The sequence below is a fragment of the Aythya marila genome (assembly GCF_965140915.1).
Source record: "Aythya marila genome assembly, chromosome: 22".
Lineage (NCBI taxonomy): Eukaryota > Metazoa > Chordata > Aves > Anseriformes > Anatidae > Aythya > Aythya marila.
This window is the reverse complement of record NC_139063.1, coordinates 6452245-6521355: the sequence shown is the minus strand read 5'-3', so window position 1 is coordinate 6521355 and position 69111 is coordinate 6452245. Positions and strand designations below refer to the sequence as shown.

General features: G+C 61.6%; 1 protein-coding gene across 1 annotated transcript; it reads left to right on the top strand.

The window, feature by feature from the left end:
- The first annotated feature begins 17427 nt into the window (after window positions 1–17427).
- Window positions 17428–45643, top strand: FOXO6 (forkhead box O6). The gene is made up of 2 exons (XM_082777716.1): window positions 17428–17960; window positions 41097–45643. The coding sequence occupies exons 1-2, from the start codon at window positions 17514–17516 to the stop codon at window positions 42507–42509; spliced, it is 1860 nt and encodes a 619-aa protein (XP_082633842.1). The 5' UTR covers window positions 17428–17513; the 3' UTR covers window positions 42510–45643.
- The last annotated feature ends 23468 nt before the right edge of the window (window positions 45644–69111 follow it).

The window sequence follows — 69111 nt, the reverse complement described above, 5'->3', positions numbered from 1 at the left end:
CAGCCCCTGGAGCTGGCTGGGGCACTGGGAGCTGCGGGCACACCTCATGTCTCCCACTGCTGCCTCTTGGCACGCGGAGAGCTCCAGGCGTGGCAGAGTCCTGTGAGCTGAGACCCCCACAGGGCCCCAGGAGCCAGGAGGCTGCTGCCTGCATCCCCTGCCAGCGGTGGTCTCACTGCGTGGTTCCTCCCCTGGGAGGTGGGTGGTGGAGCAGGAGAAGGGGACGGTGCCCATCGGGGGAACTGGTGGTTCCCACCTGCTTCTGGGGTGCAAGGGGATGTGGTGCTGCGATGAGCAGGAGCTAATCTCGGGCAGCCAGTGGGAATTTCAGGCCATCTTCTGGAATCAGGGCATGAGCTGCTACTTGGGGAGGCCTTGAGGTCCTGTCCTTCAGAAGACACCCAATTCCTTGACATTTGCAGGGGGAGGCAGAGGGTACAGGTGGAGGAAAGCCAGTCGGGTGCAAGGGGTGCATGGGGTGGGACACCAAGGGGAGAGAGAGTTCCCACAGGGACAGGATTCAACAGCTTCCTGACATGGTTCTGTAACAAGTCCTAAGCATATGGGTACTGCTCAGCCTGCCTGGCTCGGGGGCCCACCAGAAGATGCTCTTTGTTCCCCTGCATCAGCTGCTCCTAGACTGGCCAGTCCTGATCTCAGCCGCATGCAGCACCAGGTCCTCTGCACCACTTTTGCAGACCGGCTTTGCAAAGATGCCCAGAAGCATGCCCAGGGGTGGCCAGGAGCTGACAGCTCCCGTGATGGTGAGAAGGTCACCTTGTGGGGATCTGGCCGATGGAGGCCACAGCTCAGCACACATTGCTGCCCCTGCTCCCTGCTCTGCTGCTGCTCTGGGGTTTGCTTCTCCAAAGGTGTCCCCAGGGCACAGGGCTGGGGCAGCCCTGGCTTGCTCGCAGGCTGAGGGATCCTCATGGGGCATTGGAAATCTGCCTCCTCCACCCAGAGCTGGCTCTGCTGTGTCCCCTGTGCTGCTCCACTCACTCCTGCATGCTCGTTTGTCCTTCTGCCCTCCTCACCCACCCCTCCCCACCTTGTCCCCTGCCTCCTGTCCATTCGGACCCCCCAGATCTCTTTCAGGACTGCCCTACGCCATGCCCTGGTTCACCACTGCTCAGTGACGTCCCCAAGAACTTCCCAGGGAGCCACAGCAGCAGAAGGAGCACAGAGACCTGCAGCCAGCCTGCCCAGCTGCCCCCCAGCACTGATTTTCACCCTCTGGCTGTGCCCACCTCTAACTTGACCTCTGCCTTTCTGCAGACACAACCCACAGCCTTGGCCAGGCTGCACCTTCTGCCCCCTGTCCTGCCCCTGGACCCTGGGCAGGGGAGGTTGTGCCTGCAGCAGTCCAGACTCTGCAGAACAGCCCCGACAGGCAGGTGCTGGTGGGCAGCACCCTCTGGGATGGCTCACGTGGAGCCTCCCCTGAAGGAGCTCAGCCATGTCCCCAGTGCCTGCACCTCAGCAGGGCTCCCTGGGTGACTTCTGCACAGAGGGTGTTTTCGTGGGGGATTTTGGGGTGGAAATGGGCCACATGCTTGGAGTGCCAGGCTTGCTGCTTGTTCCTGCCTCATCACTGCATCTCCAGTAACACTCACCCGTGCTGGGCTGGTGCTTGGGGCTCTCTGGGGTGGAAAACCCGGGGCTGCTGGCAGCTTCTGGTGCTTGCGGTGAGCTGAGTGCTCATAAATCCCTGGGGCTGTGATTAATTCTTCTGTTATTATTTAACAGCTTGTCAGGGGTTCACACGGGCAGCTCCAAGAAGATGAAGGTTTGGGGGTGACCTCACCTCAGCGCACTCCAGCAGCAGCTGCTGGTTTTGGGTAGTGCAGTGAGCAACCACTTCTCCATCCATACAGCTGGAATGAGGGACACCACAGTCCTGAGCTCCTGATCCACATGATTCCTCCTCCTTTTAGACCAGTTCCCCCTGAAAACTCCAAATTTTGCTCCCAGACTGATTCAAACTGTGGTTTTCCATCCCTGCCTCCTACAGCTTTGAGTTCCTCAAAGGATTTGTGCTGCAGGCTTCACTATTTCCTTTCCATTATTGGACTTAAAACCCCCTGTGTGTGGGGAGCAGCTCCTTGTGTCACTTTGCCTTTACCACCACACTTCCAGGGCTGCTCCCTGCTTTGCAGCCCCGTCTTCACTGCAGACCTTTGCCTTCTCCAGGGCTGAGGTGACCGGTCCTGGACCTGCTCTCTGCAGTCTCTGCAGGTTTTCTGCTGAGCATCATGCTCCAGCTCCTGCCATCACCTCTCCGGAGCAATAAATAGCACAGCTGTGTGCACGAGATACCCCTTGCTGGGGGAAAGATGTGCCTACAGCCTTCAGCATCACCTTCCCCTTCCCAGCTCACATCGCTCCTTCCTGCTGCTTGGAAGCCTTGGGTGACACCCCAAGCGGAGCCTGAGCCCCTTCCCACCGGCTGTCCCCATCTCCAGCTGAGGAGGGGCGAGGTTTGGGGCAGGGGAGCAGCACGGTGCTGCTCTGCAGCTCAGCAAAGGTCGGGGTTCAGAGCAGCCACCGGTAGCAGCTGGGAGAGCTGCACTCAGCAGGGATGCCTGACCTCGGACCTTTCAGCTTGAGCTAGGGAGATGAAGAAGGTAAGAGAAGGCACCCGACTGAGCAGCACAGTGCAGACTCCCTGGGGAAGGCAGCTGGGCATCGGTGGCCCTGCTGCCACTGCCCTGCTGCTGCTCCTGCCTGGCCCAGGGCTGGGAGGTGGCTCAGGAGCCCTTCCTTCAAACAGGAGAACAATTAACAAGAAATAAAATATCAGCAAGCCTTGAAAATCACCTGGAAGATAATAAAAAGAAAACAAATCTCTCTTTTTTTTTTGAGAGAGAGCTCTTCTCATCTCAGCAGATTTATTGCTGCCTTTTTAAATTTTAACAACTTGCGAGGCCAATGCACTGACTTCCATTACATTAAAACTTTTGCTTTTTATTCCCTAATTTGAAGCAGAAGGGAAGCTAAATCACCAGGCAGTGAAAGGTTTGCAGTCGACAGGCGCTGCTGTGCGAGGAGATGAATGTCTCTGGCAAGGTGTCCTGTCTGCAAGGTGGCACGGGGGTGCAAGGCGAACGCGGTGAGTGGGGAGGCTCCTGCAGCATTTTGGGGTCCTGAGGGTGGGTGAGCACTGCTCTGAGAGTGTGCTCCACCTTGTCGAGGTTAGACGATGTGTGTTCTGCAGGGCAGGGGCTGGTTAGGGGGTTTGGGCTGGCTTAGGGCACCCATGTCCCTGTGGTGGGATGGTGCTAAACGAGAATGGGGCTGGTCCACCCGCGGACACGGCTTTGGTCCAGCAGAGGTAAGGAGAAAGCAGCTGCTGTGCTCTGCCACTCCTTGCTGCAAGACCTTGAGCAGACACTTCTCTCCAGCTTTGTGTCCAGGAGGGTCCTACAAAAAGCCTTTCCCTTGGGTGTCTTACAAACCTTTTTCACTTGTCACTGCTTGGCAAGGACTGAGGGCCTCAGGGGGATGCTCATGGGGTGCCCGCACCTTGCCTTCACCCACTGCATCTGAGCAGAGGGCAGGATGCTCTGTGTGCCTCCCCATGGGGCACCGTGCCATTACCCTGGCTGTTCCCTCAAACTTCAGAGCTGAGCTGGGGCCCCGTGGGCACGCGCGGTGTCTCCCATTGCCCTCAGAAGACCTGGACCACGGGAACCCAGAGAGCTGCAGGATGCCACGAGGGGCACGGCCGTGCTCGGGGTATTCAGAACCTGGTGTCGATGTGTGCCAGACGCCCTGGGCAGTGAGGACAAGTGCAGCAGAGGCTGCAATGTGCTGTGCACCTGCATATTGCTGGCTCAGTGCACAGGTTTCCTGGGGTTGTTAGTGGCACCGTTGCCTGGTGGTGATAGTGAATGCTTCACTGAAGGGGCGTGGATTTGGTGTCAGGAGGAGGCAGACTGACAGCCTGGGGTTTCTGGAGGTCCCTGTGCACCAGGAGGGCAGTAGGGGAGCAAACACCACGTCTCCCCACCTGGAGATGGGGAGCAGCTTGGGCTGTGCCTCGCACATCTCTGGTAGGTGCCAGCAGCCCAAGGCAAGCATGGACACTCACCTCCGACATGGATGTGGCTGAATGCTGCGGGGTTTTATTTGGCCAGAAGTCAGGGAAACTCCTGAAGGGGCAGGGTTTGCATCTCACACCTTACACCTCACTCCACGTGCAGACAACCACGTGCAGCTCACAGCTCTGCGGCTCATCTGTGGGCTTTGATGAGGGGTTGGCCTGTGAGCAAAGAGCAGGTGAGGTCTGCCAACCTGTTCTAGCTGAGGCATAGAAGAATTTAGGGTCAGGTCCCCTTCTTTTACAGGCTGAAGGTGTTCTACCTAGGGAACAGCTTTTCCTGGTCTGGGAAACCTGGTGGCCACAGTCCTGCAGGGGTCTGCAGTGCAGCATCAGCCACGCACCACGGGGACCTGCCAGCCCAAAACGAGGGTGCTGCCCGGGCCCCAGATTTCATCAGGGTGGAAGGGGAAGCGAGATGGCACAAGCAGAGGTTGTGCAACCCCGCGGAGTTACTCATGGTCAGATGCGGCATCGAGAACCTGCTTTTCATGAGGAACTTGACTTGCTAATGAGCAGCGAATCTGGGTCAGGCATTTCCCACACTGGGGATGGGTGGACGCGGGCACGGGCACCTTCCCGGGAACCTGGAGACATGAGGCAGGGCAGCCGGGTTTGTCTCTGCCTGCGACAACCATAGGGAAACTTGTGCACGGGGCGCTCTGCCTGCTGCCTGCTGCCAGTTTCCACGGGCTGGGTGCCTCCCCGCTGGCTGCGAGCAGCCGCAGCTGTGCGTCGGGCCCCGGGATCGGCACAGAAACTTGGCTCCTGCCCGCAGTGCCTGCTGCACCGTGGGTGCAAGTCCCTTCAGGCCCCAGCTCCTCCCGCACAGCACCGCGGGTGGCAGCTGCCCCTCTCCTGGGAGCAAAGAGCTGCTGTGTGACGCTCGTCATTTTCTGTAATGCAGGAATTGTGCTGCCCTGCACGGGTGTTCGTGGGGGGAGAGGCTGACCAAAGCCGTGTCACCAACCTGCCCGTGGCCCTCTGCTGTGCCCTGGGTCCCTGCTCAGCACCCTCCACTTGCTGGGGTGGGCAGGACCCTCCCCGACCCTGGACCCCCTGCCAGCGCCGCCCCAGCTCCAGCACCAGGCAGATTTTCTGGCCCCCAGGGCTGCAACACGGCAGGGAAGGAGCCTGGCAGAGGGTCTTCCCCTGTGCCCGCCCTGCGCGGGGATAGGGCTGGGTCTTCTGTTCCAGCATCTCATGGCTCTCGGACCAAAATCTCAGCAATTAGGCACAGCAGTCTTTTTCATTTGTATGCACGTCTGGGCACTGGATTTAAACATGAAATTGGTGCACTAAACGGGGGTGGAAGTACAGGCAAGTGGCTAATCAGACCTTTACACCCTGTGTGCCGACTGGGATGCCCTCGCCTGATTTGCAGGTTGCTCTTGCCTTGTAGTCCTCTAATTCCTTGATCCAAGCAGCACATTCAGGGAAAATCAATGTAAATAAGGCTCCTGTGGTTCTGCCTCTCCCTGTCAGAGCCCAGCACTTGAGTCAGATGGACAAAAAAACTGCTCTCAGCAACTTATTTATTTTTTAAAACGAATCCAGCCTACAGCAGGATTACGTGGATTAGCAGCTGAGTATTCCCCTGCCTACAAAACATGCGCAGCCAGCCAGCCAGAGACTCACTGACGGGAACCCTGTCCTCCAAACACGGCGTGTATTTGCATGGCCTCTTGGCTGCTTGCACCTGAGCCCATCTGCTCAGCTGGTTCAGGGTCTGCCCACACCCCCGGGGTTGCTTGGAACGATGCCCCGGGGCAGGGGCAGCAGCCTGGGGGTGTGTGTGGGCAGGAGGTGCTGAGGGCAGGCAGGGGGTCCTGTGCTGTAGCTCCCTGCAGGATGCTTCCCTTGCCAGCAGCTGGCGGGTGTCACGGAGCCTGGGGCACTGGGGGCTGAGGGCTCTGGCAGGAGGCTCGCTGCTTCTGTGGACAACTGCTGGCAGAGCTGGTGGCAGGATTTTGCAGACCCCTCAGGACCGGAGGGTGAAGCATGGCCTGAAGTCATCAGGATGAAACCCAGGCTGGGTGTAGGAAGTATTGGGGCGCAAAAGCACATGTGTGGGAAAAGTGCCCCAGAAAGCACCTTGTGTGGGAGCATCACTGGGGAAAAAGGGTGGGAACAGGTAGGAGATCCCCCACCTGCACAGAGAAGTCCCAGCTGCTGTCACGACCAGTCCCCTGAGCTGTCTGACAGGCTGGGCTGGCTCTGAGCCCCACGGAGCAGTATGGTGATGGAGCTGGCAGCACCCTCAGGAGGGTCATCCCTGGGTGTGCAGCCTCCTGTCCTCCACGCGGCCCCCAGGGGCTGCGGCTCTGGGGGCACCAAGCAGGTGGTGGCAGCAGCAAAGCTGCAGGGATGCCAGCTCTTTGCTGTGTCCTTGCTCTCCATCCACCCTTGCTGCTGGGAGGATGCTGAGCCCCAGAAAACGCTTGCAGCCCGTGGCTAAGCCAGGTCCCCTGCTCCCCGGCCCCTGTGGGAGCTGCGCAGCCTCCAGGGCTGATCCCTGCTGCCAGCCCCGCTCCCTGCCTGTGCCTGCCCGCCTGGCACAGGGCAGGCACCGCAGCTCAGGGAGAACAGCCCAGCCCCAGCCCCCGTGCCAGGGAAGCCCGCTTGGCTGAGCAAGTTTTCACTGACACTTTTTTTTATCTATTTATTTATTTATTTTCTGCAATGGAAGCATGTCAGCAGATTTGGAGCTGCTGTCGGCGGAGGGAGCCCAGCTCCCTGCGTGCTCCACTGGGGCTGCTCGGGGAGCGCAGCCCCTCACCAGCACGGCTCTGCCTACAGAGGGTCGGCTCAGCCCTGGCTGCAGCTGCTGGGGGGGTTTGGGCTCTGCCCAAGGGGCTCAGCACCAGCCTGGGCAGGTGCTGGTGACCTCCCTCCCCTCTGGCTGTGTCCTTGTGCAGGCAGCCTGGGGGCTGCGTCCCTCCATCAACATGGCCAGAGCCTTGCTGCTCTCCTGCCCTGTCCCTCTCTTCTTCCTAGGACCTGCCCCTGGGATTAAACGACAACTTTCAAGAGGCAGATGTATGTGTGGAGCAGGTGAGGTGATCGGAGATAGTGGGATGGAGGGAGGAGAACACAGGTAGTGCTGCTACATCTGAAGGTTTCCTTGGTTAATGTACATCTGGTGCCTGCTGTCTCAGCACACCAGGAGCAGCACGGGCCCCTTCTGCCTTGCTGGGTGCAAGACGTGGACGTGGACAAGCCTGTGACTCACTGACTGGGGAACAGAAGGTGCTGAGCAGCTTTGTCATTCCAGATGCATCATCCCTCCTCCAAACAAGGCAGGAGCGTGTGCTAATAATCCGGGATCTCGTAATTAAATACCCTGCAGCCTGAATATGTATAAGAAGGCACAGTTACTGTTCCGAGGACTATCTCACTTGTGACATTTCTGTGGGTTAGAGTTGCTTTGCTTTGCAACTTCAGTGCTCACGCAGGGCTGGCTGTATGCGGCTCGCTATCAATCACGGGTGTGAAAAGTCCCCCAAGCCACCAGAAAATGGAAACAATCTTGAATGCTCCTGAAGTGAAAGCAGAGAGCCATTCCCAAGACATTCCTTCACCAGCAAAATGGCTTTTTAAGGAATTCAGACAGAAGAGGTAATAAGGGAAAAGCTGTACAGGAAAAGAAAACCCCACCACCTGCAGCAACACAGCATGATAGGAAAATTCAGGGTGGAAGGGACTCTGGAGGTCTGACATGCAAGCTCCTGCTCCAAGCAGGGTCAGACCAGGCTGTTCAGGGACTTTTTTCAAGACCGGTTAGGTCTTGAACGCCTCCAAGGACACAGACTGCACAACCTCCCTAGGCAATGTGCTCCGATGTTTGACGTCCCTGTGATGAAAATGTGTTTCCCCATATCCAGTCCGAACTGATCCCCATTCAGCTTGTGCCTGTTGCCTTTCATCCTCCCACCCTCCCAGTGCCCCCCTCTCAGGTGGTCTTGAAGCTCCCCAGAGCTTCCTGGCTGCACAAACCCGCTGCCTTCCGCCTCTCCCCAAACACCCTCCAGCCCCTGGAGCTGCGTGGTGCCAGCCCCTGAACTGCCTCCAGTTTTGTGGTGCCCACCGTGACCCAACACACATGGGGTCTCTGGGTGCAGTCTAATGCGTGCTGTGCAGAGAGGAGCACATCTCCTTCCCAAACACCCTGACTGTGTGTCCTGCATCTCCGGGCACGGCCTCAGCCATCCAGACAGAGCTGGGTACACGGGGAGGTGGCCACCGAGGGCTACCCAGGGGATCTGAGGACAAACAGTGAAAACCCAGGCAGGAGGGGATCAAAATCACCATCTGGGGGCTCGCTGGGCAAACCAGCAACCGAAGCTGGTGCTGCAGCACCACCATTTCCAAAGGAAGCAGCAGCCCAGGGGGAGGATTCGTCCCCTGTGGGGCAGCAGCGAAGCCCCAGCGCCTGCCACCCCTCCCGAAGGCTCCCCGGGGAGGTGGGAGGAGGCGATGCCGGGCAGGGTGGGGATGCTCAGGGTGGGGAAGTCGGCTTGGCTGCAGCCTCCCCGTGGAAAGGAGAAAGTGCAGCACCGCCCTGCGCCGGGCACGGGGCCAGCGCGTCCTGCCCTGGCAGGCAGCACACCCCGTGCTGCAGGGACGCTGCTCAACGCGCTGAGCTGCTGCCTGTCGGCCTGGGACGTCTGTGGTGGCCACGGTCCCGAGCTCCAAGGAAACATATGGGGTGACCCCTCAGTGCTTTGGGGGAGCAGAGGACCAGTGGCGTGCACCAGCTGCGGTGGGAGTGCTCGAGGTGTCAATAAGCAGCCTTCGGTGTGGCTTTATAGCCAGTGCTGGGCTTCTAGAAGTGGTTTTGGGGGATGAAGTGTTCCCACCCCAGCACACCGTATCTATCCTTATGGAGCAACTGTGGCAAAACCTCCCTAAACCAGTGCAAAGTGGGGTTCCTGTAAGTCTGTCCCGTGTAGGGGGAAATGATGGTGATGAGGGTCTGTGCAGAGCTCACCCCGTGCCTGCAGGGTGAAACACAGGGCACTGTGTAGCCCTGCCTGGAGATTCAAACACCACCTTCAGCAGGCATAACCCCTTGGTGGCTTCCTCTCAGGTATTCTCTGTGCTGAAGGCCCAAATCTGCTGAGCTTTCCCACTGACCTCCTTCAGGCCCCTCTGTCTGTGCTGCCTGCAATGCACAGCACAATGGGGCTCTGGGACACCCCCTGCTCCCAGTGCCCCCATTTCTGCGTGTACCCACCAACTGCTGGGACCGCCTGGGCACGGGGCAGGTCCTGCTGCATTTGGACATTACTTAGGTGTGATACAGCTTGCAAGGGGGTAGTAATTGCACGGTGTAGAGTTCCTCCTCCGCTGTGTTGAGCAACCATAAATGAGGTTGCATTGGCACCATCAGATGCATTCTGTTACAATAAATAGGGAAATGTGTGTTTCTGGGACTTTTCTATAGAAAAAATGGTCAGATCTCCATTGATGGACAGCCAGCCTCTTGGGACATGCCACCAACAGGGGGCTGCCCGTGCCTGAGCTGGTGGGCTTCCCCGAGAGCGAGGACATGGCTCGTGTCAACCCTGCTCTAGGGCCGGGGTGCGCCTGTGGGCTCCCATCCTGACGTCTTCTGACACAAGTGAGGCACCCAGCGCTGCTGTTGTCCTGCTCCGTCCAGGGCCAGGTCTTCTTCTGGGCACTCAGTGCTGGGGCAGAGTTTCGGTGCACTTTGTGAAGATTTCGCTGCCAGCTTCCATTGCCAAAGCGTTCCTTCACCAGCCTGTGCGCAGCAGCCCCGTCCCCACCTCTCGTGGCGGGGCAGTGGTGCGTGCAGTGTTTGAGTGCAGATTGCCTGGCACTGAAATTCTCCATCCTGTATTCGCTGGTGCTTAAAGAGTTGTGCAGATTGTCCAGCTTTTAAGCAGCTAATTGCAGAGCTATTGGCATGTCTGCAGTGCATCGGAGGCTCGAGACATATATTTTGTTGTAGGCCCGCAGAAGATTAGATAATTTGTCCACATTTGCTGACAAGAACAGGCTTTGACACAGTCTCCCTAGCTCATTGCCAAAGCCAGATGAACCCATGATGGGCAAGAGGAGTGTTTGCAGGGAAGCACAGCCTTTGCAATGAGCCTTGCAGAAAGACAAAGCCCTGGGGACATGGCACGTAAAGCCCAGCCACCAAAGGGTTTGGGGTTTCCACCACTGTTTGGGAAAAGCTTTCCTGGTCCTTGTCCAGGTACAACCAACAATGTCCTGCTGCGTGGGGGCTGGATGGGTGGGGAGCAGAACCTGGGCTCCAGCTCATCCTAAGGGGCTCCAGGACTTCTCCATAAGCCTGGGGGCTGAGGTTGTGCAGAATTTGCGAGGGGCTCGTGTGCTGGTGCAGGTGTGGAGCATGCCTGGGCTGAGGCCGAGGTCTCGAAGGTGGCTGGTCCAGGAGCAGCACCTTGTGCACTGCCCCTTGCACAGCTCAGCTCCCACATGCTGCACCAGGCTCAGGGGAAACTGAGGCACTGCCGCAGCCGGGGAGCACTGGAAGTAAAATACACGCAGCACCAATTGACCTGTCTGTCTCCAAGGCAAGCCAGCAGCAGGTGACCGCATCCACCCTGCACAGGGAGGGCCCCGCACTGTGTGTCGGCCCAGCCGCTGGAGAGGTGCCGTGGGTGAGCGCACGGGGCGGGGGGCCCAGCCCTGCTGCTGGAAGCCGGCACCCGCGGGACGGGGCCGAGCAGCCGCAGGGCAGAGCCGGCAGCCTGGGGCGTCGCGAGGAGCCGCGCGTTCCTGCGGCGCTCTTGGAAAGGGTTTTCCTCCCTGCGGGCAGGGGCCGGGAACTGGCCGTCCTCCCCGAGCCGCCCTCTGCTCGGGGTCAGCAGGAGCGCGGGGCGGTCGGACGGCGTGCTGCGAGCGCTGTGCTCGGGTAAAAATATCCTCTGACCAGCACCTGCCTCCCTCCCCAGCACAAACAGCGAGCCTCTGCCGGGGAAAACATACCACCAAGCCCTTCAGGAGAAAAAAAAATAAAATAATAAAAGCATCTGTAATTTTCCACAGAATGAAGGCACATTTTTGGCCTCCCCAACCCTTGGCCACCCTTTCGGGGCTTGCAGCCAGGGTTTCGTGGGGCCAAGAGCCTGGGGCGGGGGCGAGCATTGCCTTCCTGCAGGGTGCAGTCAGCACCCACCCAGGGCTTCCCAGCAAGGGACTGGCACAGCTGGGTGCTCGTCCCGCACAACATCACCACCCGCTGGGGTGGGAGGCAGCGGGGAAGGGCTCGGGTGGGCTCCTACGGGCTGGGATGCCTGACCCCGGCTGGGGTTTGGAAGGGGAAGGAGGTTCCTGAGTCCATGAGGATGCCCCCACTTTGGGGATATCCAGCTGTGAGCACAAAGTGGAGGGGCAGGGCCACAAATCTCCCGGGTCAGGCACCGAGCTGTGCATGTCCCCATCTTGCCGTGCAGCCCTCTGTCTCACCCAGGTGTGGTGGGGCCCTGGGGCACCCAGCTTCCCAGCACCCAGCCCCCTGTACTGCCCCAGCTCAGCCCCATCTCCGCAGGCTTGCCTGAGGCTGCAGCCTGTCCAGCTGCCTCTGCCTCCAGCTGGGCTCCCCTGCATGCCCCGTCCTGCCCGCACCCGCTGCCGGGCTGCCTGGGGCAGGTAGGAGCCGGGGGGGATTTGGAGGGGGCACAGAGGGGAGCAGGGTGCAGAGAGCCAGCAGTGCAGGGTGCTGCCAAATCTCCCGGGGGGCTCCCAGTGCAGCCCAGCCCCATGCTCTCACGCACCCCCAGCAGTGATGCTCTCAGCTATGCGGGACCTGGGGCTGTGACGGGGCCATGATGCCCACGGTCACTGCAGGAGCCAGGGGCTGTGCCTTGGGTGGAGGTAATTTCCCTCTTGCAGCAAACCCCTGCAGAGAAATGCTCAGAGCAAATAAGACCCATGCTCGTGCTCATCCCTGCACCACCTCCCCGCAGCCTGGTTGCACTGGGACGTCCAACTGGGCCACCTCCTATCGCCTTCTGTCTCCACCTGGGACCCTGCCCACCTCCCCTTCGGCCAGGCGGGGGCCGTGCACGTAGCCCCCACACCCCTCCCGCAGGCGGGTGCTCCTCCTCCCCGCCTTGGCGATGCGGGTATCTCGGTGTGAAAACACAGAAGTATGAAAATACTGCTCAGTCCAAGCTCAGTGACCTTCAAAACCGCCCGGCACATTTGGCTTGGACGCCAAGCCCAGGCAGATGGCCCCTGTCAGCCGTTCTGGCCGGGCAGCGCAGGGACGGGCGGCACAGTGTGCCAGCACGGGAGGCCTCGGGGTCATTGATGGAAGAGCAAAGAACAGGGCAAAGTCTGGGTCTGGAGGGGATGGGGTGCAGCTAGACGCCCCCTGCAGCTCACTGTCCCCAGCTGGGGCTGTGTGAATGAGGCTGCAGGCGGTGGAGGACAGCTCGGGCACCGGCTGAGGGCAGCTCCCCTGCCTGGAGCTCGGGGAGCCGGGCAAGGTGGCTGCTGGCTGGTGGTGGGGACCAGAAGTGACCCGTGCCAGGTGGGGGAAGGCATGTCCTCCCTGCCTCCACTCCACGGGGATGCTGACACCCACATCGCTGGGAGCTCCACGGTTCCTGAGGGCCAGCAGAGGAGAACCAAGCCGAAGTCACATCACCTGGAGGAAGGGAAGGGTTAAACGGCCCGTCAGGGCTGAGACTCTCTGGAAGCAGGGGAGACAGCTGGAAAAGATTTAAATAGCTCGTAGCTGTGTGTCTGCAAGCCGTGGGTGCCAGCGAAAGGTAGTCTTATTTCTGATAATATCTGCTCTGACACACTCAATGTGTTTAGCAGTTTTCAGCTCACTCAGGCAGATGAGACTAACTAGGAAGCTCTCATGCAGGGACTCCTGGATGCTGCATTAACATGCACCCTCCGAGAGGGATGTTTTCACCTCTAAATGCAAATAGGGGCTGAAGCTATGGAAGAAGCCGTGGCTGATCTCAGCCCAAGGAGTCGGGCTGGCAGCTTCAGGGGCACCCAGGCCCTGGTTTGGGTGCAGTCGTGCCTGGAAGCAGGGCAAAGCCCGACCAGGGAGCACAGAAACGAGGGTGGGTGTTGTGCCCTTACCTGCAGCAAGCCAGCACCAGGAGCCAGCCACATCTCACACAGGTTTCTTGCCAAATGGTCCCTGCTTTGGATGGGGATCCCCTGAGGAGGCAGTGGCACATGGCAGGGAGCTGGCAGCACCAGGCTGTGCCGGGGGATCCGGGCGGTGCCGGTGCGGGGCCGGGGAGCCGAGCGCTGTGCCGGGAGCTCTCGCTGCCCGGTGCTGGGACACGGTAGCTGGGCCAGGAGGGGAGGTTAGAGGGCTCCTGAACTGGCTGCATGACATAACACGGGTCTCTATCGAGCAAAGATACATCTAATCACATGGAATTAGTACCAAGAATTAGCACTGAAAACTGTTATTAAGTGTTGCTATTATTAAAGAGCGGAGCGCTCCCTAAGCGCCGTTCTGGAGCAAAATTCAGTACCGACAGCGAATGCCATAGGCTGGTAAGAAACGTTCTCCCCAGTTATGTTTCACAAAAAAATGGAGCTATCAGCTACACGAGCGTGCTCCTGAACTATCCGCTTGGTTTTTCAGCCCTTTGAAAATGAAGATTTGGGTTTTCCACTGAAAACTTTTGTTCCTGACATGCCCCTTGACAAGAGGTATGTACCATCTGCTACAATGTGATTATGGGAGAGGACGTGGGCAGGGATGGGGACGGTCCCTGCACCCTGGGGTGACCCCGGCCCTGGCAGAGCCCTCAGGGGACTGTGGGACCCCAGCCCCGGGGAGCCCCCAGCCTCCATCCCAGGAGGTGACTGGGAGCCTTGCTGGAGCACTGTGCCCTGAGTGGGGCTGCAGGAAGACACTGCCTGGAGTGGTTTTCCATCAGAAAACAGGTTTTTATTGAAATCAAGCCTTTTCCTGGGAACTTGTCGATTTTGCTGCCATTTTCTCCAGGAAGAAGTCTAGCGGAATCACTTTGACTTTCTTGTTTCAGCAGTGTCAAAATGTTTATTCCGATCATGTCAAAACACCAAGCTCATTTCTGGAAAGTAAAAATATTTCATTTTGACTTTATCATTTCGTTCGCTTAACTCCCAGTTTATGTTCCGTGAAAGCATTTTTTAATACGCGCCGCCTGAGATCCTTTAGCACCGCAATGTAGGGACGCGGCGAGGAGACATCTCCCCATCACACACCCACTCTTCAAAGGCCCCGATCAGCACTTGGGCAAACCTTCATTTTGCAGGGCATGCCAGTGCCAAATGCCGGGCTTTGCCCTTCAGCACAGGGCGGGCTGCTTGCACAGGCAGACGCCCCTATCTGCCTCGCAGACAGTCCCTGTCCCTTTGGCTGTTGGTGGCTCTGTGCCCAAGCCCCGCTGCCCTGCTTTGTCCCCAGGGAAAAAACGCTGCAGGGCTCAGCGTGGTCCTGGGAGTCCTGGAGATCCTGGGGGTCCTGGGGGTACCGGGGGTCCTCGTGCTGCAGGTTCAGTCCAGCTTCACAGGTGCCTTGCAGGTGCCCAGGCCCGGAGCACCCCGCAGCCCCCTGGCACTGGGGGGTCCCAGTGCTGGCGGCTGTTGCAGGCCTGGTTGGTGCTTTCTGGGGGCAGCGCTGGCACAGGGCAGTCACAGCCACCTTCTGCCACCTTCATTTGCAAGGGGCAGTTCACGTGTGCAGAGCAGGAGGTCACTGAGCTGGCCCTGCTCACCCTGTCCCCACTGAGCTCTGTGTCCCCTTTCAGCCTCGTTCTTCCCACCCTGGAGAGGGCAGGCACCTTGCTGAGGCTGGAGAAACGCAGGACACCTCTCCTGGAGCTTCAGCTTCATGGGATCACCCAAGCTGCTGAGTGACATCATCATCATCTTCATCGTCATCTTCATCATGATCATCAACACCCAGAGAAAGGTGGAGCCAGTGGAGCTGGGGGGCGCACCACACCCCAGTGGGAAGGGTTTGCCCAAATGCTGCTGGAAGCTGGCAGGAAAAGAACAGATTTGGCAGGTGGTGGGGTGGCCCCTGGGGACACAAACCTGGCTCTGATGGCGGTGACAGCCCTGGTCCCACCGAGCTGCATCGGCAGCTGGGGTGGTGCCCTGTGGTGCCGCAGGGTGCCACACAGTGCCGCAGGGTGCTGTCACCCTTGTGGTTAGGACACGGGAGGGCAGCTGGGGTGACAGGTTTGCGTGATCCCAGACCGGCCGCTTGTGCAATCTGGGGAGACGCTGGCACAGCCTGAGCTAACCGGCCCTGCTGCCACCTCCAGCGGGGCTGGGAACCTGCCGGCGTGGGACGGGGCTGGGGAGGGCCTCCCAAAATGCCAGCACTCACCCCCCTGCTTCCCCCAGCACGGCCACGTGGTGCCAACACCCCCGGCAGCAGGGCATGCCCACGGGATATTCCCACTGCCGGCCCCGATGTCACTGGGATGGTGGCACCGGGTGCCCCCAGCCCTGCTCCCGAAGCCGCTCTCGCCACGCAGCAATGCACGAGCAGCCAGGCCTGCTGCTTAACGGGCTGGTGGCAGCGTGCAGCCGGCTTAATAGAGATGCTCCCGCCTGGTGCCAGGCGGTTAAGTGATAATTAACCAGGTGCTGGGGAAGGTGATGCTGGAAGCCAGCCCTGCGCTGCTGCTGCCGGTGCCAGCAGCCTCAGCTGGGACGCGCTGCCCCTGCCCGGGACACGGCCCTGTCCCCCCCAGCTCTGCGCCTCCACCCCGCTGCAAGGGGCTGCGCCCCGGGCACCGTCACCGTGGGGCTGGGGGCTGCCGAGCCTGGGCCGGGACCCCGGGCACGCCGGGATGGGCAGCGCTGGGCAGCTCGGGTGGCTCCAAGGTGCCAGGAGCCACGATGGTGCCCGGCAACCGCACCCCAGCACCGGGTCCTGCAGCCACGGAGGGGTCTGCCCGTGCCAGGAGAGGGATGGGGGCACCGCGGGGCTGAATGGGGACGTGAATGGGAGCTGGGGGGCAGCGGGAGGCTGGGAACGGGGCGGGAGGAGGGGGAGAGGGGTGCGGGATTGGGGACTGGGGCTCAGGGCTCGGTGGGATCAGGGACCAAGGCTCGGGCACAGGGGGTCGGGGATCGGGGATCGGGGTCGGGGATCCCGGCTCCGGATCGGGCCCCGCACGTGGCGCGCCCACCCAGCCCGCGGGGCGTGGCTTCGCGCAGCGGGCGTGGCTTCGACCCGGGGGGCGTGGCTTGCGCTCAGACCGCGGGGAGCCCTCGGGGGCGTGGCCTTGCGGCCTCGGGGGCGTGGCCTGCCGGCGGGGGTCTCCCCCGGCCCCTCCGGCGTGGGCGTGGCGGCGGCGGGCTCGGGGGCGTGTCCCGTAGTAAAGGGGCGTGGCCCGGCGGCGTTGCCCGGGGCGACGCGCGGATGCGGCCGGCTCCGTGACGTCACCCGCGGGGCGGGGCGCAGCGAAAAGGGGGGCGACCCCCGGCGGCGTCCCGCCGGCGCCGCGCCAATGGGCGGGCGGGAGGGGGAGGGGGCGTGGCCGCGGGGCGCCTCCCGCCAATGAGGGGGCGGCGGCGGGCGCGGGGCAACAATGGGGGGCGGGCGGGGGGGGGGGGGGAACGGAGGAGTGGGGGGGGCACCACGTGGGGCGGCGGGGCCGGGGCGGGGCGGGGCCGGGCGCGGGCACAGGGAGCGGGTCCGGCCCCGCCCCGCCCTCCCCCCGCCCCCCCCCGGGCCCTCCCCCTGTGTCACGGCGGCGCCCGCATTCGCGGCGGAGCCGAGCGCCGAGCACCGGGCACCGAGCACCGGGCAGCGGGCACCGAGCGGGGCCGCCCCAGCATGTGGCCCGCCCGCCCCGTGGCGGCAGCGCGGCGGCGGCGGCGGCGGGGGGCAGGTGCGCGGCCGGTGCGCGGCCGCTGAGCCGGGGACCGGGGGGCCGGGGGGGGGGACCGGGGACCGGGGACCGGAGCCGCCGCCGCCGCCGCCCGAGCCGATGGACGCGGCCCCGGGAAGCGCCGCTCCGGAGCCGCCCCGCGGCTGCTGAAGCCCCGTCTGGCCCCGGGCTGGCGGCCCCCGAGGAATATGCGGCGCCCCCCCCGGCCCGCCGCCCCCGTTAGCCGCCCGTTCCCCAGCGCAGAGCCGGTCGCTGCAGCCCGGTAGAGCCCGCACGGACCCGGTGCCTCCCCGCACCCGCACCCGGACCGGTGCCCCCGCCCCCGTGCCCGTCTCCCCCCGCCCCGGAGCCCTTTCCGCGCTCCTCTCCCTTTTTTTTTTCTTTTTTTTTCTTTTTTTTTTTAATTTTTATTTTTTTGAAAGATTTAAAAAAAATTTTTTTGGGTGGAAACCGACCGTACCTGCTGCTGGGGCGGGGGGCGGGGGGTGGGGGGGGTGGGAGCGCAGCGCCGGGAGCTGGGGCGGGGAGGGGGGACCATGGAAGAAAAGCTCCAGGCGCATCAGGTGGAGATCGACCCGGATTTCGAGCCGCAGAGCCGGCCCCGCTCCTGCACTTGGCCGCTCCCGCATCCCGACTTCGCGGCGGAGGACGAGGATGGGGGCGCGGCGGGCCCCCCCCCGGCGCTGGCGGCCGGCGGAGCCGAGGGCACCGAGAACGCGGCGGCGGCCCCGGCCGAGCGCAGAGCAGCCGCCGCCGCCGCCGCCGCCCCGCCGCCGCCCGGTGCGGATGTTGGACAGCTCCGCAAGGCCAAGACGTCCCGCAGGAACGCCTGGGGGAACCTCTCGTACGCCGACCTCATCACCAAAGCCATCGAGAGCTCCCCGGAGAAGCGCCTCACCCTCTCGCAGATCTACGACTGGATGGTGCGATACGTCCCCTACTTTAAGGATAAAGGAGACAGCAACAGCTCCGCCGGATGGAAGGTACCCGCGACCACCCCCACCCGCCCCGCTGACCGACTTTGCCCCGCTCCCGGAGCCCCCCCCCGCCGGTGCTCGGTGGCCCCGCGGCTTGGTCGGGTTGCGGGCAGGGGAGCGCTGCGTGCCCCGGCTCCGTGCGCCTCGGCCCCGTTTCGCCGGCTGCGCTCGGGCCGGTGCCGGGCAGGGCCGGGGCGCCCCGCTCCTCCCCGCACAGGGCACGGCGGCACCGGGGCGAGGGGCGATCCCAGCGCCCCTCTGCACCGGGAGCTCCGAAGGGGACGGCTTCGGGATGGAGGCCGGCGGTGCTGGGGGTGCTGGGGGCTCCCAGCCTGCTCCCATCCCACCGGGGTGTGCAGCACACGGGGTCCTCTGGTGTCCCCGGGCAGGTGTCCCCAGGCTGCCTCGCGCCCCGTGTGTGGCAGCACGGGGGCTGCGTCCCCTGCCCCTCGCAGACCCCACAGCTCCACGCTCGCATCCCCTGACCCCTCTCCCACCGGTGTCTGCGAGCCTCCTTCCCCTGGCTGTGCCGCACCGGAGCCGACTGGGGGCACCGGAGGCTGGGGGGGCTGCCCTGACCCCCACCACCCCCCTGGCACACTGCTGCTCTCCGTTTCCGTGGTGGGCAGGGGAAGAGATCGCCTGTGTCCAGATGGTGTCAGTAAAAAGGAGACGGTTTCTCTTAAGCCCTCCCCTAAGCCCTGTCACCTCCAGCGTGATTAGTGTGTAACGAGGCTCGGGGGCTCTAATGCTGCCCTGCCGCGCTGGTGGGCTGACCTTGTGCTGGCACCACGCGCCCCCGTCCCCTGCAGGTGGCCCAGCCTGGCTCGGCCGCTCGGGGGGCTCTTTTGGGTGCAAACAGGGCCCTTTTGGAAACAGCGAGGCCAGATGCTGTCTGTCTGTGCCACCTGCAGCTGGGCTGTGGGAGCTGTTGGTGCAGGTGGAGGCTGTGCTCCTGCTGGGTGTGCAGGGGCAGCGGTCCCGGAGCAGCCGTGTCCCCGTCCTGCGCTGTCGGGAGCTGTGGAGGAGGCAGCAGGAGGCACTGGTCCTGTGGTTCTGCTCCAGCCTGTGCCTCTGGAGAAACCAGCATGGCCTCGGGCATGTGTGGGGGGAGCTGGGTGTCCCCAGGGCTCCCACCCGCTGAGGACAGCGTGGGGGACACGCACTGAGCGGGCCTGGGGCGCAGCAGGGTGCTGGGCTGGTGGCAGGGAGTGCTGGGTGTGCTGGGGGCTCCCAGCAGCAGCTCCAGTCACCGGGGTGTGGAGCATGTGGGGGTCCCCTGGGTGTCCCCAAAGGGCAGCCCCAGGAGCAGGATGAGGGGACGGGGCCGTGTGTGGAAACAAGTTCATGTGCCGAGCCGTACATGGGGATGGGGCCGCGTCTGCCTCTCGGGGCTGGTGCTGGCACACGGGAGGTGGGAAGTGCCGTCGAGGAGACACTGGCAAAGCCCTCCCTGTCCCTTGTCACTGGGGCTCAAGCCACCTGCAGAGGGGTGACCGGTGTCCTCTCTGGGCGTGCAGGGGTTCAGACAGGGCCACAAGGGGATGGTGGCGATGCGTGGGTGTGTTGGTGTGGGTGCGCGAGGCGGTGGGGGCTGCCTGTCCGGGGCTGCCCGTCTGGTGCCCACTGGCACTAGCTCTGACTTCTGGCCTCTGAGCAAGGACAGGCAGGACTTTGCAGGCAGGACCCTCGTGGTGTGGCCTCACCCTCTGCCAGCTGTCACCTGGCTGTGCCCTTGCTCATCCCATGGCCACCAGCAGTGCCGGCACCCCAGTCATGGGCCTCCCCCAGGGAAGCCTCTAGCAGGGAGCGTGTGGGAGCAATGCTGGGTGCCCAGCTCTGTCCCTTGTCCCCCACACCCTTCCTGGTGTCCCTTGTCCCATGGGGCAAGGATGGCGGCTGGGCTGTTCGATGTCTGGTGCCAACCGAGCCACTCGTCCTGCACAGGGCGTCATGGATTTGGTGTGGGGGCTGTGTTGGTCAGAGGGGCTGTGTGGGTGTGCCAGGGGGGCCAAATGCGTGGCCCCACACTGCAGAACTGTGGTGGTGTCAGTGCATGGTGGTGCTTTGGTTCATGGGGCTGGGGGTGTGGGGACCCGGGGCTGTGCTCGCGGTGTGTGATGTGCCTGAGGGATGAGCTGTGTGCTGGGGTGGCTCTGCAGGACGGGGACCTGGCGCTCTCCAACGCGTCCTGAGGAGTCCCATCACCAGCCAGAGTGGCTCTACGGTGCCTCTGCCACTGTCCCCCCACTGCCCCCCACCGCTCTGCGGTGCTGCCTCCCTCGTCCTGGCACTGGAGCAGTGTGTGGGGACCCTCCCACTTGGTTGTCACTGCCTTGGACACCGTTGCACCAGGGGTTAAGCACCCGTGTCCCTGCTGGCTGTGCCCTGCCCAGGGCAGGCTGGCAGCTCGGTGAAGCCGCGGGAGCACCTGCAGCGCTGGGCAGTCAATTTTGTAGTAACGAGCTGCTCGAAGCTTATTAAAGAGCCCCTGGAGATGCCACGTCCCTCCTGCCCCAGGCCTGGGAGAAGCATCACGGATTTAAAGCGTTTCATTACCGAGCACAGTGGCATCGGAGGGGGGTCTCGGGTAATGGGCTGCTTCTTTAATTAGCTCCTTCGCAGCCTCCCCATGCTGGGGAGAGCAAATCGTGGAGGTCGGAGAGCCAGGCCGAGGGCTTGGCTTCCCTGTGGGGCCTCAGGGTGGGCTCTGCCACCAGGACTCCATCCCACATCCAGCCGGCCATGGGGACGCTGCGTCCGCACCCGGCAGAGGTGTCTGATGTGTCCATCAGGGCCATGCTCCCTCGGGCTGGTTCTGTACATCGTAGGGGAAGGATGCCAGCACAGGGTGTGTTTCGTGATTTTACTGTGAGGTAAACTGAGGTACAGCACCTAAACGCTTGTCTGTGCTCAGCAGTGGGACCAGGACCCTATGGGGCAGGGGTGCTCCGGCCCCGTGGAGGATCCCAGGGCTCCGAGTGCCGCAGCGGCTGGGCTGGCGCCGCGGGCACGTGCGCCAGGAGCTGCTGCTGCTGCTTCCCGATGCAGGGCAGCAGGCGCCCGTGACTGACAGTTCTGCTTAATTAGGGAGTTGTTATTTTATCAATTCCAAAGCGCTTGAAGTTTTCTGCTCCAGCTCACGCTTTCCACTTGTTAATGGGAAACCAACACCCTCCGTCAAAAAGGCAGCGGCACGGATGCATTTTAAAGGTTCTGCTCGCTCCGGTTTGACATCCAAAATATAACAATCAAGCAATCAGCTGGTGGATGCCTGTTTGATGCGGCTCTGACAGTGCTGCAAACCTTAATTTCCCAGCCCTCCCCTCCACCTCCTCCTGTATGGCACTGGGGCTGCAGCGTGACGGCAGGCAGGGGCATGGAGACACAGGGTCCTGGTGGCCTGGGGGAGCACGGGGCCTCTGCAGAGGCCCCCAGTGCTGCTGTCCCCATCGTGGGGTGCAATGGGAATGAAATGGGGAGAAAAAGGAGTAGAAAGGGCGTTAGGATGCAAGGATGGCCCAGGGGCCCTGTGCTGTGAGGTCAGGGTGTGCAGGGGGCTTGGCTCCCGGTCCCTTCCTCTCCACAGAGCCCATAGCTCCCTTGTAGCCCCCGCAGTGGGGACAGGGCCAGGCTCCCCCCGACACATGGGGGACCCCAAACCCTTTGAGCATCTCAGGGATGCAGCGGGGGCTCCTCGCCTGCCCCTGTCCCCAGCTCGACAGCTTGCTCAGCCCCGAGCCACGGTGATGTGCTCCCGTGCACCACGGTGAGTGCCAGGGGCACGGCCACGAGGAATCCCCCAGGATCCGCTCCTCCTTCCCACCTTGCTCTTCTATCTCTTTCTGGAGATTTTCATCTTCCTTCCCTTTCTTAATTTTTTTAATTTTTTTTTCCCCTCTCTTCTGGAATCGCTTTTCACGCAGCGCTAACTGCTGAAGTAACACAAACCTGCTAAATGGTCCGGCTTTATGATAGCATAAAAATGATACTACAGCAGTGAGTGGGGCTTTATTAAACCCAAGGGAAAGGCTCCAAATGAACAGCTTGCTCCGCTCTTAGCTTCTCCCCCCCACCTTATTTTTAATAACCGCTGGAATATAAACTACAGTTAAGATCCTGCGGAGTAGATGAGCACTCGCAGCCCGGCGCCTGCTATCTGTCTATCCGTCCGTCCATCCCCGCGTGCGTGTCCATGCGTGCGTCCCTCCCTTCAGCTCGCTGTCCGCAGCCCGGTGCTGTGACGTGAGTGCCAGATTCCTGGGCTGGGAAACGAATTTCCTGGTGCTTGGCTTTTGTACTTAAAAGGCCTCATAAATATTTTGTGTGGATGCCGTGCCCCAGCGGAGCGGGCTGGAGCCACGGGAGCTCCTCTGCCCCGGGGGGGCCTGGGCAGGGTGCTGCCACCAGGAGCTTTGCTTTGGACGCTTTGCTAAAACCCAGGGGATTTCCATGGCAGCCTCTTCCCTGCAGTGTGTGGAGGCAGGGGCAGGACTCGCACGCTGGCCCCCATCCCTCGGTGCAGTTTTTGGCTGGGGAGCTCTGCGTCGTGCCTATTGCCACGCATGGGGGCACCCCCAGCCCCACGCTGACCTCTCCATCCCCGCTGTCATCCCCCAGCCCCGCTGCCTCCCTCGGCTCACATGTGGCCACGGGGATGCTCGGGAGCCAGGCACGGCTCTGCCGGGGTCTCCCCGCCCGCATTACTTTTAATTAGCCAGACGCTGTGCGCCAGCTCTGCTCTCCCGCTGAAGGTGCCTGATTAGTGCCGAGGTGAAAGGCACTTTGGGTTACGGAAGGACACTCGGAGAGGCTTGCCTGTCTGCCGCTGAAGCTCATTTTGGACAGCATCTGTTCATTATTATGTGCTGCCTTGGCCGCCCGCCAGCAAGGAGAACTGAAAGCACGGCACAAAGATTGCTTTCACCCGCCAGGGGGGCGGAGGCGGCCGGCGCTGGGAGGGGGCGCGGCGGCGACGTGGGTGCCGGGTGGGGACCCCCGGAGCGGGCTGGTCCCTTCCCTGCCCAGCCCCGGGGTGTCCTGAGCTGCCCCCTGCTGTGGTCTGGATGGGGGTGTCCGGGCCCTTGGGACTGCCGCAGTGGGGCTGAGCAGTGGGGTCTGTAGGGGGGGCTTTTTCCAGAGTCCCCACCACCTCCAGCACTTTGTGCCCACTGCAGGAGGGACGCAGCAGCTCCCGTGGCTGTGGGACAGAGGAGGTGTCCCAGGGGTGCTGGCAGTGGGGACTCGTGGTGATGCAGGATGGGTGCTTGGTTTTGCTGCCTGGGCTCCGGCATGGCCAGGGCACAGTGAGCGATTCTGTGGGGTGCCCGCTGCATCTCCACATGCTTGAGCACACATGCAGCAGCTCAGCTTGCACACCCTCCCTTGCACACCCATGTGCGTGCACATGTGGTGCACGTGCAGCCCCGCTGTCCCCCGGCCACGCGTGTGCACGTGCGCAGGGCTTGCCACGTGCGCTCCCATGTGCGTGCACGCCCGCACGTTGCAGTCAGGCACGCGTCGTGCGTGCAAGGGCAGCGCAGGGAAGGACTGGGAGGGCACCCCTAGAGCCCGGCCCCCTGGGATTTGGGGTTGTCGGGAGCGTCCCCGTGTCCCCGAGGGACAGGGAGGGGTCAGGGCCTCGCTGTTGGGTGGCGGAGGCCGGGCTGCTCTCTGAAGTCACGGCTGTGTCTCGGTGGGCATGGGGAGCTGAGCTGGGAGCCGAGAAGCCACCTTTGGTTTGCTGGGAAGAAAAAAATGGAGGGGGGGGGGGAGAAGAAAAAAAAAAAAAAAAAAAAGGAAAGAAAAGAAAGGCGAGGGTTGTTCGAAGCCGCCTGCCACCTGGCGCGGTGCCAGCCCGGGGACGCTCCGGAGCAGACATGCCAAGCTGTAATTGCAGACAGGCTCATTTCAAGAGACGAGACGGTTATTTTTAACTCGCGTTAAGGTAATGCACTGATCTCCAGCCTGCTGGTTCAAAAGTTCAGCCCCACCGTGTCCCCCCCCAGCTCACCCACCCCACACTGCTGCCCACCAGCTGGGGGCTCCTGGAGAGTGTGGCGCCTTCCCGGAGCATGGCCAGGCCCCCCCGTGCCCCCCGTGCAGCCTGGGCCATGCCCCCAGAACCTGGCTCCAGTCCTGCCAGCAGAGGAGGCGGCTGCGACCCCAGGTGCACGTGGGTGCAAGGGAGCACTCAGCGGTGCCCCCCCGGGGACCTGCAGGCTGTCAGGGTGGTGCAGGGATGCTGATGACCGTCCCCATCTGCAGGGTCCCCCCCGTGCTCGTGGTGTGCCCTCATGGTGGGGGCTGAGCCTCTAGGCCGGCTACTGAGCCCGATGTGCCCAGTGCCGCAAGTTGGTTCGCAGGGGGGTCTGTGCTCTGTGGGGCTGGAGACCCATTGGTGGTGGGGCTGCCCGAAAAACAGGCACTGTTTAATTCAGCTCTTTTTATTATTATTTTAGCTTAAAATGTATCACAAAGCACCAACGGGGCTGCTCCTCTGCTGGGGAGCCGAGCTGTCGCTGGCGGCAGGGCAGGGAGCGCGGGGATGAGTCTGGCACCTGCTCCCCGAGCCCCTGACCGGAGCATCGGAAAGAGGAGGAGAACCCCCCACGGGGTACCAGCGAGGCGAGAGCTGTAATTAGCACTTTGTCTCCCTTCAGCCTCCCCTGCCAGGGGCTCAGCCGCAAGGAGCCAGTGCGAATGGAAGCTCGGGGTGCTCCCGAGTGGGAGCAGCCTGTCTGTCCGTCTGTCCCTGAACGCCCCCACACTCTCCTCACCCTGCTTCGTGCTGTCAGCAGTTCGAGAGCTGTGCTGGAGCTCCCCGCGGCTCTGAGATCCTTTTGTCCTCGGCCATCGCGTGGCCGGGATCGCGGCCACTGGACATGGCTGCTTTCGGGTTTTTGGCAGAGCACGGTCTGAGAGGACCCAGGGGGAGCTGGGACCTGCTGGGCCGGGAATGCCAAAATCCAGCGTTTCCCGCGTGCTGCACGGAGTTCCGCCGCTCACCAGGGCTCAGTGCTGGCCCACGTGGCTGTGCTCTGGCTGCCGGGGCCGATAAATCAGGGGGAATTGCTCGGTGCGTCGGCGGGGAGTCGCGGGCTGTTGCTGGTAATGAGTTCAAGCAGGGTGGCACCGGGGCTGCTCCTGGGCTGTGACCCGGACAGGACACCTCCTGGCTCAGTGCACGGCCAGCCCCACGGGGGATTGTGCACTTCCACACCCCACGTGTGCAGATCAGGGCCATACAGCGACCATTGGCTGCAACCAGCATCTGCTGCTGCTGCACCGGCGAGGCCTCGAGCATCCCTGGTGCGGGGCCGCCTGGCCGTGCTTGGGTCCGGGGGTTTTTGGTGCCACGTCCTGGGCTGGCAGCACTGTGCTCCGGCCCCAGGTGCAGGGTGTGTGCAGAGAAGCAGGCAGGGAATTAACAGGCTCGAGCAGCGACAGGCTCATAAATTTGGATTTTTTTTTTTTTTCCCGAGTCTGTCAAACCTATGTCTGTCCCAGGGATGTAAGACAGCGTTTTATTGCTGCCTGCTTGATGGTTGTTCCCTTCTCCTCCGCTGCCGTGATTTATCTCTGCACTTTGCGCTGATTGGATTAGAAGTTTAAATGCTAAGGGTGCATAACAATATATTTTTCTTATTAATATTAAAAAATCATTATTGGATTTTTTATAGTTCTGTTTTGAATTGAATCCCCTTGCTTGATTTATTCTCTCTCCCAGAGTAGAATTTAATGCTAATAGGAACAATCATTGCTTTGTTTTGAATCTTTGACTGTTTGGAAAACTTTCCCTGCAAAGGGAAATTACAGCATTATTAAGAGTCCATTAAAAGAGGGTTTGCCCATTCCTGGCTATTACCTGCGAGCTGGAGAGAAAACAAAAAACAAAACAAAACAAAAAAAAAAGCAAAGACAAAGAGTCTCTTCTGTAGGGCTTTCTGCTTACACCCTTCCCTAGGTGTAACGCAATTATCACGCCAATTATTGTAATCAGCTCTATTATGTTGCAGGTATTAATTGCAGGTCCCATCGGTTAGGTTTCTTGTGGGACGCCGTGCCGTGGACACGCACATCGCAGCTCAGTCTGACCCGGCCGCATTGGCCTGGGCACGGGCGGTGCCGGGGGACTCGGCCAGCTCCGAGGGGCACCGGGTGGCAAGGGGACAGTGGGGCCAGCTGCCCGCTGGGCTGCAGACCTTTAAGACAGACGGGAGAAGCGCGGCAGCAGCCCCGTCCGATGCTTTTTGCTGCAGTGCCCACGGGCAGCGGGTGCTGTAGCAGTGCAGTGGGGAAGCTGTGGAGTGGTGCTGGAACCCCCTGCCCCAAAATTTGCACCCCAGACTCTGCCCCCTGCATGCTTTGTCCTGTGTCCCACTCCCTGCACCCCAAACCCTGCTGCATGCACCCTGCATGCTTCGTCTTGCATCGTGCACCCCTATCCTGCACCTTTCATCTTGCATTGTGCACCCTGACCCCAAACCCAGCACCCAGAACCCTGCACCCCACACTCCGCACCCCACCTGCCCAGCCCTCCAACCAGCCATTGCCCCTTGCAAACTGTACCCACGCCCCTCGTGCAACCCGTACCTTGAACCCCCCTGTACACCCCATTCCCTAAACCCACACACCCCGAAACCCACCTGTGCCCACTGGGCACCCCGTCCCCGCACCCCACCACCCTCCTACCCATACCCAGCACACCCCATACCTGGAACTCATCTCCCACCACCTGCTCCTTGCTCCTGCCCACCCATAGCTCTGTTTTCCCGGTGCAGGGGGTGCTGGAGGGGACAGCTGGGACCTTGGGATGTGCCTGGGACACTTTGGTTGCACAGGGTCACTGCAGGGTGCATCAGCTGGGGGCAAGCTCCTGTCCCCCCATGCCTGCTGTATCCTGCACCCCATCGCTCCTGGCCTGGACCATGCCCAGGGACCTGGGAGTGCGGTGCCACCCCCAGGGTGTGACAGGGTCCCCAACACCCCTGCCCACAGCCCCAGTGGGTGCGATGTGTTTGGAGACCATGGGGGGCCCCGTGCTGTGGGGATGCTGCTGCCGCTCCCGCTCACCCCGTGCTCCCACGGCGCACTGCCAGGCCTGCAGAAGAGCTTTTCCACCGCTGTGGCAAACGCGGGCAGCAGAACAGAAGCCCTCAGTGTAATGAGAAGATGCCAGACGGGTGCGTCAGAGCTGGGGCTGCTCGGGGCGAACCCAGCCCCGCCATGTGCCCTCCCTGACCCACGGCGGGGGCAGCCCCCAGCCCTCCTGCGACGCTGCCTGGAGAGGGGCCAACCCCATGTGGCCAGGCTGCCTTCACCCCACGTGCAGGGGCGTCCCCCACCCCATTCCCATGCAGCCCCGATGCAGGCGCCGTGTCCTCAGGCGTCCTCCCCGCTCTCTCGGCCAGGCTGCGTGGGGATGCTGGCGCTGGCCTCTGCTCACCATCCCCGCATTTTTTCGTGGCTGTCCTGCTCTTGTTTTCACTCTGTGGTGGAGCCTGAGCCCACTATTGAGAAGTGGCTGCGTGGGGCAGCTCCCGCCCAGGGCCCTGCTCTGGTTGTGGGGCCATGGGGATGGCAGCGGTGGGGGGTTGAGGACAGAGGCATGTGGGGTCCCCAGGGTGCACAGTGCAGTCCTGGCTGTGTCCCAGCACGTGGCCTGGCCCTGGCCCCAATTCTGCCTGTGGCTTCTCAGAGGAAGGGGGGACAGGATTTGGGCACCCCCAGCACAGGGTGCAGGGCAGGGGGGTGCAGGTCTGGGTTTAGGGGCTTGGGGAGATATGGGTCCTGTACCAACTGGTGTGGGTCACCCTGTGGCACCTGGGGCACGGCATGGGGAGGTTTGGGGTACGGCACCAAGCAGTGTGGGGTGCAGGGCTGGGAAGTGTGGGGTGCTGCTGCTATGGGGAGGCGTGGGGCAGCAATGGCCTCGGGGTCCCAGATGCTGTCCCCTGCCCTCCCCGTGGCACAAATCCTGCTCCTGCCTGCCTGAGCGAGCAGGACCAGGGGGCTCCTGTAATTATCGTGCGCTCTGAATAATTCATGGCCGTTCCCAACAAAGCCTCTCCCTGCCCCAGCTCCCCCTACACCGCCTGGCAAGCACCGGCTGGGGCCGGGGGGTGCTGTGAAGGGCGGTGAGGTGGGGACAATGTCCCCAGGCTGTCTCCATCCCAGAGAGGTCCCCGTGGTTGTCCCCTCTCCTCCCTTCCTCCTTGTTACAGTGCTGCTGACAGTCCCCGGGGTGACTGGCACAGGGACTGGGCTCTTTGGGGGTCTTGGCACAAGCACTGAGCACCCTGAGCCGCCCCTGCAGGGCCGGGTTTGTGCCGGGGGGAGGCTGAAGCTGAGTTTTGGCTGTGGGGCCGGGGGGGCTCCTGGCACCGAGCATCTGCGAGGCTGGGAGCCGCCAGGGGTTAAATGAAATAAAGCCGGTGTGAAACTTTTGGCTCGGGAGCTGCAGGCAGAAAGTGCATTTGTAGCCGCAAGTGGCCGCCTTGAAGACAATCCAGATCTGTCTGGGAGCCGTCTGCTGCTAAAACCCTTTGATCCACTTACTTCTCCCCGGGGAGCTCCCTGCAGCGCTGCTGCTAATGCCCCCGTGGCGACAGGGGCTTAGCTGCCAGACGGCTGCAGGAAAGCCCCCCCCTGCCAGGGGGGCGGCAGCAGCAAAATGGGGAGAGAGGGGCTTCTGGGGGGGCAGGAGGGATGCCTCCAGGCTGTCTGCGAGGCTTGGCGAGGATGCTTGGTGCCAGCCCCATGAAGATTTTGGTGCCACACGAGCCCAGCGTGTCCTTGCACCTCCTGCACTGGCGTGCCCCGGGGTGCTCACGGGGGTGTGGGTCCTCCTCGTCGCCACCCCTGCACCCCTGGCAGGGCCCGTGGGGCAGCTGTGCCCCCGTGTTTGGGCTTTATCCTGGTGGGGTTGTGCCCGGCCTCACTGTGCCCAGCTGGCAGATGCAGGGATGGGGGCGTGGAGCTGGGTTTAGAGCCAGTTGGGGACCCTTTGCTGGTGGGGAGGCTTTTCTGAGTAGGAAAAGCAAATTTGGGTCAAATTTGGCCCATTTGAGGAAAAAAAAAAAAAAAAAAAAAAAAAAAAAGAGAGAGAAAAGTGGCAAAGGGCAGAGAGGAGGCAGCCCCTGTGGGGTTGGATGGGATGGGGGTGGTTTGGGGCCACGCTTTGATTTGACTTCAGGAAGTGTGCAGAGAGCCTGGAGCTGCACCAGCTGCTGTGCACGACCTCATGTGGGTCTGGGGGCTTGCAGGGTGCAACCAGCCTCCCACTGGTCCCCGCTGTGGGTGGGCGACTTTTGGATGGACCCAGGGGGCCTGGAGCAGGATGAGGCCGTGGGCAGGAGCAGGGGCCCGGTGCTGCCTTCCCCCGCAGGGGCTGCAGCCGCTGGGCTCTGGCACGGTGCGGTGCTGCCCGCATTTTTGGAGATGCCGAGCATCCCCAGCGGCAGCACCTCCACCCCGAGCCTCGGAAAGGGGACGAGTGGCCGGGGATGGTCGCGGGGGGCAGGCAGCGGGGGGCCGGAGGTGTGAAAGGAGGCGACGGCCGGGCGAACAAAGGCTGCATTGAGCCCCGGCGCTTGGCCGCCCCGCCGGCAGCGGAGCAGGAGGCCGGCCAGGAAAAACAGGGCTGGGAGCGGGGAGCACATCGTGTCCCTGGCTGGGGCCGCCGCAGCCCTCGGTACATTCTGTAGTGGAGGAAGCTGGCGCGGGGACGCGCTGCCTCGCCGGCCAGCCCCGCACATCTGACCCCGGCGGGGCCACGGGCGCTGCGCCCTCCGACCATGCTAATTATCTGCTTAATGAGCCCCCCCCCCGAGGCCAGCCGGACCCCTTCTCCCACCCGCCCTGGGGGGCCGCAGGCTCCTCGCTTCTGGGTCACTGCAGGGGGAGGAGGGGGGGCGGCTCGCAGACAGCGAGCGGGCGCCGTGCCCAGGAATTCGAGGATGGTTTGCAGGCTGCTCTGCCCAGGCAGCAGCGTCTAATTCAATTAGAGCTCGGTGTCACGCAGCCGGGAGGCCGGCAGCGCGTGGGAGCGGGTGGGGGCCCCTGCGGGGATGGAGCCCGACTGAAGGGCTGCCAGGTCCCCCGGGAGACGCCCGGATGTCACCAGGCTCCCCCCCAGCCCCCAGTGGTCGGGGTCCCCGTGTCCCCCCACGGCCATCCCCTGGTGCGCGCTGGGCAGGAGCAAGTGGGTGGCATCGCCCTGGTGGCAGCTGCCTCCCCGCAGTGCTGGGGGAGTTTCCAGGGCTTCCCCCCCCTATCCCAGCCTCATCTTCCTCCTCCTCACTGCCCTTCCCCTCTCCAGCCCCCAGCTGCCCCACAACTGCCCCCCAGCCCTACTGCAGCGCTCGCCCCCCTCCTGCCCCACCATGCAGAACCCTAAAGCCCAAATTAGCGACCACAAGGGCTGGATGGGGCTGAAACCTGCGTGGTTCTGCCTCTCCCTGCACCCCGGGGCCTGTGTGCTCCTCGTGGCCCCGTTCTGGTTCCTCCTGTCCCTTTGCCAGGCATTTTGTCACCCCTGGTGCTGGTTGGCAGGCGGGCTGTGCCACACAGAGGCCGGGCAGGTTTCTGGGGTACTGTGCTCTGCAGAGCCCTGTCTGCACCAGGAACAGCCCCGAGGGCGCTGGCTCCTCCAGGTAGGCGAGAGGGACCTGGCCCCACTGCAGCACCCACGGCAGAGCTCGGGGCGGCCCCACGGGCCTGGGGCAGGGCCAGTGGCTCGGGCAGGCTCCGGCTGATGCAATTCTTGCCGTGGCAGGTAGCGCTGCCGAGCTCCTGCGGGAGCGGCAGGAGGGGAATTGTTGTGCTCCTGTTGCTCTGCAGCATCCCGCGGGGATGCTGCCGCCTGCCCAGGTGTGTCCGCATCCTGCTCGCGCTGCTGATGCTGTAGGTTCACCCCAGAGGGGAATTTCGGGGGCTCCTCTGGGGGAGCAAGTGTTGTGCACAGCTCTTCCCCTGCCCCTTCTGCTTTGCTGCGTCCCTGTGTGGCTGCGAGTGCAGCCCAGAGACTACCCCGTGGATTTCTTGTCACCCTGTAGCATCTGGGGGGTGGCACCCTGCCTGGGGGGATGGCATGTCCCCACCCACATGCATCTGGGGTTTACAGCTGGGGAAGTTTGGGGCATCTGGGGAAATCTCGTCGTGTTCCTGGTACTTCTGAGCCCAGTCCAGGGATGCTGGGGGGTGGGAGCAAAGCCCCTGGCCGGGCACTGCGGGATGCACTGGTGCTGGGGGGCTTCGTGCAGGGGGACCCTCCTGTCACCCTCAGGTACCTGCGGGATGTCGCCGGCCCCGCCGTTTCCCTGGCAACAGCGATGGCATCCCGAGCACCTCGAGCAGAGTTCCCCTGCATCCCGCGATGTCATCAGCCGTTGCCCGGGCAACCCAGCATCCGCAGCCGGGCGGGCGGCGCGGGGAGCACCCGGCACAGCCCCAAAAGCGGGGCGAGGGGCGAGGGGTGAGGGGTGAGGGCCGAGGGGTGAGGAGCAAGGGGTGAGGGCAGTGCCCAGGCTGTACCTGGGCTGTGGCTGTGGGGGCCGTGGGTGGCCATGGCCATGTGGTGGGGACGGGCTGGCAGGCCCCAGGGTTGTGTTTTTGGGACCCGGGGGGAAGATGAAGCACGTGGCCCGGCAGCGGCTCTGCCTCGTGCTTGGGAGTCCAGCAGCTTGGAGGTGGAAGGGGAGAGGTGGCTCAGGGACGTGGTGTCCATCCCGTGTCCCACCCCATGTTCCATCCTGGCACCGCTGGGCTTGTGGTGAGTTGGTGTTCCCAAATGGTGAAAAGCCAAAAGAGGCTGAAAAAAAGGCTCTGGGTCAATGGTGTTTCCCTTTTTGTGTTCACCGGTGTGCGCCTGCTTGCAGCCAGGTCTGGAGCAGCAGCCTCAGGGAGGGCACTGGGGGGCTCCATCCTCAGCTGCAAACCCCCCTCCAGAGCCCCAGGCTGGTTGTACAGGGAGGAAACTGGAGCCTATGGTGCTGCCCCCACCTTGCGCAGAGCGCCTGCACAACAAATGGCACAGGTCCCCACTCTCATGGGGACACGGGGGGGCCGTGAGCCCCCTGCCCGCCCCGGGCTCGGCAGCTGATGTGCATGGGGGAGGCCCCCCCCCCCGCCGTGAGTAAGCGAGGGCTGGCGAGACCCCGGCGCGAGGAGCTGCGGGGGCGGCGGGGGGGCCGCAATTAGCAGGTGCAAGGCAAGCTGCTGCCGGGGGGCAGCTGAGTCACCGCAACGCACCGCCGGCTGTGCGCCTGTGCACGCACACGTGGGCGAGGGGGGGCCGGGTAGGAAGGGGATGCACGGGGGGGGGGTGTGTGCCACGTGGGGGTCTTGCCAGGGGCACACGTGCGTGGGGTGACGCAGTGACATCCCGCTGCCAGTCAGTGACATCCCCGGCACTGGGGGTGACATCCCACCTCCCCGGGGCTGCTGGGGCCGCAGCGTCCCCATCTCCCTGTGGTCCCGCAGTGGCCTTGACCCGCCGAGGTGACATTGACCCGCCGAGCGTGTCGCCTGTCTCGTCCCGGCAGGATGCTCGCGGCAAGGGGGCTCTGGGACTCCCCCGGTGTCGCCCCCTCTCCCAGCAGGGGCTGCGTGCGGCTGGGAGACGCTCGATGTCCCTCGGGTCCCTGCGGCACCGCACTCGGTGACAGCTCACCCGTGCCACATTTGCCTGCCCCGTTCTGCCCATCCTGCGTGGGCGGCGGTGGTGGCATGGGGCTTTGTGCCCCCCATGTTCCACACACCGGGGGTAGCGATGGAAAAAAGGGAGATGTGGGGGTTTGGGGGGATGTACTTTGTGGGTTTTTTTTTGGTGGAGGCTACCTGCGGTGCTGCGTGTGCCGGTGTGGGCGTGGGGCTGGCTGGGCTGATGTGTGGTCAGGCTGGTGCAGGTGGGGGGGAAATGGGGCAGATGGGGCCGTGCTGGGGGTGCCGGCTGCAGCGGGGCTGCTGGTGACATTTTGCCTCCAGCTTTTCCACCGCTCTTTTCTGGAGCCCTGTCACCGGCTGGGGCCGCAGCCAGCCCGCAGGGTGCCGGGGCTGCGACGTGCAGCAGGCAGAGCTGGGCAGGGAGCGGGGACAGGACGGGGGCGGCGGGGACAGAGCAGGGGGACCCGGCACTGCCACTGGCTGGGAATTGCGCATGATCTTCACAGACATTTGTCAAATAGGGACTTCGTGCAGCATTTCACATTTCTGCGCCGTGCAGCCAGGCCCCGTGCCAAATATTCTCTCCTCTAACCCAAAGGCTCGGCATCCCCAGCCCTCCCCTGCGCACCCGTGGGGCTCAGACCCACACAGGTATCTGCTCCGGGCTCTTCAACAACCAGGTCATCTTAACAGGAATAAGGCTGGGGCACAGAATGTGTTTCACCAGGAGGGATCCAAGGCAGGGATGTCCCCGCAGCCCCAGCCACCTGCCTGGTGCCTATCTGCCGCAGGCTGACAGTGATGGTGATCCCAGTGCTCCCAGTGCTCCCAGTGCTCCCAGCTTGCTGGCAATCCCTGCTGGCATGGCCAAACCATCCCCTCGCCTCCAGAAGCAGGACATCAGGGGTGGTGCAGGAAGACACTGGGGATGGAGCAGGGTATTTGGGATGGAGCAAGGCGGATATCGTGGTTGGAGCAGGACATTGGAAACGGTGCAGGGAGGACATCAGGGATGGAGCAGGAGGACATTTCGATGGACAAGAAGAAGGAGGGTTTGGTTCCGCAGGAGCAAGGACTTGCTGCTGCTCTGAGCACCCCCACCATGGGGGTCCCAGGGGACCAAGGGGCTGTGGTGAGGCCGGGCAGATGCAGAGCAGGGCAGGCTCCCTCCTGTGGGTCCTTGGAGACTTGTGTGCCCTGGTGCATGGCCCTGTGCCCAGCTTCCTGGGCCACCTTTGAGTGCAGTCCAACTCCAGAGTATATCACAGCCCAGAAAGCAGGAACACCGCATGGCTGGGTCCTGTGGTTCCCTTGGGAGAACCCCCAAAATGTTTTTTTTTTTTGGGGGGGGGGGGGTTTGCAGCTCTGTCCCCAGCCAGCTGCGCCCTGGTACCTGGCTTGGGGGCAGCCAGTGGGGAGTTGAAACGGTACCCGAGGAAAAGGGAGCGTGGCTGCTTTAATTATTTGGCTGCGGTAAGAACTTGGTGTGGAGGAAATTGAACCCAGGGGAAAAAATACTGTAATTTCATGCAAAAATTACATGGCAGCTCCGTGTGATTTACTGCAGCTATTTTGGTGGCCAACTCTGGGGTGTAATTAGAGTATTACTGGATAAGTGGCTGATGGTGGAGAGGGTCTTTCCAAAGCGTCCCAGCCAGTGTGGCGCGATGGAGGGGTCCAGGCAGGCCGGGGCTGGGGCGCTGGTGGGGACGCAGCAGCCCCTGAAGGCTGGGAGCCTCGCTGCCTCCTGCAGGAGGCAGGCGCCGTGCATGGCATCCCTGGTGGTGCCGGCGCCCTTGGGACCCCGGAGGGAGGCACCGGGGCTTCTCCAGCTCTGGGGAGTCTTGTTGCGGGGTGAAAGCATGGCTCTGTGTGTTGGGTCCCTGGGGGAGCAGTGCTGGTGGGATTTCCCAGCGTGTGGAATTTGTGGGGTGCCGGGGGAGGATGTGGTTTGCTCTGGGGCTGGCTTGGTGCCGTGTGTGGGACTGGGTGGGCAGCACTGCCAGGGGGATACAAAGGGAGTGTGGCCTGACCCCGTGCCCGCCCCATCACCTGCAGCCACCCCTGCTGCTGCTGCTCACCCCACAGCATCACCGCGGGACCGGGCTGCATCCTGTGGGCACGGACCCACAGCCAGGGCTCAGAGACACACCTGGGGGACCCAGCCCTGCACCAGCCGCCCTGGGAGCACCACATTAATTATCCAAGTCTGTCCTGCGGTGATCTAACGAGCCCTCAGGGAACGCACAGGGCGGCCCCGAGGTGCTCGGGGATCAGAGGTGGTGCAGCAGCGCAGGATGGTGGTGGTGCAGGTTCCTCCCTCAGCATGCACCGCAGCAGAGCCCAGCAGTGTAGGGATGGTCCCAGCAGCATGGGGGCTGTTTTGGCCCCTCATGGCCTCAACACACCAGGGAGAGGCTGTGGCTGGAGGAGGAAGTGGCCCTGGGGAGGCCCTTGGTGGGTTTTGGGTCTGTTCCAGGAGAAGCCAAAGGAGGAGTGGAGCACACCCTGGGCCGGGCTGCAGGAGCTGCCCTGGGGGGGTCACCTGCTCACTTGGACCCTTTGGGTGGCAGCCGGGGTGGGCTCAGCTTCCTCTGTGCCTGCCTTGGCTGAGGCTGGGTCCTCCCTGTCCCAGCCCTGGGCAGCTCCTGGGCAGCTCCACCAGCCCCAGGGCACCCCCGCATGCATCCCCAGGTACCCTCAGCCCCACATTCGGGCACCCGGGCGCTGCCTCCAGCATCACCTGGCGCTGTCCCCTTGCACCCGGCCTTGTCCCCTGAGCCTCATCCCCGAGCAGGGAGGATGCTGGCGCTGTGCTTGTGCCCCGGGGGCAGCGGGGAGAGACTGCCCCACCACAGGGGGCTCTCAGCGCTGGGGACGAGGTGGGGGCACGGGGAAGATGCTTTTCGGAGGGGGCACGGAGCGGCAGCAGCTGGCTAAAATAAAATAAATCGGCTGCCATGGCGACGGACACACTCCCACCGCACAACTCGTAGCAACCAGCTGTTTGGCAGTGGCGGTAACCAGGGCTGGGAGGGGGATGCGCGGCCGCCCCATGCCTGCCTCCCCTGCTGCCGCCACTGCCGCCGCAAGGAGCCTCCCGTGACGAGGCTGGCAGAGGCCGACCTGCCCCCTGCTGCCCCCACATCCCCTTTGGGCAGCCCTGCTGTGAGGGAAGGGCCAAACCCAGCAGCCTGTGCTGTTTATCCGGGGTTTGGCACCCGCCTGGGGGGCTCTGGCACCCGCCCGGAGCTCCCGGCGTGTCCCCACGCTGCGTGGAGGCTGCTGCCGGAGGCTGTGGGGCAAACACTGGGCATGGGGGGCAATTGGGGGTGGGTGGGGGCCATGGCTGGGTTTGGGTCAGTGCCTTCTCCTGATGGTTTGAAAATAGCTGGCACCGCTCATGGCCAGGATGGGAGGGAGGCACGGAGCCAGCCACGAGGCTCAGGCCATGCCAGGCCCATGGGGTAGCGAGGGGGGCACAGCAGGGCCAGTGGCTGGGCCCCCCCCCGAGCCCCAGCTGCCCCTCTGCCCCCCTCCCCCCAGGGGTGATTAGCGGCCCCTAACAAGATGCCGGCCGGGCTTCGCCTGACATCCTTGCACTTCCCATAACACGGGAGGCAGGCGAGGCCCAACGCCAGCCGTGCTCATGGCCTCCAGGCTGCCGCCGGCCTCCTCACATGCCAGCCACCTGCGGCAGAGGGCTGGGGATGGCCGCGGCCCGTCACGCCTCTAATGGGCGCCTGCTTCAATTAGCAGCAGTCAGCCCGGCTCTGCTCAGCGGTGCGCTGACCCGAATTCGCTCGCCTCCGCTCGGCAGCCGCCGGCGAGACCCCCGCGGTGGGCGGCTGCCCCCGCACGGCGTGGGGCTCCCCGGGGAGGCTGGCGGCCTCGCTCTGCCCCCCAAGTGCCCTTCCCGGGGGTGCCCGTTCCCCTCTGAGCCCCCCCTGCCCTGCCCGGCTGCAGGAGCAGTGCTCGGGGGAAGGACGGGCTGGGGAGGGCCCTGGGTCCCCATGGGGGTGTTGTGGGGCGTTGCGGGGGGTGGCTGTAGGGTGCTATAGGATTCTGCAGAGACAGCTGCGGGGCACAGCTTGGGGTGCTGCGGGGCAGCATCAGGGGCTGGCTGTGTGGCTGTGGGGCAGCTGGCAGGGGGTGCTATGGGGCAGTAGTGCCGGCTGCTATGGGGCAGCACGGAGCACGTGCAGCCACACCGCTTCCCACCCGATGGGGGGCTGCCGGCTGCCAGCGGGTGGGCACTGGGAGAACGGGGCAGAGGCTGGAAAATTCCTCATGGAAGAAGGGAGCAGTGACAGGGGTGGTGTCCCTGCTCTGTGCCGTCACCTAGCAGTGCTCGGTGGCAGGAGGTGCCGCGGGCACCGGGGGCGCAGCCACCCCCTGGCACACGGCGCTGCCGCACTGAGCCGCTGCCATCTGCTCACCAGGCAGGCGTGGGCTGCGCGCGGGATGCACCGCAGCGGTGCCAGTGCTGGTGGGCTGAGCGCAGGGGCTGTGCCCACGCTGGGGCAGCGGGGGGCACGGTGACATTGGTGGCAGGCAGTGGGGCTTGGCTGTCCCCAGGGGACGGTGGCAGGAGATTGGTGGCTGCCCAGGGCATAACGGTGCCTCAGTGCTGGTGTGGGCTGTGCTGTCACCCGTGGGAGGACGATGCCTTGTGCTGCTGTCACCTGGCAGCGAGCGCCCTGTGCCACCTCCAGTCTCTCCGTCACCCCTGCGTGGCATCCCCCCCGGGACAGGGCACCATCAAGGCTGTTGGCAGCCTCTGCCCCTGCAAATATTTCCTCCAATACTGGCAATTTTTGTGTGTGAGGAGTAAATAAGCATCAATTAACCCCCGGAGTCACACTCATGCTGCCGGAGAGCGGGTGGCAGAGTGCTCGTTAGTGGCCCTACACTGCTTCCTCCCAATAGCCTTCGTGCGAGGCCCCGCCAGGCACCGGGCTCATTAGTGGGCTGCAGCTGCAGACAGGGCAGATGTGGCCAGTGTGTGGGGCCACAGGAGGGTGCAGGACATGCAGGACAGGGCTGGATTTGGGGTTTTTGTGGTGTTGGACTTTTGATGTTTTGCTCAGAACGTCCCCAGGTGATGGATGGAAGGGTGGCAGGCCAAGGGACAGTGCTGGGGACAGCACACAGGAGCGGGAACCGTGGCAGGGACAGGGCAAGTGAGCATGTTGCAGATGAGCCCCAGTTTGCCTGAGCTCTTGGCACAAACTCGCAGGTGGCTCCAGAGAGGTCCCTCGGATGCCTGCTGCCCAGCTCTCCATGGGGGAAAGTGCCCAAAATCTGCTCTTGACCCCAAAGTCAGCGAGTTGGGGTCCTGCAGGGTGGGTGCCCCAAATGATATTGGATCTGGCCCTTCCCAGGGGCTTCGCACAGCTGTGGCATGGCTCAGGGTGCTGCAACGCAGCTGATGTCTCTGCTGGGTTTCCTGGGAGCCAAGTGCTGGCTCCCAGCGGCTCCTCCCTGGGACAGGGGATGGGGGTGTGGGGTGGCACCCTCGGCACTATGGGCCCTGCCTGGCAGTGCCAGCCCTGTGCCCAGCTGGGCCTTGTGTGCTCCTGCTCTCGCTTGGGTTGCACTTGTGCCATACCCTGTGCACCCCTGTGGGATGTCAGCCCCCCACACCCCCACACCCCAAAGCCTGCAGCCCCCCAAGGCTGGAGGGGTTGCAGGGCAGGAACAGGCATGTGGGCAGCAGCTGGGTGCTGGGGGTCCTTGCAAGGGGAGTCCCCCCCAGGTCTTCCCCAGCCCCCTGGGTTTTGCCGGTCACGGCCCCCCGCAGGCAGCCCCTGGCCGGTCAAAAGGACGCAGGGAAAACGCTCCCAGCGCTGCTAGATGCAAATTACCAGTCGAGTCACTCATCCAGACAATGGGGTCCAGCTAATCCTTTTACAATGGGACTAATTGCTAATCAGACCGATTTCACACTGCCTGTTCCCCTGACAATGAGGCTCGGCGGAGAAGGGGGTGAGGATGCTCCAAGGGAGCACCCACCCGCCCCGGACCAGGGCACAGGGAGCAGCCCCGGCAGCCGGGCTCGGGGCAATGCAGCACTGGGGCAGCCCCTGGCATCGCCCCCCCCCGGGGTGCACAGGGCTTGGGGCTGCCTGCAGCGTTTGGGCAGCGAGGTGCACAGCCCAGGGCGCCTCCTGCTCCTCCAGGCTGCTGCCTGAGATGGCAGGGGCCTGCTGTGGCTGGGGGGAGCCCTGGCATGCTGCGGATGAGCTTTGGAGATGGGGGGTACCTGCCCTCTGCCGTGGGGCTGTTGGGGGGCAGGATGCTGAGCCTTGGCGAGGGGCATGGGGTGTTGGATGTGCAGGGGTGTAGCTGGCACATGTGGGGACAGGGAGGGGGCGCAGGCTGGGCAGAGAGGTGATACAGGACAAAGCAGGGCAGAGCAGTGCAGGTGGGGTCCCTGCGAATGGCATTGGCCTTTGTATGCACCCCTGCGCCCTGCCAAAACCTGCCAGAGCCCCGGTACGCCCCAGGCAGGTGCTGACATGAAGGCTGCCGGCCCTGCAGGCTGCGATGTCCCCTGCATGTCCCTGCCCCGCTGAGCCCCACGTTTTGGGGCAGGCGATCAGGCCCGGGGCTGGGTGCTGTGGGTGGCAGTGGGGTGGCAGGGGCAGCGGGGTGGTGGCAGCAGCTCCCTGCCCACCACTGCTAATCAGCTCCTGCCTGCCCCTGCCCTGCGCCCTGCACCCAGGGCCTGGCGCGTTGGGGTGCTAATGAGGAGAGAGCCGGACTCGCTGTGCCTCGCGCTTAATTGCTGCTGTCTTTTGGCTCTTAATGAAGCTCTGCTGCAGAAGAGGCAGCAGCCTCACCTCCTCTCCCCCTGCCAGCCTCCTCCCTCCAGCCAGGTCCCTGCCTGATGCCAGCCTGGGCATGGGTGGTGCAGGTGCCCCTGGGGGTCCTGCCCTGAGCTGAGAGCAAGAGGCAGGCAGGAGCTGGGGAGGAGGCTGGCCCCGTGCTGACTGTCCCCCATGGCCAGCTGAGAGGAAGGCAAGGACCCCAGAAATTGGTCCCTGTCCCTGCTCTGTGCAGGGCAGTTGAGGGCTGCTACATCACCTGCATGGCAGGGCAGAAGCAGGGCCGTTCTTGGGCCCCTGGGAGCATCCAGCCGGTCCTCCTCCCCAACTCCAAGTGTCCCCATCCTCAGGTGTCCCTGTCCCCAGGTGTCCACACGTGCGTGCGAGGTGGCACCACGGGGCCAAGCTGGCTGCTGGCTCTGCAAACCTGGTGAAAACCACATGCTCTACTGTGGTCCCCTGCAGCTTGCACTGCGGTGCGGTTACACGGAGGGGAGCTTGGGCCATCAGGTGTCCCCAGGGAGGGGCAAGAGGGGCAGGGGGAGCTCTCTCTGCCCTGCTCCCTTTGCTGCAGCTGGAGGTGCAGGTGGGTGGTGCGGGCAGCCACTGCCGCGTCCCAGCCTGTCCCAGAGCTGTCCCAGCCACCGCCTGCCCCCTCCCCAGCTGCGCGTGGGGCAATGCAGGAAGGGGTTAATGGCTAGCCCATACCTGCAGTTGCATTTTAAAGATGTGAAATTAAAGCCCGTAATTTATTCTCCCCACACACGAAGGAGCAATTAGTTCTAAACACGGCTTAATCAGTCAGCGCGAGATTGATTTCTGTAGACTTGGATTTGGTGGCTGCTGGCGAGGAGCCAGCCTGGGAGCAATCTCCAAATAAATGAAGTGCAGAGAAGTAAGCCATTACATAATATGATAGATGAGGCTGGAGCTCACTCGCCTCTTCATTAGTATTCCACTGTACGCTGGCGACGGCACCAAACTTTCTCCCCAGCACCTTGGTTCCTTCCCCCTCCGCATCCCTCTGTCCTCCTGGGGAAATCAGGGAGCTGCAGCGGCTCCCTGGGGGCTGCAAAGATCAGCACTTGTCCTTGGCCCCTCTCCTCCCCTGCCCGGCACTAGGAAGGCCCCAGGACCACCCAACCCATCACCCCGAGGGGCTGTGGATGTAGGCAGAGCGTGCCTGTGGGGATGAAGCTGGGCTTGCAGAGCCCCCACACTGTGGCACCAGTGCCTCTCGGAGCTCACTGCTGGGAGCGGGCTCGGGCAGGGTGCAGGGGGCTGGCACCCAAGGGTGTGCACCCGGTGGAGGGCATCCCCGATGGAGCTGGTGGAGGTGCAGGGTGTGGGGTGGTGGGGGCAGCAGGCGGCTGCTGCTGCTGCTCCCTGTGGGCTGGGAGTGCTGCTGGGCTCTGCTGGGCACGTGGGTGGTGGGGGCAGGAGGGATGGAGAAGAGAGGAACCCCTGCATGGACCTCGCTGTCTTCGGTGCAGAGCGGGGCCTGAATCTGCCCCTGCTGCAGCTGCCTCTGCCCCTCTGGCCCAGACAGCCCCAGGAGATGGAGCCCTTTCCCCCCCACGCCCCCCTCTCAGCTGCCCTTGCCCCCGGCCACGTCTGACCGCCTCCTCTGCTTGTGTCCCCACAGAACTCCATCCGGCACAACCTGTCCCTGCACACCCGCTTCATCCGCGTGCAGAACGAGGGCACGGGCAAGAGCTCCTGGTGGATGCTGAACCCCGAGGGCGGCAAGACAGGGAAGACGCCCCGGCGGCGGGCGGTCTCGATGGACAACAACAGCAAATTCCTGCGCATCAAGGGGAAGGCCAGCAAGAAGAAGCAGCTGCAGGTGACGCAGGAGCGCGGGGAGGACAGCCCGTCCTCCCAGCAGGCCAAGTGGTCGGAGAGCCCCGCGTCCCATGCCAGCGACGAGTACGATGCCTGGGCGGACTTCAGGACGCGGGCCAACTCCTCGGCCAGCACGCTGAGCGGGCGCCTCTCGCCCATCATGTCCAACCACGAGCCCGACGAGCTGGAGGAGGACGATGGCACTCCGTCCTCCCCGCTGATGTACCCCAGCCCCTCCAGCACCATGTCTCCTTCCCTGAGCGCCCGCTGCTCCGTGGAGCTGCCCAGGCTGACCGACCTGACTGGCACCATCAGCCTGAACGAGAGCCTCGGGGAGAGCTTGCTGGAGGACCTGCAGGACGGCTACAGCATGAGCCCTTCGCAGCAGCTGCCCCCGGCCGCCCTGAGGCAGCGGAGCTCCAGCTTCACCTTCAACTCCAAGTGCTCCAGCATGGGGGCTGCCACCAACACATACTGCGGGACCATCTACAGCCAGCCGGCCATGAGCCTCATGCGCCGCCTGCCCATGCAGACCATCCAGGAGAACAAGCAGGCCACCTTCTCGCCCGTCAGCTCCTACAGGAACGCCTCGCTGCAGGACCTGCTCTCCTCCATCTCCTACGCGCACAAGGAGAGCATGGTCCCGGGGGACCTGCCCTTGCCGCAGGCTGGCCCCATGGTGCCGGCCCGTGGCCACAGACAGACCCCGCTGCTGTGCGGCGGCGGGGAGCAGGGCTTGTCCTCCTACCCAGCCCACTCGGCCTCGCTCATGAAGAGCAGCGCTTTGTACCACCCGTCACCAGCCAGCCACCACCCTGCGGTCAACACCAGTGCCTTAGCCAATCCTGTCAGCCTTATGAGCCTGCCCAGTGACACGTGCAGCATGACGGCCATGCCGCACCACGGGCACCTGCATTCCTACGCTACTAACCAAGGGGCACACATGAGCTTGCTGGATTCGCTGCAGGGCCCCTACCCGGGGGCCGTCCACCCCCCCGTGTTGGGCCAAGACAGGTTCCCAGCAGACCTGGACCTGGACATGTTCAACGGGAGCCTGGAGTGTGACGTGGAGTCCATCATCCTGAATGACTTCATGGACAGCGACGAGATGGACTTCAACTTCGACTCGGCGCTTCCGCCGCAGAACGCGCTCAACGTGCCCGTGTTGCCCGGGGGCCCGCAGCCCACGAACCAGAGCTGGGTGCCCGGGTGATGCCCGCCTGGGCGCCCGCCACCGAGACGTCGTGAGGGGAACGCCGAGACAAACTTTTTTTTTTCCTTTCTCTTCTGCCTTTATTTGTTCAGATGGGCTAGAGCCATCGGGTCAAACTTGCGATGAAACACAAACCCTAGGGTCAAAAGTTGAGACGGGGCAGGAGCCGGCCCCAGACGGGCACGGCGGCGCCAGGGGACACGGGGCAGGCAGGAGCGGTGGAGCCAGGCGGTCCCAGGGCGGGCAGGGCAGCGGGAGGGGAAGCCCTCTCCAGGGGGTCCGAACACCGGTGCCGGCTTGGCTCAGCCCTGTGCCGGAGGTCCTGGGGCTGGGTGGTGGAGCAGGGGCAGCTGGTGGTGCAGGGACCTGCTCTGTGCGCGTCATGTTCCAGAAGGGGACCCTTTTCTCAGAGCCACCTTAGGAAGCGAGTCCTCCAAGTAGAAGTGTCAGGAGAAGGGAGCCTGCCCCGGGCCGGGGAGTTTATCACCCCCAAAACACTTCTGGGGACCTGAGTGCTACCCGTGCGCCCAGGCCCCCTCTGCTGCTGCGCTTCTGGCAGGTTTGTCTACCAAGCAACAGGAAGGGTCGGTGATGGAGGGAAGGGTGTGCAAGCTGCAGCAGCACATGTGCACTGTGCAAGCCAGAGGTCATGCTGTAGTGCCACAGTTACACTGCAGTGCCGCAGTCATGCTGCAATGCAATGGTCATGCTGCAGTGCCATGGTCGTGCTGCAGTGCCATGGTCACTGGTGTGGGCTGTGCCGCGGTGGCTGTGCCAGAGGACGTGCTGCTAGCCACGTGCCCTGTGCCAGCGCAGGCCAGGGGGAGTCACAGGGTCGGGGAGGGGGGCATATTTATTTGATTTCATGCACTCTTTTGCCATTGAGTTATTGCATTGGAAGGAAGGGTCGAGCTTAGGGAGAGGAGAGAGGCCAGGGGTAGTGTGTGCTCAGTGGGGGCCGCGCCCATCGCATGTCCTGGCTTGGCTCGGCCGTGGTGTTGGATGCTGGGGCCGTGGGCAGAAGCAGGAGGCGTGGTGTGGGTCACCCTGGCTGTGTTTCTGTCTGTGTGTGAGAGGGGGGACGTGGTGCCCACCCTGCCCTCACCTCCCCAGGTTCCCAGGCCAGTGTGACCCACACTGCTGGCCCCATGGGCAGTGCTCAGGGAGGTGCCATGGGGCTCACAGCTGGGACAGGAGCTCCTGGGGTCGTTACTGGCTTCAGGAGGAGCTCCTGCCCCAAGAGCTCGCTGGTGCTGGAGAGGTGGTCTGGGCAGACAGGCTGGAGGAGTCAGCAAGAGGTCAGCCCTGGTGCACCAGTCTACCAGGGGCTGGTGCTCAGTGGGGACAGGGACCACAATTCGAATGGAGCAAGGCTGAGCCCTTGGACCGCTGCGTCCTGCCCTGCTGAGCCCGGGGTTTCTGGAGGGGGGCAGCCAGGCAGGAGCACGGTCCAGGGGAGATGGAGGGGCTGGGAAGAGAGGGCAGTGGGAGCCGCTGCTCTGTCCCATGAGATTTGTCTTCCTCCTGGGCACTGCAGGCTCTCTGGTACACCATGCCCCTGGGAAGCAGCGAGGGCTGCTGTGCGGAACCAGCGCGTCTTCCCAGCCCGGCTCTTCCCTTCCCACCGCGGTGTCGGTGCTGGGTCCCACCAAGCCACAGGGACAGCACGGCTGCTCGGAGCTGGGGCAAGGGGACCCGTGGGTGGGCACCCCCTGCTCCTCTCCTGGCCCTGGGTCTGTGGCAGAGCGTGCGAGGGGAGCCCCACGTGCCACCGCTCACCTCCGCCCTGGGCACACAGCGGGCATAGTCTCTAAAGACATTCTTACAGGTTAATTAATTATGTTTACATTATTTGATCATGTACAGAATTTAATATATTCTATTATATATAATCTTTCTTGAATGCTTTTTTAAAAAGAATTATTCTTTGGGTCAGGATCATTCGTTTTATACACCACCTCTTGTTTCAGGCGTATTTAAATCATCAGAAACCAATTGCGATTGCAAATGGCTATTTAGTACCCAGCCCCCCAGCTCTGCATGGGGGTGTGAAGGAGCTGGCGAGGAGAGGCAGGGAAGGCACTGGGGCTGCCATGGGAGAGAGTGGGGGTCCTGCCCTGTGTGCCCCCCGAGCAGGGGAGACACAGGGGGGGTGTCTGCATGATGGGCACACCCAGCAGCTCACCAGCACCCGGCACGCGGGCGTTTGCAGGCGGGGGTGCCCGTACCCAGGGACCCCCCCTCCACACCAGCAGGAAGAGAAGAGCCCCCAGCCCCGGCCCTGCTCGCCTCCCCCTGCCCCGCGGCGCGGTGGCCCCGGGCGTGCACCCCCGGGGCAGGTCCCATTGCGAAGCTGTCTTTGTGGTTCGTGACCGTGGGGTTGTCGTGTGTGCGGTGGAGTCGTGTTGGTAAGCGTCGTGTGTACAGTCGTTGTGCGGTGCGGTGCGAGGGACAGCAGGCGGCGGGGAGTGGGGCCCCCAAAAAGCAACCCGGGGAGGGGTGGGCAGGAGCTGGGGGGCTCTGGGTGGAGGGGACGGGGATGGGCTGGACCTGGGTGCTTGGACCACGGCGTGGGGGGAGCTGATGATGCCCATGGGGCCGGCAGAGCCCTGGCGAGCCTGGATGCTCCCAGCACCCCCCTGCGTGTGCTGCTGCCGGATGGAAATCAGGGCTGGGTTTCACTCTGGAACCTCCACCAACAGCTCCCCAAGCACCAGCCCATCGCCTCCCACCTCGCCCAGCTCCAGCCTCCCCCCCGCAGCCCCTCCTGTCCCCCAAGCCCCGTCCGTGCCCCACGGGACAGCCCATGGGGCAAGGAGCACCCGCTGCTCCTGGCCCTGCACCCACCGAGCCCCAGCCCTGCCTGGAGCCAGGAGCCGGCATCGAGGGGATGCTGGGGGGGGGGCCCACCGGTTTGCTTCATACGGCGGCTTCGGTCCGTCCTTTCCCTCGTATTTATAACTGTACAGACTGGGGGGGAGGGTCTCTGACAGGCGTCATCTCTCACCACGCATCTATCGTAGGCAATGGTAACTTTCTTGGTTGTGCTATTAGAGTTTGTGTATGTGGCAATGTAAAGAACTGTGTATAGTGCATTGTACAGCATATTTTCATGAATAAAATTGTTTTAAATATTACAAGGCTGGGCTGCTGGCTTCGGTGCTTGCGTGTGTCTGGGCTGGGATGGCGGGGACTCTGCTGGACCGGAGGGACCTGGGGACACCCACAGAGAAGCCGCGATGTCTGCGGAAGCAGGGCTTGTCCCCCTGCTGGGCTCTGGGGGGTCCAGGCAATCCTCGCTGGCCAACGCCTCTGGAGATACTCCTTGGCAGCCTGCAAATAGATCCATTTACTGAATGTGCCAATATTTTTTGAGGCTAGTGGCCAGCTGCAGCGTCATGGCCAGCCCTGCCCTGCCCAGGGCACAGGGATGCCCGCGCCGTGCACCCACTGCCCTGTGGGAGGTTCCCTGGGTGCAGCCCCAGAAATCCCCTTCTGTGCAGCTGCCTGGGCTGTTTGGGCTGGAACGTCCCCTTCAGTGGGTGAATTCATTTCCTGCCCCAGGAAAAATTCCTGAAACTTCCCAAGTGGATGCAGCTCCTGGTTTTGGCAGTGATTTAGGGTCTTGGGGCAATGTGTCTCAGTTCAGGGGTGGGTCTTTGCTCCCAGACCCCTCAGCTGTTCCCAAAAGCAGGACTCAGCCACCCGAGGGGCTCCTCACCACTCATCCAAGCAGGCTGGAGAAGCTTAAACCCATCTGAGGGTCTCTCAGAAGCCCAAAGCAGAACATTGCCGCTGAGCCGAGAGGTCCCCTCCAAAACCCCATGCCCGTCCTCCTCCTGCAGATTTTCAGGTGGTTTCTCCATGGGCTGTGCAGGGAGGGCAGCACCTGGGGACCAAGGAATGGGCCAGGCCTCCTGGACCCCTGCTCCGAGTCCCTGAGCCAGGTGACATTCAGCCACCCCCACTGGCTGCTGGTTGAGCATCTTCCACTCTGCTCTGGTGGGTCCGGTGTTGTCCCCAGCTCACAGGCTCCAGCACAGCACGCAGTGCCACCTTGGGGACCCGTTTGTCACACGGGGCTGAACGGCTGGGTGGGCATGAAGGAGCAGACCCGTGGTGTTATCTGGGGGGCACATGGGGCTGCGTTCTTCTCACAGCTTTCCATAGGAAACTGCTTGAGGCAAAGCTGCCCAGCGTGCCCCATGAGGAGCCCTGCACTGCAGCTCCCGGTGCCCACTGAAGGCATCCGCAGGGGTTGCAGGGCCTGGTGAGGATGCGGTGGTGGCCGTGAGCCAGCCGGTGCGGGTCTCTGCCAGGCAGGGGGAGCTCAGCAGTCTGCAGGAGCAAGGGGCTCCAAGGCCAGAGCAAAACTTTGGTTCAATCCTGATCCAAACCAAAGTCCACCAGGACCGAATGCCCAAGCACAAGCTGCCCTGGTGTCCTGTGGAGTGCTGCAGCACCTCCGCGTGCTGCGAGAGGTGAGGCTGCCCTCCAGCACCACTCTCCCACTCGTGCACAAGGGATGGGGACTCCAGGGGTGCCCAGCAGAAGCGCGTGTCAGAGGCACAGCACCAGCTCCTCCATGTCACTGGTGCTCCTGCTGCTCCAGAGACACGAAGCCAGGATGCACCTTCACCACGAGCAGCACCTTCACCCTCGGGCTGCCAGCCCCAGGGTCCCTGCCCGGATTTTGCAGCATGGTTGTACCCCAGCAGGCGCTGCTGGGATCCTGGCATCCAGCGGGACCTGCCAAGGAGAAGAGTCCCCCGTGGGACCATGCACAGCCTGTGGTGTCCACACAAACTGGGAGCTCTCCAGCCCAGTATTGCCTCACCCGAAGCCCCCACATTTTCATAGCCTTGTGAGGAAACTTCACGCTGTGCCCAGGTGCCCTGCTGCTGTTACCTGTGTCCTCAGTGAACCCCACTACCTCAACAGGGAAACTTCTAAACCCAGTTTTTTTAAAAAAAGGGAAAAAAAAAAAAACACACAAAAAACAGGAAGAAAGACATCAGCTTGGTTTGACAGGATCTATTTTCCATAAATCCCTGTTGATTGGCATTAATTATATCACCCTTTCTGATTCGTTATTCATTGCATTCCATATCAGCCGTCCCATTATTTTGCCTGGGATCAATGTCAGGATGACAGACCTGTAATTACCTGTGTCGTCCTGTTTCCCCTTTTAAAATATTGGGCCAACCTCCACTTTTCTCCCAGGGCCCTGGAAACCCCCGTGTGCCTGGCACCTTACCAAAACTCAACGGCAGTGCAGAAGCCAACGCCTCTGGGTGGTGGCTTCCTCCCTGCAAGGCTGATCCCAGGAGCACCCCTGGTACCTCTGGCATGGCACGTGGGGATGCAGCCAGCTACCACACAGGTTTAGGAAGCCAGCTGATGATGCCCTGGTGCCCTGGCTGTGGCTGTGCCTTCCCAGCCAGGAGCTCAAAGCCCTGCTGCAAACGGAGGGGCCGCTGACCACGCACAGTCCCTGGCAGGACACAGCAGTCCCCTCTCAGGCTATGGATGATTTCCATCTGGCTGTGAAGATGCTCTGCACATGTCCCACCCCCTGTCTTGCTCTGGGGCTTGGGAGGAAATGCTGGAGGAGGACCACGAGCAGCTGCACGACCCTGAGCTGGGAGCAGCTGCAGGCAAGGTGCTGGCGGTGCCCAGCTCCCGCGGCTGTGGCAGGGGGGAGCTGCACCCACGGCTGCAGGGACCACGGCTCTGAATGCTCTCCTCACGTCCTGGTCTGCAGGGACCACCATGGAGACCCTCAGCCAGGATGGACCTGGGGTGGACATGAAGAGCACAACAGATGGCAGTGGGTTGGGTGGGATTTAAGCCTGAGCGGGATTTAAGCCCAGGGTCATGAGGAGGAAAGCTCTGGGGATGGCGAACAAGGCTGAGAGACCAGGAGCTAACCCACCTGCTGATGTGGCCACTGCACACACATCTTCCCCGGCTACCCAGGGAGCCCTCTGAGACCTTGTCAGAAGCACAAGGTCCATGAGAGCCCTTCCTTCTGCACGAGGAGAGACAAGAACGGCTGCCTCTCCTGCAGCCTGGGAAGGGTTCGCAAGAGATCACTCTTTGGCGATCCTTGCCCAGGCCCTGTCCTCCAAAGGACTCAAAAAACATCCCCTCTCTGTGGGCCTGTGGGCATCCTGCAGTGCTGCAGGGCCATGGGTGGGTGGGGGCAGTGCTGGGGGGAGCAGGGTGGGAAATGGGGAAATGGATGGAGCAGGGGCAGGAGGGCTTGGAGGAGCCCCTGGTCACATCCTCAGGCAGAGCGCTGAGATGTGAGGAGCCAGGGCCCCATGGCAGCCCAGCGAGGAGGTTGTGCTTCCCACTGACCCCAAAGCCTTCATTTTTTTGCCACAAAAACACCTCCACAGGGGCTGTGCTGGGTGCTGAGCAGGGAAGGTGCAGGAAGACTGGGTGCCCCCACCACCCTCACGCCCAGCCAGGGGTCTCCACAGCCCCGTCCCCTCCCTGCAGCCCAGTGGCACCAGGCAGTGGCACGGGGACATCGGCCTCGTGGATCCAGGAGGGGGGAAGTCGGGGCGGGCTGAGGGCACCAGAGCAGAGCATCCTCAGGGCCCTGCGTGCCTGGGACGTAGCCTCGGGGACAGGTTTGCCTTCATCCACCAGGCAACCAGGGTGCCACAGTGGAGCTGGGACTGGTTCCTGCTCACCATTGCTGGCGGCAGGCTTGTCCTGAGAGGATGCTTTGACACATTTTGCTATTGCATGAGATAACTGGCACTTGAGAGGCTTACTTGGAGAGCTGCAGAAGTGTGCTGCTTCCTACTCTGTGAAGAAAGCAGTCCCCGGGTGGCCACGAATGCTCGCTCGGCTGCACCAGCGGCCTCCCCACTACCCCCGTGCATCGTCAGCTCAGCTCCTCAGAGCCCCTGGGCGAGCCGGGGGACCCAGGCACGGCGTTGCTTTGTCACCAGGGCTGAGTGCCAGGCCCTGGGGAGGGGACAGTGGTGCCTGTGGGCACCCACGGGACACAGGGCAGAGCCAAGGCTGGGCGCAGATCCACATCCCGTGGGCAGATGTATCCACAGCCGCCCTCGAAGCATGTGGAAGAGGATGAGGACAGAAGGCTAGAGACAAACGAGGAGGAAAGCCTTCAGGAGCATGTGTCTGTCATAAGATATTCCCTTGCAGAAATCTTGGAAACCTTAGAAAGAGTTTTTGCTCAATGTTATTAATTAAGGCAAAAGAATCCCCATATGGAAAGAGAAACAGTCAAGTTATATTTTTGCTAAATACGCGGCACCATATGGTAACATACAGAAAATTGGCCACATAGGCAGCCTAGAATATATGTTACCATATGTTCATATGTACTTTATAATTTCTTTGTTTTTCAAAGAGGGCATTGTCTTATGGGGCAAAAATGAGCAGCCCACCCCAGGGAGAAGGAGAAACATCACAAGCTGCTTTTGCTGAATTAAGCCCAAGGAAGCAACCCAACCACCTGGCCCGGGGGCTGCGTGCGCAGGCAGGACGGAGGAGGCAGCGGGAGGGCAGGCGAGCTTCTTCCCCTGCTGCAGCCTCCCCTGCGCCTCCTCGGCATGGGAACGCCGCGAGTGCTGCTGACAGCGAGCTGCGGGCTGGGAGACCCGGAGGAGGAGCGAGGAGCCTCCCGCTGGGCTGTCCCCAGGAAACCTGAATTCCCCCGCAGTGAGGGCCAGAAGGGAGAGAGGGAGAGATCTGCTGAGAAAGCCCAGCAGGGTCAGAGGCAGCTCGAAGCCCATCGAGCCCCAGCTGGAGCCTGGCTGGCAGCTGGTGCCGGCAGCGCTGTGTGCCCGCGGTGCAGGGCATGGGGCATGGCGAGGTGTCCCCTGGGACCAGAGCTTGGAGAGCGGGGGCTGCTCGTCCCGGGGGGGCTCGATAGGGGCCCTCAGCTCCGTGCAGAGACAGATGCAGCCTGCCAGGAGCAGCAGTGCCACAGGCACCCCAGGGCCACCCATGCAGGGACACGAGCGGCCTTTGGGTCAGGTCTGGCCGCTCGGTGCCCATTTGCTGTCCCTGCCGGGCTTCTGCTGTCCCCACCACGCTATCCCCGGGGAGCGTCAGCTTGCGGTGCTGCATCTCCATCCCCCTCCAAGGACACAGGCCAGGCTTTGTCCCTGCTAAGTACAGCCCTACCCATTTTCCTAACAGTTTTTTTTTTTTTTTCCACCGCTTCTTCCCTCCATCGACCCCAAATCCTCCTCTCAGGGCAGCTTTGCCCGTGCTGGCTGCGGCAGCGTTGCTCAGCGCTGCCCCGAGCGCAGCCCCAGCTCCCACAGCAGCGGGGCCAGTGCCCTCCGGCTCCTCACCACGCCGTAATTTAATCCACAGACCTGAGAGCAGGGCTTCGGGGCTTGTGGCCGGCTGATTAATAGCCAGTGAGTCTGCGGGCTCATGGCCTTCCTGGCTGCCCTGTGCTGCTGCCGTGGTGCAGACTTTAATGCGGAGCCACAGAGCGCTGCCTGCACAGGGCTGGGGAGCAGTGCTGGTGATGTGCCTTTTGCTGTGGCAGTGCATTGCCTTTTCCAAAGCCGGGGGGGGGGCACAGCCAGGTGGACGAGGCAGAGGCCTCTGCTGGCATTCAGCTTTGTGTCCAGGTGCTCAGCCCCTGTGTGTGTGCAGCTCTGGTGCACAGCCCCTGGCCACGAACACACCTGGCAGCTGCAGAGCACCTGCAGTAGGAGCAAACCTGCTCTGCACGGCGAGCACCAGCCCCTCCCACTGCTCCTCCTGGCCAGCTGCCCTGCCCTGCATGGCAAGGGCTCGATTGCACACACGTCCCCAGTCCTGGGGTGGTGAAGCCAGCAGTAAAAATGTCCCCAAAGGGAGCGCGGGCTGCTCCTGTCTGGGTGCAAGCTGAAGGGTGACACCCATGTCCCCACCCCCCCGGCATCCTGGGGGTAGTGACCACTTCTCACTGTGCCACCTTCCTCCAGGCACAGGGCAGGACCCACACCAGTGTCCCCCTGCCCGGGGGCTCCTCGTGGGCTGCGTGCTCTTGGGCACCCGAGCTGGGGCTCAGGAGGGGGCCACAAGACCTCCCCAGCACCGTGCCGTGCCCCCGTCCCTGCGGGTGGCCAGAGAGGGACACCCCCAGCCAGGGAGCCAGGCGGGGCTTGGCAAGGGGGACACGTGCGTGCCCACCCCTGGAGAGCCAGGGGTCCGCAGCCCCCCCCCTGTGCCCCACTGCCCCCCTGGAGGCTGGCAGCCCCCCGCCGCGGCCGCGAGCCATGGTGCCGAGGGCCGGGTGGTGCCGGCCGCCAGCCGGACTGCACACACGCAAAGGCAGGGCGCGCTTCCAGCCCCACTTCTAAGCCCCCCCTCGGCTCGGAGGAGCTTCATTAAAAGGAAACACAAACCAGAAGCAGAAGGAAGCACTTTTAAGTTGCTGGCAGCTTTGCCTGTCTATGAGTTATGAGGTCTTGCTTTATTCATGGGGCAGGAAAAAATGCTTATCTCCTAAGAGTCCATTATGCTTCATTTGGAGCCCGGGTGCGATCGGTGCTTTGGCAGAAAAATCCCCCTGCCCCGCTCACCCTCCCGAAACTTTATCTCACTATTTCATTACTGGGAGTTGCGCTCGCCCCAGTTTATCAGCGGTGATGGAGTGGATTGCTGACTTCTCTGCTGTCCTAGCAAAAATGAGGATGGAGACATTCTGCTCCAGGTTCCTGCTATTTTCAGAGACCTTGGCTGCATGATTTATTCATAAAAAAGCCATTATTTATGCCAAAGAAAGAAGACAGAATGGGTTAGCTTTTTAAGTGCTTATAATGCATTATATGGTACCTTAGCCTGCCAGACATCATTTATAATTGTAGAATCCCTTAACCTCCTTTTTCTCTTTTTCCTACCCTTCACATCAGTGCGGAGGGTGATAGCAAACTCGGTAATTAGCAGAAGTTGACAGATGTGGCAAGGAGAGGTAAGGTGAAATATCATCGAAGGAGACGTTTCTGCAGCACCTGAGTGAAGAGGGACCCTCCCTCCTCCCAGCCTTCATCTCCAGCGCCAGCAGCTCAAGAAATCGAGCACCAGGATGGAGGGGTTGGCCGGGGGGCTGGGGCTGGCACCCACCTGAGCCCCCAGCCCCGCTCCCCTCCCAGCCTCTGCCTCTTCTGATGGGCTGCGGCTGTTCCAGCTGGTTCCCAGCTTGAAAGGGGTCCTGAGAAACCCACCCCTGCTCACAGGCATCATGAGGTCCCACACCAGTCCCAGGGGAGCCTCGAGGCTCCCTCAGCTCCTGCAAAACGAACAGTGAGAGTCAGAAGAGCCCCAAACCTCCCGACGAGAGGGTCGGGGCTGGAGCATCCCCTCCCAGCAGGGGGAGGCTGTCCTCTGCCTCTGTGCCCAGCGGGGTCCTGTGTTGCTTTGGGGTGACCCCAGGAATCCCCCGGAGATGGGGAGGTGCACGTGAGGGGCTGTCCCCCATCGTTCCCCCCAGGTCTCGACCACCTCCTGCCAGCACAGTAACATCTGGCCCACAGGTTGTTACCAGATTTCTCAGGGGCTTACAGCTGAGTCCATTGCCTGAGCTCAGCTGTATGAGTCCCTGCCAGCCCAAGTGCCCCATCATTGTTTTCTACCTTTGGTCCTGGCCACACGGTGAGAAATATGGGTGGGCACCAGCACAGCCCTCTGTCTCCAGAGCTGAGTCATCTCATGCAAAGAAAAGGGACTAAAGGGGATTTTAAACTACTCCGTGGTTCCTGGGTTTCCTGGCCACATGTGGCCTGTGCCCCACATCACTGCTGAGTCCTGTCGAGGCTGAAAGGGAACTATATGCAGGGTGCCGGAGGAGACCGCGACATTCCCAGTGTGACCCATCTGGCGCTGGGTGCAGGGGTGTTGGAAGGTGCCATGTGGTTCACCAGAACCAAATCCTGTGGTGCTGGGGAGGGCTGGGGGGTTCCCACAGGGAGCAGAGCCCCCACCAGCTCACCCCAAGCGTGGGGGGCTGTGCTGTGCCAGGCACGAGGTGCCCACACTCCTGCCTGTGAGGTGGAAAGCAAGGAAAACAATTAGCGAGGTGGAGGTGAGAGCAGCCTTCCCTCCGGCTTCTCCTCTAAGCCGGTTTCAAGTAGGAGAAAATCCCCATGAAAAGGCAGTGCCATTTCCAAGATCCTTGAGTTCAAATGCAGAGACAGAATCTCGGCTCTGATTTTGCTTTTTAAGCCTAAGATAAATAAAAATGTAAGAGATGGGAAATAATGTAATGTAATCATCAAGGAGAGGAGAAACCAAAGGCTCAACTCTCTCTCACACACGCAAATATAAACACACACGCAGAACACATTTTAAAACCAATTAAAATCCCTTTGCAGAGAAAGCTCTTTCACCCACTCTCCGGGATACAGGCTATCTGCTTCCTTGGCGCACTGTATATGAATAATTAAAAGCTAAACATATGTTAAAAAATGCAAACAGTACATGATCCTGGAAACTTCCCCTCCTTATTATTATTTCCACAAGAAAGCTGTTAAATGGTTATAAAACTCGTGAAATACGCCAACCTTGGCTCCTCACGCAATTCCCTGCTTTGGTTAGGAAGGAGTTAAAGCCATTTGGCAGAGACTAACCCATTAGGCCTAATAATTATGAAATTATAGAGGTACTCAGGTGACTGTTAATTTCACACATACTGTTCAGCTCTGTGGCTAATGAGAGCCTGAAGAACTCAAGTGCCTCATCTTTCTTGTTGAATGGTGACCTGCAATTAATGAGCTTCTGCAAGAAAAGGCAGCATTTTGCACTTGGGGCTAATAAGATGGCTTTTGTGCAGCAGCATTGTGATACCGGGAGCTTTCGAATGAAGATTAAGAACTTTTCCCCTTATTTATTTATGAGCGCGGCGCAGTCCAAGGGACCACACATGCAGAGAAGCAGCCCTGGTGTGAGTCTTGGAAGAAACTTTGGAGCGCGCTGCTCCGGGCGGCAGCGAGGAGCCTCCACCTCCTGCGCTGGTGGCAGCGAGCGGGGGGCAGGAGGGGAGTACACGGCCAGAGGGATGGGAGCAGGAGCACCAAGGGCTGACTTCGCCCCCACCAGTGCACGCGGACAGCACTGCGCTCACTGATGCCAGGGATTTCTTGGGGTGCTGACACAATTTCTGCCTTCCAAAAGCGCTCTGGGAGCTGTGTGGCTGTGGTGTTCGTGGCTGGGCAGCTGCAGCAGGAAGGCAGGCGCAGGCTGAGCCTCTCCAGACCCACAGGGGAGCGGGGTCGCTGCCTGCTGGCAGGGCTTGTGTCCGCCCATGGTGGCAGCGTTATCACGGACACTGGTATCAGCAGCACTTCAGTCTTTCAGTGCCTCCTTGCACTGACATTCGCTTTATGCACACATGCATATGAAGTAGTAAACCCCTGCCAGCCAAAGCCAACGAGCCTTTTCAGGGTGTTGGCTCCATCACCTGTACCTGAGCAGATCAGAAATCCCTCCCTCACCAGCCCTGAGCATTTCCCACTCCCCGAGTTACCACCTGAGTCTTGTCCTCCTGCTGCGCTCAGGCATGATCAGAAAGAAGAGGAGCTGGCCCAGGACACGGCTTTGTGGAGCAGCAAGCTGGGGGCCAGGAGAGCAGGCTGCCTCCCCATCCTTGCTGCTTGGGCACACACAGAGCTCATCGTGTCCAGGCCCAGTTCCACCTGGATGGGGTCCATCACTGGGGGCAGGGACCTCCCTGTCCTGATGACGAGGCTGCCTGATCTGCAAAGAGTTTCCCAGCTAAAAGCCGTACTGATGCCATAGGGCAGGCAAACACTGAATGTTTCCCTCAGCAGGGCCTCGTGTGGCTTTGGTTGTCTCTCCACAGCTGCATTCTTCTCACGCCATCTGCCAGGGATGGGGTGAGGCTGGAGGGTCCCAGAGCATGGCCCTGTGCAAAGCTCTCAAAGCCCTCTGCCTGGGGCACCGTGCTAGCAGGGCCGAGTGCTCTTTGCTCTCGTGGCTCTCTGAAGATGCTGTTGCTGGCTCTGTGCCTTCAGGAGGCACTCTGTACCATGGGCACCCTTTGGGACAGTTGCCCTCTGCTTGACACCCCCATGCCATGGCTGACCTAGGCCCACCATAAATGACTCTTAATGGAGAAGCTTCCATCCCTACTCCAGGACACATGAACTTTTCTTTAAAACCTACCATAAATAGCTGCTCCTTCATTTGCCCCAGTTTCTTTGGGCCATACCGAACACGCGGGTCCTTGCCTGGCTGGTAGGTGTCTCCTCACAGTAACTGCTCTGCCATTATTTCTGCAGCCTAACCTGAAAGTGCTTGAGATAGGAATGACGCCTTCTTTGCCTCTGTCTTCAATGCCGATGATGGGCTTCGGGACCCAGGGTACCCTGAGCTGGAGGACCGGGACGGTGGGGATGACAAACTCCCAACTGACCCTGAACGTGTGCGGGATTTGCTACTCCACCTGGATCCCTACAAGTCCATGGGTCCGGATGGGATTCATCCCCGGGTGCTGAAAGAGCTGGCGGACATCATCACGGAACCTCTCTCAATTATTTTTCAACGATCCTGGGAATTTGGAGAGGTCCCGGTAGACTGGAAGCTGGCAAATGTTGTGCCGATTTTCAAGAAGGGTCAGAAAGAAGACCCTAGCAATTACAGGCCTGTCAGCCTCACGTCAGTGCCTGGTAAAATCATGGAGAAGATGGTTCTCGAACTTATTGAGGCGCACCTGGGGGACAAAGCAGTCATTGGTCCCAGCCAGCATGGGTTTGTGAAGGGTAGGTCCTGCCTGACTAACCTGATTTCCTTTTATGATAAGATCACCCGTATGGTGGACCAAGGGAAACCAGCTGATGTGATTTTTTTGGACTTCAGCAAGGTTTTTGACACGGTTTCCCATAGGATCCTACTGGACAAAATGTCCACCATACAGCTAAATAAAAACATCATACGATGGGTGAGCAATTGGCTAACGGGCAGGGCCCAAAGGGTTATGGTAAATGGAGCTGCGTCAGGCTGGCGGGCGGTCACCAGTGGGGTCCCTCAAGGCTCCATTTTAGGGCCGGTACTTTTCAATATTTTTATAAACGATCTGGATGTAGGAATAGAAGGTATTTTGAGCAGGTTTGCTGATGACACCAAACTTGGAGGAGTTGTGGACTCGAATGAGGGTGGAAAGGCCTTGCAGAGGGATCTGGATAGGTTGGAGAGCTGGGCGATCACCAACCGCATGAAGTTCAATAAGAGCAAGTGCCGGGTCCTGCACCTGGGACGGGGAAACCCTGGCTGCATGTACAGACTGGGCGATGAGACGCTGGAGAGCAGCCTAGAAGAGAGGGATCTGGAGGTCGTGGTAGACAGCAAGTTGAATATGAGCCAGCAGTGTGCCCTGGCAGCCAGGAGGGCCAATCGTGTCCTGGGGTGCATCAAGCACGGCATCGCTAGTAGGTCAAGGGAGGTGATTGTCCCGCTCTACTCTGCGCTGGTGCGGCCTCACCTCGAGTACTGTGTGCAGTTCTGGGCACCACAGTATAAAAAGGACATGAAACTGTTGGAGAGTGTCCAGAGGAGGGCTACAAAGATGGTGAAAGGCCTGGAGGGGAAGACGTACGAGGAACGGCTGAGGTCACTGGGCCTGTTCAGCCTGGAGAAGAGGAGGCTGAGGGGAGACCTCATCACAGTAAGTCTACAACTTCCTCATAAGGGGGTGTCGAGAGGCAGGAGACCTTTTCTCCATTAACACCAGTGAAAGGACCCGCGGGAACGGGGTTAAGCTGAGGCAGGGGAAATTTAGGCTTGACATCAGGAGGGGGCTCTTCACAGAGAGGGTGGTTGCACACTGGAACAGGCTCCCCAGGGAAGTGGTCACTGCACCGAGCCTGTCTGAATTTAAGAAGAGATTGGACTGTGCACTTAGTCACATGGTCTGAACTTTTGGGTAGACCTGTGCGGTGTCAAGAGTTGGACTTGATGATCCTTAAGGGTCCCTTCCAACTCAGGATATTCTATGATTCTATGATTCTATGACCCACAGCCCTCCGTACAAACACCCTGTGAGGGCCTGTGCTTGCCAGACCTCCTGGGTGGCCACTGCTGATAGTGCAGGAGACCCTGAGGCCCTTCTGTCTGCGGACAGCAGCTGTGGATCCTCCCTGTTCCTGCAGAAACTTCTCACCCAGCATCTTGTCCATGTCCTGCTCTCGGTGGACACTGGGTTCTCAGCTTGGCCTGGGTGGGCCACCAGGAGCTCATTTGCTCCAAAAGCACCCCGCAGGAGCCGGGTGCTCCAGCAGCATGTGGAAGCCCAAAGATGCCCATCAGCTCTTTGCAGACCATCAGCTCTCTCCGAGGACCACCACGCTCGTGCTGGGGGACATCAGACCCCCATAGGTGTGACATGGCACAGACATGCTTGAGGAATATCTGTCTGGCCCCACGGCTCCCCTGTGGCTTTCTCCCATCACTGCGAGCGTGGCCCTGCTCTGATGGGTGACTGCCCGTGCAACCCCAGCTGTGTCACCGTGGCCCATGGGCAGAGCCAGGACAGCACCATGGGGCTGAAGGAAACCTCCCTCATTTCAAGGAGCAGAGGGCTCACTGATGACATGCCCTGGCTTCCCCCTGCCTCCCTGTCCCTGTGCCGCAGCCCCTGGCATCACCAAATGCGGCTCACCATGGGCAGTGCCTGCAGGCTGCCCTCCCTTCTCTGTGAAGCAGCGACCTGGGGTGGCACAAACATGTCCTCCCCCTCCTTCTGCCCAAAAGCCTGCCCGTCACCGCTGGTCCCCTCGCTCAGACAGACATGGACGTTCCCTGGAGAGGCTGCACTGCTCGGTGAGATTTGTGTTTGAACATTTCACTCCCTGGGACAGTGGCAGAACTGCATGCGCTTCATTCTCTGCACTGCCTTGTGTTCTCCATGGGAGAGCTGAAACCCCAACTCTGTAACACTGTGGTGGGGTAGGGATGCAATCCTTTCCACCCTGTGCACCCACAGCTTGGGAATAAAGGTGTCCAGGCAGAGAAAAATGGTATCTGGGGAGTGTCTGGACCTCGGTAAAGGAGCCTTGCTTTAGCCCGGCAGCCCTGAGTCATGCTGAAGTGAGCCTGGGCTCTCCCAGGCCGAGCCACCCGAGCGCAGGCTCTGGCACCCAGCCTCTCCCCACCTGCTGCTCCCTTGTACGAGGAGATGAGGTTGTGCGACACGCTGCTCGTGATAAACCTGGGCTGGTTGTTAGCCATTTCCTTGTTATCTGCCACTTGCTTGCAATAGCTTGTTTGATTAATTGTTCCAGTGCTTTTCGGGGAATCAGCTTTATGCTGGCTGGTAGGGAAGTCCCAGCTCTCCTCCCCTCAGCTGGCCCTTCCCTGGCCCTGGGGGCTCCTTGTCAGGGCCGACAGCAGCCCCAGGGGGACCCTGTCCAGCCCCCACCTCCTGGTGCCGATGCTCCCAGACCCCAGTGTCGGCTGTCAGCTGTGCCCCTTATCACTGGTGGTGATGTGGTGATCAAATGGGGTGAGGCTCAGCAAAAGGGGGACCAGCAGGAGGGAAGGAAGATGAAGGTGAAGGGTGGCATCAATGTCCCTGCCTTCCTTGGCTGGGGCCAGTGAGCACTGGGGCCAGGGAGTGCTGCAGGAGCTGGGGGTCAACAGCTGCTGCGCAGGGCTTGGCAGAGAGGGGCTGGGGGCCAGAAGGGGGCTTCAGGCCCAGCCTAGCTCCAAGTGCTGCACTTCAGGCGAATGTCTCTCCCATTTTGTTTACTGCCATTGATGGATTTTTGCATTTTTCTCCCATGTTGCCTTTCCATGTGCCCAGTGCTGGCCCAGCAGTGTTTCTGCCCCTCTTGGCTCGGGGCTGGGGGCACTGCCCGAGGGGCTCTTGGTGGGCTGCCACGCAGGGCTCGAGCATGGTGAGGCCACTTCTGCTTGTGCAGACAGCTTGGACACATGGAGAGAGCAGCCTGCCCTCTCTCCAAAGGAGCACCAGGGGCTCTTCCCAGCTTGCAAGAAGCTTTCTGGCTGCCTTTTGGTCACCCCCTGCCACACTTTCCCCATCCACATAGTGGCCGGGAGCAACCCAGTCCCAGATACTAAGGGCTCCTTAATCTTGCTGTGAAAGACAGACTAAGGGCCGGCAACTGGAAGCAGAAGCTGCAGGAGATATATTTAGAAAGGAGGCACATCGTTAGCACAGGCTGGGAGGGAATGGGTGCCTGGGGGCGATTCAGTCCGAGGCTGGACACCGCTGGGGCAAGGAGACCCAGCAAGGAGCCCCAGCAAGGCAAGGGCAAGCTCTGCCTGCAGGGACAGTCAGACCAGTGACAACAAGGCCACGTGGTCCCCTAATACAACTGGGGAAACTGAGGCATGGAGGGGCAGCTGTCTGAAATACACACGTGCAGGTTCGGGAGGGCTGGCTACGTGCCACACATCCCAAGCACCTATGAGCTCTGGTGCTCCCCGTAGCGCCATGCTGGTGACACCCCCAGGCACCCTGGTGTCACCCACCTGGACGCCATCTGTCACGCCAGAAGGACGCAGGTTTCCCGTGGATCCTGTGTCACCTCTGCCAGCCCCGAGGAGGCAGCTCGGGGCCCCCTGAGCTTCTTGAATTGCACCAGGTGCCTTCGCTGAGCGGCTGAGTCGCACCTCTCATTTGCAACCCCTGCTATCAGCAGCGTAATTACTTTGTCTCAACAACCCCAGCGCCACCCAGGTGGGTGACGCCTTCGCGTCCCTGTCCCCAGACACTTCATTACAACAGCCCAACATGAGGACATCTCCGATCCCAAGCCCTGCCAGCTCCAGTCCCCAGGGAGCTGGTGCCGTGTGGTGCCTGCATCCCAAGTGTGGCGGCTCTGTGCTGAAGCACAGATGTTCAGGCAGCGTGGCTGATACCGGGGGATCAGCCCGTTGTGCAATGAGGTGTGTAGGTGCTCAGATAGCCCCATTACCTGAGTTACTTGGGGGTCTAAGCCCTGCAGGGTCCCACTGGCCAGGTTCTTCTGTGAAAATGGAGTTGGCGGGGTGAAAGTTGGGATCCATCGATGCCTCAGGAGAGATTAAGGAGAAAAGGCATCCCCAGACCCGATGTCAGATGTCCTGCCAGCATCCTCACAGCTGGGTGGGAAGCTGGTTTTCCTGATGAGCAGGACCTGGCTTTGGAAGAGCTGTCCGTCTGCGTGAGGGTGACAGGCAACCCCCAAACAGCCCCTTGTGCTGCTCAGCCAACCCGCATGTCCCCAAGGAGCAAGGGACTTGGCTGCTCCTGTCCTCTACAGCGCTGGACCACGACCAGGCCATCTGGCTGGGGCTGGCAGCACAGACACCCTGCCTGTCTGCATCAGCATCCCATCACTGTCCCCGTGCCAGGGGTCACCCTGTGCTGTGCAATCAGGGGACCCCGCACCCCAGGCTTTCCCGATGCGTGCTCACCCTCCGTGCCCTGCAGCACTGGCAAAAGGGGGCACATCCATCCCCAGAGACCCGAGGGGCTGACATGGCTCGTAGGGCTCTGCATGCTTTGGGGGACAGAGCAGCATGGTAGCAATATGCCAGCCCCACTTCATGCCACCAGACATCCCAGCTGATACAGAAGGGCTGGTCCAAGCCACACGTCTGTGCTGGGTGGGGGAGCTGAATGCCGGGAAGCTGAACATGCCCTGCTAGGGGCAGACCTGTGCGCTCAGCAGCCTGAGCGGAGCCGGGGAAGCAGCGGGAACTGAACAAAGGGCTGCAGGGTGGAAAACACACACAGATAACCCTGCACACCTCTTAACCACTGTGAGGGGCTGCCAGCAGTGCTGTTGCAGTGAGCTTTGCACCAGCACACATGCCATGGCCAGGGGCAGAGGCCCTGGCAGGCTTCCCGAGGCAGTGGCCGTGCCATGTTCCAGCTGGCCGAGGAGGGCAGCGGGGAGATGCCTTTGGTGCTGGCACACCACCAAGGGGAAGGGCAGCAAAGTCCTGGAACATCTTCTGCTCCTGGGCTGTATCATGGCAGAAGAACGGGGATGAAGCTGTAAGAAGCCAGGTAATCCCTCACTTTGCCCAGCTCACAAGGGGCTGGGGAGGAATGGCAGGGCTGCAGGCATGCAGGAGGCTTTCCAAAACCACGGCACGTCGCTGCCCGTCTCACCTGCTGATGTCTCTGGCTACAGAGGCAGAAAGACACCTGCAGCCTGCCTGCGAGGCTTGGGGACAATGTTGCCTGGCAAGCCTCCATCTCCACAACCTATGGTGTTGACAAGCCCCACTGAGCATTGGGAAGGAGCCAGCGTCTGGCCGCCAACCATCTCCCTCCTCCTTGGCTTCAGTAGCACAAATCACCAGAGAGAAATCCTTGGTGAGTGTGAGTGTGTGTGTGTGTGTGTGTGTCCCTGTGTCTGTTCTCAGGGGACACCCCGTCACCTTGTCACTGCGGCACAGCCATGGGTTGCTGCTCTGCAGAGTGCCTCGGGCCAAGCCCGTGCCTGTCACGCAGCGATGCCGGCGAGATGCCTGGTTTTGGCTGGCACCCGCAGAAGCCTCCTCTGGGAATCCTTGGCTCCTGCCCCAGGAAAAGCCCCTGTGCCCAGGCTGGAAGACAAGGCTGAGCTTAACAGCCCCACCAGGGACCTCCAGACCTGCAGAGTGAAGCCTTCAGCTAGGGTCTGGCAGCCGTGCAGTGAGTTACAGCTGGGAAAGGTAACTCGTCCTAAGTGACCTGGCATTTATTGGGCACAGGGGACTGGAGGGATGTTTGCAGGCACAACAGCAGTGTGGCAAAGCCCTGGGGTGACCCTGCATGCCCAGCCTGCTCCCAGCTGGTCTCCCCTGCCTGCTTCTCTGGCCTCCTGCACAGGAGATCCTGCCCAGGGCTCCTGTCCAGCGCACGCTGATGCCACCCCCTCTGGAAAGACACTGGGTCTCTCCCACCCCAGACACAAGCCCGCAAGCTCAGGAACCCAGCGGGGGGTGCATCTCCTCCAGACACCCAAAAGTAAGCCCTCAGTGCCATGGGACGCTGTGGAGCAGCACAGGACAGGAGCTTTGTCCTGCCCATGGCTCGGAGGCACAATGGGGCTGGGCACAGCTCCTGGGGGACAGCCTGGTACACGTCAGCGTGGGTGACAGCCACATTGGGCCAGGGGCATGGAGCTGTTGGAGCAGGTCTAGAGGAGGCCACCAAGATGATCAAGGGGCTGGAGCATCTTGCATGTGAAGGCAGGCTGAGGGAGTTGGGGTTGTTCAGCCTGGAGAAGAGAAGGCTCTGGGGAGACCTCTCAGTGGCCTGACAGGGCCTAAAGGGAGCTGAGGCTCTGTGTTGGGGGTGTAGGGGTAGGGCAAGGGGTAATGGCTTCAAACTAAAAGAGGGTAGGTTTAGATTAGACATAAGGAGGAAATTCTTCACTATGACAGTGGTGAGGCCCTGGCCCAGGCTGCCCAGAGGAGCTGTGGGTGCCCCATCCCTGGCAGTGCCCAAGGCCAGGTTGGATGGGGCTGGGGGCAGCCTGGGCTGCTGGGAGGGGTCCCTGCCCAGGGCAGGGGGGATGGAATTGGATGTTTTTTAAGGTCCCTTCCAACCCATGCCATTCTGTGACCCCATGGCAGGGCACCTTCCCTGGGACACGGGCTGAAAGAGCAGCCTCATGGCAGGGGAGTCAGGGCTGGAGGAGCGGGGCGGGGGGGTTCTGCCTGCTGCCCCCCACCTCCTCCGGGACCGGCCAGCAGCGGATCGCACCAGCGGTGGACACAGCCCGTGTGGGTGAATCAGCAGTGCCCAGGAGCCCCGCTGCCTTCCCCCGGAGCCAGCCGGGGCCGAAGAGGAGCTCTGCCCCCAGCAAGGGCAGCGTCCCCCTTCCCGGAAAGCTCCCACTTTACAGCCCAGAAGGCACTGGGGAGACTGGGATTCGCAGGCACGCTGGCTGGCCGCGCTCCAGCCTCATCAGCATGCCAATTGCTCTCTCACCCGCTCCGTTTCAGATCCTACCCTTAACATTTAACCACTCCCCATTAATTTCCGAATTGCCACACACGTCGCGGAGCCGCGCCGGGGCCGGGCGGTTCCCAGGGCGGCCGGGCTGGGGGTGCCGGGGGCGGCCCCGGCCGAGCACCCCCGGTGCCGGGGGGTGGGAACGGGGCCGGGAGGAGCGGGGAGCCGGGGACCCGCCGCTTGGCTTTGTCCTGCGGCAGACACATGGAGTACATTAGCAGCCTTTCAGGGGAAGTTTGATCGATGGGGAAGGCTTTCTAACTGACTATCAAAGCACGCATGGTATGTGAGAAGCAGACACCAATTAGTGATGTCTTTTTAAAGGCTGCCTTGTTAAGAGGGGAATAAGGGGAAAGAATGAAATTGGCCAGAAAACATGGAGCTATTTAACCTTAATTAGAAGAAAGGTGTGGGCTTTGTGAAAAGGCCATTTCTGAAAAGGGTTTTTCTCCCTGGGTATAAAGAGATCCTGCCTACTTGTTAGAGACTTGTTAGAGTTTATAAGACTGGGCAGGAGGCTAACTTGTAGAAATGCCTTTTATGCCACTTGAATGTGTGGCTTGCTTATTATAGTCTGCCATCCTGCCAGGGTGGCTGGTGGAGAGGAGAGGAGAGAGCAGCACTGCCAACTGGCTATAAATTTCATGAACATCATAAATGTAAGTGCTTTCTGGAGAGCTGTACAGATTGCACATAAAAGTCCCCCTTCTGTCCCTGTAAACTAAAAAGAGGGCTTTTTTGGCAAATTAAAAATTGTAGAGTGTATTCCATGCTGAGCTCGGAAGCAGCCAGGCTACAAATCCACAGCTACAAAGTCGCAGCCGCACAGGGAGGTCTCCCGCACACGCGGGCATCTCCGCTCCCGGCTCTGATGCGGCGCTGGGGGCAGCACGGCCGGCACCGAGGGCACAGGGGGGCTGAGCATGCCCCCCAGGAGGGCTCCTGCAGGGAGGTGGCCTATGCACCACAGCGCTCGTGTTACAGCCAGGCAAGGCACGGCACGCCGGGACAATCAATTGCGTGTGCTGCGGGCACAGAGAGCTCATGCTCTAGGAGCTGAGCATTGCTCCCGTGGCACTGGAGGGGCCCAGCACACCAAGAGGGGCCCTTTGGGATGGCACCACGCACTCGTCCCCCGCTGTGGATGCCGACACCGGACATGGTCAGTAGGCACAGAAAGAGGAATTTTCCCTTCCAGCTGCCCAGGATGGTGCCGTGTCTGCCGGGAACACCCCCGGCCTGTGCGGCTGCTGCAGGCACGGAGCTCGGCCCTCGCGGGGCTGCTGCTGGAGTCGAGGCTCCGTGCGCGGATGGCGCCTGCTGTCTGCACATCCGAGCGAGTTCAAGTTCTCGCTGCACGTATCAGAGTTTTTTCCTTCTCCCCTCCAGCTTAATAAGGGCCATAAATATCATCTAATGACTGCATAGAGCAAGCATTTATAGCAGGCAGGACACACACACACATGCAGTGTGGTGCTTCCCACCAGCCACCTGAGTCCTTCGGGCAGCACATTCCCGCACAGAGGGCAGGAGGAACTGCTGCCAGACCAGGCTGATGGCTGAATCCAGAATCCAGGCTAGGAAGCTGGGCAGGTGGAGGGGACACAGCACCTATCTGATCTTGTTCCTTACTGTCAGCTATCCCCACAGAGCTGTGATGGCTGCACGCTGCTTAATCACATTCCAAAACTCCTTTCTGTGGTGCACAGCCAAGCAGGGCTAGCCAGGACTGCCCTGTGCAGGCTTGGAGCTACGGAGCCCTGCCATCACCCATCTCTGTGAAACACCCTGAGCTAGGCTGGGGTTCCTGTGTGCTGCCTGTGCCCCATCAGCACCTGCTGGGACACTGGGAGGGGACTTGGGTTTAGTGCATGGGGAGCTCATCGTGCCTGTGCCTATGAGCACCACTGGCTGTGCTCCTGCCTGGGACACGGACAGGGACGCCACGTGCCAGACGTCAGTGTGAGCACCAGGTCACTGCCCCCAGGGGACACCTGCATCACCCCGTGCACTCCCCAGCTCCCTGTTGCTCCCAGGCAAGAAAGGTTCCCTATTCTCATGGGGTGCTTGCTAACATTCAGTCCCAGTTTTCCCAGGGTGTTAGAGGAGAGCTTTGCAAAATGCACTGCATGCATGTGGGCACTGTTAACCCAGGGAGCAGCCCTGGGCTCTGCAGTCCTTAGGGTGGAAGGAATGTGGTGCTGTTAAACTGAATCGCCCCGGGCAGCACCCTGAAACAGATCCCTCTTCACCCTGTTCAGGATCATCCCTGGCCAGTGCTGGGTCCCAGCAGGATGGTGCAGGGATATCTCTGCCCCCCGGGCAGCTGTGGCCTTTGCTTTCCATGGGCTGAACCCATTCAGTATCAGCTCCTGCCTGGAGGCCTGCAGGCGTGGGTCCAATTCTGCTCTGCAGGAGACCGCAGCGTGCACAGCTCCCGGGGGCTTTGCAGCCTCGTTGCAGAGCAGTGCGTGATGGCACTGCTATTGCTCCTTCCCACAGCCATCAAACTTCTCTTGTTGTTGCACCTCCTCCAGTGTCTCCCCGCACCAAATGGGTGGCTGCGGGTGCCAAGACCCCGTGGCTCCTTTCCCTTTCTGCTGCACACACGTGCCTGAGGACCCAGGAGCAGCAGGGATCTGTGGCTTCGGATAAATAGAAACCAGGGCTCAGCACGGCTGCCTGCTCCAACGTGACAACATGACAGTGTGTGAAGGAAGCATCCTCGTGCTGAAATCCTGGGGAAAAGCATGTTTCTTGGGTCTGAGTGCTGATTCCCTTGCGGCCACCCGGTCTCCCAGTAGCAGCACACCACACTTGGGAGCAGAGCAGTGTGTCCCCACCGGCCCCTCAGCCACTGCGCCGTGGCTCTGGGCAGCCCCAGTTTGTGCCTGCCTGGCCCAGCTGCTTCCCACCCCCAGGGGACAGGTTCCCAGCCTGTGACTTTCCTGGGCACCGCAGGGACTTGTGCTGTGTGTTCCTGCCCTCAGCCTGCAGCTACACCCCCAGCACACCGAATCTGCCATGCAAACACTTTGGGGCAGCTCTGTACCATAGGGGACTGTTGCCGCCTCTGTGCCAAGCCCCTGGATGCCGCAGGCTTTATCCCACCCCAGCACTCCTCTGCTCGACCCAGGGCTGAGCACATCCCAGGGGATGAGTGGGTGGCAGCAGAGGGGAGCAGACGCGCCGGTGCCAGCCGGCTGGGCTGGTGTCAGCCTGTTCCCAGCTCAGGGACAGGCTCTAGAGCATCCCAGGGGAGCACGGGTGGCCATTTAGGACTGAGGCTGTTCCAAAACCGCAGATAAAGCTCTGCAATTATCCTGCACTGCACCCTGGGGACTCTGTGTGTCCCAGCACTGTGGGGCTCAGGCAGAGAGCTTCCCTGAAACCCGCTCTGCAGATGGCTGTGACCCCCTGCACACCCTGGCCGTGCAGAGACAGGCTTGGATGGAGCGTGACCTGTCCTCAGACGACTGAAGCTAAACCAAAATAACCCCAGTCCAAGCCAAGCTGAATTGCCAGGACAGCCTTTTGCATCAGTTCCCTAAATTAGAATAAAACTGAAGTGAAGCTGGCATGCGGACAGGGAGGCAGGAAGGACAGTGAGCCATTCCCAGGCCCCTGCCGTGGTGGTGGCTCCGGCTTTCTCTGGGGCTGCCCCCCAAGAGTCAGCGGGGCTGGACGTGAGGGCTGCGGGGCCTGAGCCTGCACACACGTGTGCTGGGGAGCATTGCTGTGCCTCTCCTGCAGGATGCTTGTTCTTTTTTAGCACTGCGAGCTGCAGAGCAGGGAATCAAGTGCTGAAGGCTGGTGTGCATGGGGTAGGCCTGTCCTCCAGGCACCACGGCAGCAGGCCCGTGTCCAACACCCCACCGACCCCCTTCAATGTCTGCAGGAGAAGGCTTCAGGGCGGGGATGGTCCTGCTGCATGGCTGGAGAGGGGGCTCAGAGATCATCACTGCCCTGTGGGACACTCGCGGGGCCAATCCACATCCCAGGTGGTGCTTCAAGACAGCCAAGGGCACATGGGGACAGCTCATGGTGCATGGGAGTGGGGTTGTGCCCCCTGGCATTGGGACCTGTGGGATTTGGAGCCAAGCAGGTCTCCCCCCTGTCACCCTGTGTGCACTGTGAAGGAGGACGTGCTCCACCCAGAGCTGTGTCCCTGCCCTCCGACCCTTTCCTGCTGCTTCCTGGGCATCCTGCTTGGACCCACACCATGCCCCAAGAACGGTGGCCGTCACCCTGTCATCACCTCCCTGTTACTGCACGGGGCACTTGTGACAGTGCCAGGCCACTTGCAGCAGGGTGAGCAGTGTCCCTGTGCCCTCAAAGCCCGGCCATGGGCACAGCGTGGTGGTGGGGACACCTGGGGACACCCCTGGGTGCTGGGGATGCGCTGCCAGGCGGGAGCTGCGCACCCCGCGCTGCTGCTGAGCACAGCAGGGACCCGGCACCTGGGGGAGACTGTGGAGCCCAAGCCCTTTCCTTGGAAAAACACCCTGCCTCCAAAGCACGGCTCAGCCCAAGCGAGGGCAAATGCAAAACTTGCTCCAGCAGCTGCCATGGGTCAACAAAATGGGCTATGAGAGCATCCAGGCCAAGGCAGCGGCAGAATCCTTAATGAGAGTGTCCTCAGTGGTGGCTGATGAGGATAAAACCAGGCTACAAAGAGCCACAGGGGCACAACTCCTTCCTGCTGGGCTGAGCCATGTCTTCCATGTGGCCCTGCGATGGGCTGGGTGAAGGCTCCGAGTGACCCAGCACGCGAGGGGATGCTGCGGGTACCCTGCAGGTCCTAGAGGCTCCAAGCTCCCTGGTGGCACCGGCCACGATGTGCTCCACCCAAGAAGCATTCCCTGGATGAAGCATGAGGTTTCTGCTTGCAGAGCAGGAGGGATCATCTGCCAGGGGAGGCAGAGCCAAAATGTGGGCTCCCAGCAGCCAGGAGCATCCCAGGACTGCCGGGTGCCACGCTGTGCCACTGTGGCACTGGGCTGGCTTTGCGCTGGCTGTGACCCACATCCATCGACGTCCCACCTGGACCTGTGATCTGGGAGGATCCACTCAGTGCTCTCTCCAACTTGGCTATTTCTCTGTGCCTTAAACAGCAATTAAGAATAAAAGTGGAGCTGCTTTTGCCTGCGAAAGGCTCTGTCTGACTCCTGTCTCCTTACTGCAGTGCTGCTCTGATTTCCATCTCATGCATATCTTATTTAACATTCTGGATACTGTTTTGAGTGCCCCAATATTTTAAAATAAATTGCTGCATGTAAAAGACTTAATGTCACATTCTGTTATTCTGACTGTTAAAAGAAAAGTGAAATCTTCAATGGGGCTAGTGGAGCAGAAGCAATCACACAGAGGGAGGTCCTATTAATGTGTATTACGTTTCATTATTCCAGCACTGCATGTCAACTAGCTTCTCATCAGAACTCACGCAACAGATCACAGTATTAACTCCTTGCAACCAAACAGGGGGGCAGGCTTTTTAAACTCTTGCTGTGTTCCTTGCTTCCCTGGATCCATCTCTCTGATGTTGTTCCCATGTCCCCAGCGTGCTCCCGCACACGTTCGGTGTTGCCTTCCTCCCCGCTGGGACTGGGCTCGGGGGGAAACCAGGTGGGACAGGGCAGG

Excerpts from the sequence above, each read along its gene's own strand:
- FOXO6 (XM_082777716.1), top strand. The coding sequence starts at position 17,514 with ATGGAAGAAAAGCTCCAGGCGCATCAGGTGGAGATCGACCCGGATTTC. Across the intron at positions 17,961-41,096 it reads ACAGCTCCGCCGGATGGAAG|AACTCCATCCGGCACAACCT; the intron begins GTACCCGCGACC and ends GTGTCCCCACAG.